Consider the following 72,089-nt stretch of genomic DNA (forward strand, 5'->3'; position numbering starts at 1 on the left):
CAGTAGGCACAAAATTGGATACAAAGTATACTAATATCCAAAATTTCAAATTAATTTGAAACATAATAATAAATTTGTTGAAGGGGAAATTAAGTAACCAACATACCGAAAGAACATTGCTTTAAATATGAGGGGATATGTCAAAGGATATAATAATTGTTTATCTTCCCTTCAAGATCAAACTAAGAACTAAAAAAAAAAATACATAAAGTTATATGACTAGCTATACTAAACGTTGTGCAGCAAAAAAATTGCAAAAAGCAGCAAAGAATATACCTGTATGTAAAAGATAATGCACAAAATATATCTACAGTGGGGTAAAAAGTATTTAGTCAGTCACCAATTGTGCAAGTTCTCCCACTTAAGAAGATGAGAGAGGCCTGTAATTTTCATCATAGGTATACCTCAACTATGGGAGACAAAATGTGGAAACAAATCCAGACAATCACATTGTCGGATTTGGAAAGAATTTATTTGCATATTATGGTGGAAAGTATTTGGTCAATATCAAAAGTTCATCTCAATACTTTGTTATATAATCTTTGTTGGCAATGACAGAGGTCAAACGTTTTCTGTAAGTCTTCACAAGGTTATCACACACTGTTGCTGGTATGTTGGCCCAATCCTGCATGCAGATCTCCTCTAAAGCATTGATGTTTTGGGGCTGTTGCTGGGCAACACAGACTTTCAACTCCCTCCAAAGGTTTTCTATGAGGTTGAGATCTGGAGACTGGCTAGGCCACTCCAAGACCTTGAAATGCTTCTTACGAAGCCACTCCTTCGTTGCCTGGGTGGTGTGTTTGCGATCATTGTCATGCTGAAAGACCCAGCCACGTTTGATCTTCAATGCCCTTGCTGATGGAAGGAGGTTTGCACTCAAAATCTCACGATACATGGCCCCATTCATTCTTTCATGTACACGGATCAGTCGTCCTGTTCTCTTTGCAGAGAAACAGCCCCAAAGCATAATGTTGCCACCCCCATGCTTCACAGTAGGTATGGTGTTATTTGGTTGCAACTCAGCATTCTCTCTCCTCCAAACACGACGAGTTGTGTTTCTACCAAACAGTTCTACTTTGGTTTCATCTGACCATATGACATTCTCCCAATCCGCTTCTGGATCATCCAAATGCTCTCTAGCATACTTCAGACGGGCCTGGACATGTACTGGCTTAAGCAGGGGGACACGTCTGGCACTGCAGGATCTGAGTCCCTGGCGGTGCAGTGTGTTACTAATGGTAGCCTTTGTTACGTTGGTCCCAGCTCTCTACAGGTCATTCACAAGGTCCCCCCGTGTGGTTCTGAGATGTTTGCTCACCGCTCTTGTGATCATTTTAACCCCACAGGGTGAGATCTTGCGTGGAGCCCCAGATCGAGGTAGATTATCAGTGGTCTTGTATGTCTTCCATTTTCTAATTATTGCTCCCACAGTTGATTTCTTCACACCAAGCTGCTTGCCTATTGCAGATTCAGTCTTCCCAGCCTGGTGCAGGTCTACAATTTTGTTTCTGGTGTCCTTCGACAGCTCTTTGGTCTTCACCATAGTGGAGTTTGGAGTGTGACTGTTTGAGGTTGTGGACAGGTGTCTTTTATACTGATAACAAGTTCAAACAGGTGCCATTAATACAGGTAATGGATGGAGGACAGAGGAGCCTCTTAAAGAAGAAGATACAGGTCTGTGAGAGCCAGAAATCTTGCTTGTTTGTAGGTGACCAAATACTTATTTTCCACCATAATATGCAAATAAATTCTTTCCAAATCAGACAATGTGATTGTCTGGATTTGTTTCCACATTTTGTCTCTCATAGTTGAGGTATACCTATGATGAAAATTACAGGCCTCTCTCATCTTCTTAAGTGGGAGAACTTGCACAATTGGTGGCTGACTAAATACTTTTTTGCCCCACTGTACATTGGAACTAACAAAAATTTACAAGAAACATTGCATGTCAAAATGGGTATTCAAACCCCTAGGCACCAAGGTATCAAAGGTGTAAATCCACCTGGTCTCTTTTTGTAGCAACAACTTGGCCCTGTTACTACCCCTCGATAGAGGTGGGACGTGATCAATGATCACATATCCCAGATCAGCCACAGTATGTTTGGCAGTCAAAAAGTGTCTGGCCACTGGCTGGTCACTTTCACCAGTGGCAGGCCAGGGCTGCACGTATGGATGCCCTGTGATTGGCCATACGAATACATAGATCATCATTCGTTTTGCCAATGTAATATCTGCCCCAGCAACAATGCAACATGTTCACTATAAATTTGGTAGTACATGTGACTCTGTGTTTGATGGCAAAGCACTTGTTGTGCCATGGGTGCACAAAATGGGTAGTTTGTACCAACCCATTACAAGTAGTGCACCCCGTGCATTTAAAGCAACCATGTTTAGGTTTCCCTAACCAAGTCTTATTGGTGTAACTTTGGATATTGTCTGGGCACATCAGAAAGTCCCTTAAGAATCTTGGATGCTTGTATCCAACCCTTGGATTGGTCATGTTCTTGAAAGGTAAGCGTTCATCCGTATTGATGATTTGCCATTTCTCATGTAGGATGCTAGGTGTTTGCCATTTATCCGGCGAATATGTTGTAAAAAATTACATCCTTGGGATTGTATCAGGTGTCACATTACTGGTTTTCTTGCTCAATGCTTCAGTTTGTGTCAATCTGGACATTGTGGATTTAACGTCCTGTAGAACTTTACGCTTATATCCCCTCTGGATAGACTTCTTCTCCATTTCCTGGAGTTGTTCCAGCTTTTTCTCTTGGTGCTGTTATTCCGTACCACTCTATTCATTTGGGAGATACGCAATGCCCTCTTCAGGGTTGGTTGATGGCAACTCCGCTCGTAAGATGGAGTTCCTATCTGTCTCTTTGGTAAATAGGGCAGTTTCCAGGTGATTACCATTCTTAATGATTGACAAATCTAAAAACTCTATACAAGTATCAGAAGCATTCATTTTGAATTTAAGGTGTTCACTTGATACATTAATTTGTGAAAACCAGTTCTCCAATTCTTGTCTGGTTCCTGTCCATATGATGCACAGATCATCTATGTACCTCTTAAACATCCTAATGTTAGGATTCTTAAATAAATCCGTGTTGAATAGCTAAAATTCTGCCATATAAATATTGGCATATGATCGGGCCATATTCGACCCCATCGCCATGCCAGAAGTCTGTAAGTAAAATTTTAATTCAAAGCGAAAATAATTAAATTCCAGGCAGAATTCAAGGAGACGTAGTATTACCTTAACTGGTGGACCCACGTATGGGTATCTGTTTTAATGTCTCCTTGTGGCCTCCAGACCACCAGCATGGGGAAAAGCTGTATACAAACTGGTCGCAACTAGGGTCACCAGTAAATCAGTGTCTGTGATTGTCATATCCTACTGTTAAAGTATCTTGATCATTTCAATATAATATAGTAGAAATTATGGGATGTTTCTCACTATATGCTGGAGTATGGAACCCACGTAAATGGCAAGGGATTGTAATACAGATCCCCGAACCTAGACAATCTGTCTCCCTGGAGGTTTCTTTGGATCTTTGTGTACCTTAGGCAAGGTATAGAGGATAAGAGTTATCGGGCAATCAGTAAATAAATATGCAGCCAGGGATTTATCAATCCAGCCTTGTTGTTCCAAAGACTATATGAACTTGTCAATCTCATTCTTAAAACTTTTCAGAGGATCTCCAGGTAACATTCTGTAGGTATTGCTGTCATTCAATTGTTGCATAATTTCAGACCTGTAGTCCTCATAGTCCATAACTACCAGAGCACCCCCCTTGTACGCTTCTCTAAAAACAAGTTTAGGATTGTTCTTTAGTTCCATCAGTGATTTCCACTCTTTCCCAGATAGATTTTTATGGATTTGAGGTTGATGCAATTAGATAGCTGATGTAAGATCAAGTTTCATCAGTCTAGAGAAGGTGTTGATGCTGGCATTATAGCTTTTTGGATCAAAATCACTCTTCTTTTTAAGCTCACTTGACTCCATAGTGCTATCTTTGAAGAATTCTTTTAATCTTAAATTCTGTTGAAACTTATAAGTCTCAATCTCTAATTTGAAGGGATCAGTTTTGGTAGTAGGTATGAATGAAAACCCTTTAAGAAGAACCATACATTCTTCATTAGTCAGAGTATGGTTACTCAGGTTGAGAAAATTATCCTCTTCTTCCTCCATGGGCGCAGTGGTCTCCCTCTCCTTCTTATTCCTCTGTTTCCATCTGCGTATCCTTCTCCACAGTAGTTTTTTGACAATCTGGTGGTGACACCTTGTTTGGTACCTGCGGGTACACTATGTCCACTAGTCTCACCCTCAAATCCTGTGTCAGAGCTATCGACAGTTAATAAGGTTCTTAGTTTGAATACCTGTTGTCTTCTGGGTCTACTATATCTTCACTCCTCAGGCCCAAGGACCACTTGTAAAGTTGTTTCTCCCTGTAGTCAGAGATGACAGCCTCCAATTTGCATTCTTTAAATGCTACCAATTCCTTTTCATATTCCACAAGCTGGGTTTTCAACTTGCCCAGCCAGTCATCATATTTGCTTGCTTTAAGAATTAGTAAGTTCTGCTGTTCAAATTGGGATATTTCTGTTTTACACAGAATCATTTGTCTTTCTGCCAGTACTTAAGATGGCGTTGACAATTGTGAGGTGGGGGAGGGAAGAGAGCTGTTTGAGGGGGGTCAGGGAGGGATCAGTGGGTGGGATGTTTCAGGTGGGAGGCTGATCTCTACACTAAATCTAAAATTAACCCTACAAGCTACCTAATTAACCCTTTCATCGCTGGGCATAATACAAGTGTGGTGCACAGCGGCATTTAGCGGCCTTCTAATTACCAAAAAGCAATACCAAAGCCATATATGTCTGCTATTTCTGAACAAAGGGTAGCCCAGAGAAGAATTTACAACCATTTGTGCCATAATTGCACAAGCTGTTTGTAAATAATTTCAGTGAGAAACCTAAAGTTTGTGAAAAAGTTAACAATTTTTTTTATTTGATCGCATTTGGCGGTGAAATGGTGGCATGAAATATTCCAAAATGGGCCTAGGTCAATACTTTGGGTTGTCTACTAAATATATATATATATATATATATATATATATATATATATATATATATATATATATATATATATATATATATATATATATATATATATACATGTGATGGGTTATTTAGGGATTCCTGACAGATATCAGTGTTACAATGTAACTATCGCTAATTTTATAAAAAAAGGTTTGGAAATAGCAAAGTGCTACCTGTACTTTTTGCCCTATAACTTGCAAAAAAGCAAAGAACATATAAACATTGGGTATTTCTAAACTCAGGACAAAATTTAGAAACTATTTAGCATGGGTCTTTTTTGGTGGTTGTAGAAGTAAAAAAAAGTGTGTTTTTTTTTTAATTTTTTTAACATATTTTATGAAAAAAAATGTATAGAAAATTATAAGATATGATGAAAATAATGGCATCGTTAGAAAGTCCATTTAATGGAGAAAAAAATGGTATATAATATGTGTGGGTACAGTAAATGAGTAAGAGGAAAATTACAGCTAAACACAAACACAGCTGAAATGTAAAAATAGCCCTGGTCCTTAATGGTAAGAAAATTGAAAAATGGTCTGCTAACTAAGGGGTTAAATTACTATGAGTTTGTGTTAATGTATATCCGTGTATGCCTGTTAATTTGAGGGTGTTTGCATGATACTGAAGTCTGTATTTGAGTGGATGTGGATGTGAGGGGACTTGAGGCTTTGTGTGTGTTATTGATATGTGGAGTGTATGTGAATATATGTCAGTGTGGGTTTGGGTGCTTTAATGTTTGTTTAAGTTAGTGTTAGCTTTTGCTAGTGTCAGTGTGTATGTGCAAGTTATTGTGTGTTTGTTTGTTTAATTGTTTGTTTGTTAGTGGGTGTTTATATTATTGCAAGAGTTTTCTAGTGTCCAGGGCCCATCAATCCTTATGTCCCAGTCTACCTTCCCTGTCTTGTATTGATTTATTGTACCCCTGTACAGTGCTGTTGATACAAATAATATTAATAATAATGACAATAATAATAATGTAGATGTGTTCATATAACAGAAAGTGTGTAATTGTTAGCTTAATTGAATGTGTATATTTGTGTTAGTATGTGTGTTATATTAATTGTCAGTTTGTGTGTGTGTATGAGGGCAGATGAATGAGACAGGTGTGTATATTGTTGTGTGTTTTGTATGTGTGGTCTATGTGTTGTTATGACTGATTACCTGTGGGGGGCAGGTGTCTATGTTAGTATTTTTTTCTTGTTATGGATGAGTATGTGTGGAGGGGCAGGTGTGAGTATGTTAGTGTGTTTGTTGTTAGGATTGAGTGTGTGTAAGTGCATGCCAGTGCCTGTTTATTGTTATGAGTGAAAGTGGGGGGAGGTGTGTCCCCCAACATTTATTCATAACAACAGCAAATACAGTTTATTAAAGTGAGAGTTTGTAAGAAAGAACATTTTCCAGTTGCTAAATTTTTCCTTTTTTTTTGCAGTGTATATTTGATAGAATTTATTTTTATCAGTGCACTTGGAGGTGAAGTCTCAGTTTCAATAGGCAAAGAGCAAGTGGGAAACTTAAACTAAATAGGGGATATAAATAATGACAACAGATGTTTGTAAACCTTGTGGTCCCATGTTCAGTGTTTCCATGTGTTGTCTTGTCTTGATGTGCTGTCAGCTTCCCTTCACCTGGGACTAGTGATATCTTATCAAAGCCTAAACAGCTCTCCTTCACAACAGGCAGATAATAGGGCCTTTCAATTTATCATAGTGGAAGTCTGAAAGAACCATGGGAACGATTGGTCAGGTGACAGTATGATAGACAGCTTGACAGCACTTAAAGCATCATGGGAAATGGCTGTCAGCTGATTTCTAGAAAACCAGGGAGATAACCTTCAGCGTGACAGGAAAAACAAAAATCTGAATATTTGTGTGGGGTTTATAGCTTATTCATGGCTGTAACAAATTATGCTGTGCCCATGAAAGGTTTATAGGAAATAAGTGATCAGAACATAAATGAGTCTGCTTTTCAAGCTTTCGTATCCTTTCTGCCATCTAAACTTTTCCAATTATATCTAAATTTTCTCACACAGCATTTTCCCATGTATACTTTATATTGATGTCATATGTGTCATTTTACCTCATGATGGAGCAAAACTTATATTAAACCATTCAGTACCTCAAAGATGAAGCTCAGCATAGTTAATGATAGTATATGTTTTAAAAAAGAATGATTAGAAAACATAATTTTTTTTGTAAACTATTTTATTTTATGTATTTACTGCAGGTCATCTACAATATGTATCTTGCAATTGGCAACCTTTAATCACCAGAAGGGTTTGTTTCTATGATACTAAATACTTTGGGTTTTGCACTGAAATTATTTACATACCGCGTGTGCAATCATAACACAAATTATTGTAAAAGTGTCTCTGGGATCCCCTTTGTTCAGAAATAACAGACAAGCATGGTTTTGTTTTTTGGTAATTAGAAGGTTGCTAATTGCAGCAATTGCACAATTCTGAAATTCCCGGCAGTGAAGGCTAATAAGCTAATGTTTAGCTAATAAGAGAAATACTATATTAATGTAGGTATTACCCTCCTACCTGACACCTCCCACCTCCATGATCCCCTCCCAAACAGCTCTCCTACTCCCCCACCCACACTCATCCCTGACAGGGCATATAATTTTAACATTGTATATAAAAGCAATGCTAAAATAAACTATTAACCCATCATGCCCCTTCACCACCAGCTCAAACAACACTATTAACCCCTAATCTGATATAAACTAAAGATATAACCATTACCTTACCTTTTAAACCCTACACTGTCACAACCCACCAACGCAAACTACCCCTACACTAATTAACTACCTAACCCACACCTCTAATCTAAAAAACCCTAAGTTACAAAGAATAAAAAACACTAAATTTACTAAACATGAAAAACTAACATTGCAGGAAATAAAAAAGCAACACTACCAAAAATAACAAACCAAAGTTATGTCTATTCTAAAATTAACACTAAACTAAACTATAACAATAGCCCTTAGAAGGGCTTTATGTAGGACATTGCTCTAAAGTGAATCAGCACTTTAAGAAAAACAAACCAACCTAAAATACAAGACACCTCACACCTGCCCCAATAAGGATTGCCCTGAAAAGGGCATTGTCCTCTTTTGCTTCCAAACAAAAAAATGACACCCAAAAAAAAGCCTAGCATTAAAGAAGGTACCCACCAAACTCGAATCTGGCTCCTACATGCTCGCCATGTGCAGTGCTCCTCTTCTATACCAGTGGAGGAGGTCCATCTTCTTTCTTGATCTGGCGACGGTGGTCCATCTTCTTTCTTGATCCCGCCGGTGGTGGTCCATCTTCTTTCTTGTTTCCGATGATGGTGGTCCATCTTTATCCATCTTCTTCTGCAGCTTCACTGGGGAAGTCTTCCTCAATTTTCCGCCCGATGCACCTTCTTATCTTCTTTTCATCTCATCTTCTGATCTTCCGCCCACGACGTCCTCTTTATGCAGTCACCTGCTGCACACTAAGTCTCGATTGAGGAAGAAGATGGATGATGATGGAGCAGCAAAAGAGCTAAATGCCATTCTAAGCCCAATGCCCAGCCAAATGCCCTTTTCATGGCAATTCTTAGAGTATTTTTTTTAGATAGCCTTTTTTTAGGGAGTGGTGGGGTTACTTGTATTGACGGTTGTTGTTTTTTTGTTTTTTTTTAAAGAACTGATTCTCTTTAGGGGAATGCCCTACAAGGGAAGCTTTAGTTTTGAAATAGGCATAACTGTGGATTTGTTATATTTGCTAGTGCTGTCTTTTATTTTCTGTAATGTTAGTTTTTTTTCTTATTTTTGGTAAATTTTGTGTTTGTTAATTATTGTAACTTAAAGTGTTTTAGTTTAGAGGTTGTGTGGGTTAGTTGTTAGGTAGTTAAGTAGTGTAGGCGTAGTGTGCATTGGTGGTCTGTGTCAATATAGGTGTTCATAGGATAAGAAGTTTATTGTGGTGGGCTATTGATTGTTTTAAGGGTTAAAGGACCAGTAAATACAGTAGCTTTGCATAAATAACAAACACATGATAAAAAGACAATGCAATAGCACTTAGTTTGAACTTCAAATGAGTAGTAGTTTTTTTCTGACAAGTTTTAAATGTATTTCTATTTCCACTCCCCCTGTATCATGTGACAGCCATCAGCCAATAACAAATGCATATATGTACTGTATATTCTGTGAATTCTTCATGCTCAGTAGGAGCTAGTGACTCAAACAGTGTAAATATAAAAACACTGCACATTTTGTAAATGGAAGTAAATTGGAAAGTTGTAAAATTGCATGCTCTATCTGAATCATAAAAGTTTAATTTTGACTTGAGTGTCCCTTTAAGGAGTGAAGGGGTGTTTGCAGTGGGCTATTGGCGGTATAGGGGTTAATAGGTTAAGAGGTTTAATGTGGTGGGCTATTGGTGGGATAGGGGTTAATAGGCTAGGACATTTATAGCGGTTATGGCAGTTTAGGGATACATAGGTATATTTATTAGATTGTGTGCTATATATTTTAAAGAGATCTGTTACTTCACATTGCCAAATCAGTGCTGATGCTGCTTGGAATATTTCGCCAGCATTGCCACCCATTGCGATGTTTAGTAAAGCGCCCCTCTGCAATGCTGCCTTTAAACAGCAATGTTGGCACTTTTGAATATTTCACCGGAATTTTCAACATCGCATCAGATCCCTTTTAAATATATATGCGCCTTGCAACACTTTAGATCGTCGGGCCTCAAAATTCTAATTTCATGTTGAATTATCATAAGCAATGTAATAGTATGGTATGATTCAATAAAGCCTGATTTCATGAAACAAAGTTACTGCTGCAAGAAACCTTTATTATAATCAATGGATCTACATCTATCTAGTCACGGTTCATCTTTCGGTGTATAGAACGAGTTCCACTATGAAGGATGCCAGTAACACAAAATTGAGCTTAAGACCTTACATGCAAAACAAATGGGGAAAAAAGTCCACTCTAATATATGTACAAACTGAAAAAGTTAAAGAAAAATTCAAGAAAAATAAGAATATGACAAAACTGGTCAACCAGACCATAGAGATACCTTTTATTCTGTCCATTGTTGCAGGAACGTACATTAACAAAATGCTGGAAAATGAAAGTAAAATGATGCTAAATGACTTTTGAACATGACCTCACTTTAACAGCAAGGCCTCTTAGCAACCTCACAATTGTCTGTGAATCTATTGTGTTGATGTTTATTATAGAAATAGCATAGGCCCCAGTCCATTTCATATAAATTCTTGTGTGAAAACATTGCAGCTCACGTGACTTTTTTCCTCTTTGCTTCCTTTTCTACATAATTCTGTTTCATTAGATGACCGACATTTGAAACGGTATAAATACTCCACAAGTAACAGGGAAATAATATTAATCAAAGGAAAACTATAAGAAACGGGTGCACTGCAGGGTTTAAAAGGGAATTTTCCCATGGATTTTTGTGATTCTTCACATTTGCAAATACACAGCCAAAGCAAAAGTGAACATGACTGCTAATTAATTTAATATTAAAGGGACATAATACTCATATGCGAAATCACTTGAAACTGATGCAGTATAACTGTAAAAAGCTGACAGGAAAATATCACCTGAGCATCTCTATGTAAAAAAGGAAGATATTTTACCTCACAACTGCCTCAGCAGAGTAAGTTCTGTGTAAAAAGTTATACTCAGCTGCAAGTTAAAAAAAAAAATGAAGAAATGAACAGCAGCCAATCAGCATCAGCAGTGCTGAGGTCATGAACTCTTTTACTGTGATCTCATGAGATTTGACTTAACTCTCATGAGATTTCATTGTAAACTTCCTTACACTGAATAGGGAAATAAGATGAGAGTGCATGAGGCTCAACCCTTCGGCTGTCCCGGGACAGACATACTGATATGCTGCTTAGAAGTCCTTTACAATGGGATGTGGCTACTGAGAAACTTTTGAGGTAAAATATCTTTCTTTTTTTACATAGAGATGTTCAGGTGATATTTTCTAGTCAGCTTTTTACAGCTATACTGCCTCACTTTCAAGTGTTTAAACATTTGGGTATTATGGCCCTTTAATGATGATGATTGCCGAATGTGTTTGAATTCAGTTTTTTATTTTTTTATTTAACTAATAATGGGCCAGATTAAAAGTGGAGAGATATTTAAAGCTCCTGGTTGAGCGTTAATTGCGTTAGCAGTAAGCTTTTTGCGCACAACGGATTGTGTTCGTATTACAAGTTAAAAGTAAACTGTTTTTGCTTGCGCGCTAACCCGACCCACATAAAAAGCTGAACTTATAATATCAAATGAGCGATAACCTATTCCCCTATAGAAGTCAAAGGAGCAAAAAAAGTGAAAAAAACACTCTACTTGAGCACAAGCCCGATCCCATATCTTTAAGTGCATTAATCTGACATAAAAATATAAATATTTCACATTCCAATGCTCTTCACATAGAAGAATATGTTCTATTTATTCATAAATACATATTTATACATATATCTCATATTTTGGTACAATATATCTATTTATATATATATATATATATATATATATATATATATATATATATATATATATATATATATATATATATATATATATATATATATATATATGTTATGGGTAAAGTCAGAAATCCGGGTAATCGCAGGATTACCCAACATCCCCCATTTTTTTCCCTCTGCCTGGGGGGGTTCAAGGAAGGCGCCCCACCGAACCTTTGGCATCCACCCCAAGTGAACCCCACAGGCTGAGGCATTGTATATATGTTTGATGCTGTGACTCAAACTCTGAGAAGATTTATCATGTTACATAAGGCTTACCCAATGCCGCTTGGGTTATGTCAGATAATCTGTGAGTGTCATTAGATTTTATATATATATATATATATATATATATATATATATACACACATATATATGATAAGACAAAAGTATTCATTTATATATGAACCTTTTTTTGTCAGTTTTATTACTGTAAGATTACAATTCTGATGTCAGCAGTGTTAATTTTGACGGCAAATTTCAATTTAGTCTTAGTTTTAGTCTTTTGATTAAAATTCCATTTTAGTTTTAGTCGCTAACCCGACGCACATAAAAAGCTGAACTTATAATATCAAACAAACGAGGTTCATCTGAATTGTTTTAGTTTTAGTCTAGTTTTAGTAAACTGAGATGGTGTTATTCTAAGTGTAAGTGTACCTTAAAATTTATTTTTTATGTGTTTTGTGAGTCATTTTTGTTTTATGAAACAGTTAACCAGAGCTTTCAACTTGTAATGTGAGCGAAAAACCTGACCCGCACAAACAGTCGCAATAAACCCCATTTTGCTTGCGTACAACTGTTAACGCACCACTCGTAATCTAGCCCAAAATCTATTCAAGACATATACTTAAGAATTTCATAAAATCTGAGTAATTTTATGATTAATAAATGTTTTACTTTTTAAATGTACAGATGACAACACATAGGGCCTGATGATCTAAAGTATTCTGCTCAGGTGAGATGATATAAAATGACCCTAAAGCACTGTGAGATTCCTAGTAAAATTCAAGAAAGGAAGATTTTGCTATACTATATATAGATTTTGCTAAACTTCTACAAGGGGTGTTCCCTCTGTTGCTGTATGTAATGGAAAGACAAGACCAGTGCAATATAGCAATGCATGCCATGAGATTTCTACTGCATTTATACTTTGTGCTTTGTATTCTATATTACTTTAGACTACTGATTTTATTACATTTAAACTTTTCACTTTTTATTTTGTATTTTGTTTATGCACATTAATATATTTAGGATTGTGATTTTACTAATTTTGATTAAGTTTTGTCAGTTTTGCATATTTAAGTGTATCTTTTACAAATTATTCTGTACTTTGTATTTCTTCTATTTAAAACTGACAGCTTCAGTTTCCCTTTAAGATTCTCTAGTTTGGAGATAAATTATAGTGCAGATTTCACAGGGGCTAAACTCACTAAATTCTATAAGAAAAAGAGCAAAATCTGGAAGTCCCAGAGAGATGAAAGATACTTTCCATAGAAAGTAATAAGGCTCTCTGGGATACAGATTTCACAGGGGAGAGATAAGTTAACTGGAGAACACGTGGTGCTGATATAAAGTCTCAGTTTGCAGCAAATACAAATTTAACTAAAATATTTTAACTACAATTTAACCCCTTAACGACCAACGACGTATGGGGTACGTCCTGCAAAAAAATGCAGTTAACGACCAAGGACGTACCCCGTACGTCGTTGGTCTTTGAAAGCGGTGGAAGTCCTGCAATAACTGTTTTTAGCCACCCGATGCAGAGAGAGCCACTCTGTGGCCCTCTCTGCATCGACCATCGATGGCCGTTATCGTTGGTGGGTGGGAGCTCATCCACGGAGGCGGGTGGGCAGTCATTGGTGGAGAAGGTGGGAGGGATCATGTGTGGGTGCGTGCGCGTGCACGTGGGCGTGCATGTGGGTGTGCACGTGAGTGCACGTGAGATCCCTACAAACAGCATCAATATGCTTTAGATCTGAGGGTGGGAGAGAGGACTGGGGAGGGTGGGATTTTAAAATTAAGGGATCTGGGAGAGGGTGGGGGTTGGATGTTGAAGGTGGGTAGCTACACTACAGAAATAAAGCAATACTTTAGTAAAATAAAAATAAATAAAAATACCTCTTATTTCAAACTGGGTACTGGCAGAAAGCTGCCAGTACCAAATATGGTGTACAATAAGGCAGAGGGGGGGGGTTAAAGAGTTGTTTGGGGGGGATCAGGGAGGTTAGGGGCTAAGGGAGGGTCCTACACAGCAGAAGATTTTTTTTTTTTTTTTTTTAAACCCCAACCCCCCAAAAAAACTTTTATTTTAGTACTGGCAGACTTTCTGCCAATACTTAAGATGGCGGGACAATTGTGGGGTGGGGGAGGGAAGAGAGCTGTTTGGGAGGGATCAGGGGGTGGGATGTGTCAGGTGGGAGCCTGATCTCTACACTAAAGCTAAAATTAACCCTGCAAGCTCCCTACAAGCTACCCAATTAACCCCTTCCCTGCTAGACATAATATAAGTGTAATGCGCAGTGGAATTTAGCGGCCTTCTAATTACAAAAAAGCAACGCCAAAGCCATATATGTCTGCTATTTCTGAACAAAGGGGATCCCAGAGAAGCATTTACAACAATTGGTGCCATAATTGCACAAGCTGTTTGTAAATAATTTCAGTGAGAAACCTAAAATTGTGAAAAATGTAACGTTTTTTTTTAATTTGATCGCATTTGACGGTGAAATGGTGGCATGAAATATACCAAAATGGGCCTAGATCAATACTTGGGGTTGTCTACTACACTACACTAAAGCTAAAATTAACCCTACAAGCTCCCTACATGCTCCCTAATTAACCCCTTCACTGCTGCACATAATACACATGTGGTGCGCAGTGGCATTTAGCGGGCTTCTAATTACCAAAAAGCAACGCCAAAGCCATATATGTCTGCTATTTCTGAACAAAGCGGATCCCAGAGAAAATTTGTGAAAAAGTGAACGATGTTTTTTATTTGATCGCATTTGGCGGTGAAATGGTGGCATGAAATTTACCAAAATGGACCTTGATCAATACTTTGGGATGTCTTCTAAAAAAATATATATACATGTCAAGGGATATTCAGGGATTCCTGACAGATATCAGTGTCCCAATGTAACTAGTAGGGATGGGCGAATGTTTCGCAACATTCGAAAAACGGCACGAATTTTAACACATTCGTTCATTCGAATCGAATTTCGAATGTTTACATAACATTCTAACATTCGATTTTCGAATGTTCGGTTTTGAATTTTACGATTACATTCGAAAATATTCTTTTCGAAAAATTTGAATTTAGATTGTAATAGTATTTCTAATGCTTTTTCTTTAAATGTAATATTCGAATTATGGAATATTCGAATTCGAAAAATTCGAATTTAGATTGTAATAGTATTTCTAATGCTTTTTCTTTAAATGTAATATTCGAATTATGCAATACGTGTATTCGAATTCGAAAAATTCGAATTTAGATTGTAATAGTATTTCTAATGCTTTTTCTTGAAATGTAATATTTGAATTATGCAATATTCGAATTCGAAAAATTCGAATTTATATTCGAATTTGAAAAATTCGAATTTATATTCGAATTCGAAAAATTCGAATTTATATGTTTATAATAGCATTTCTAATGCTTTCTTTAAATGTATTTTCGAATTATGCAATATTCTATATGGAAACATTCAAAATGATATATTTGTTTCTATTTATGTATCAATTTACTAGATTCCAGCCCTGCCACATGAACTATTGAACTTCTGAATAGTATTTGTTAAATAGAATGTTAAATTCGAAATTTTGAATGTGGACATTCGATATAATTATAAACATTCGAATTCGAAAGTGACATTCGAAAACTGTAAATAACATTCGATTTTCAAATTTTTAAGAATATTCATTCTTATCGACATTCAGGTTCAGAATTCGAATTTCGGTAATAACATTCGTTCTACATTCGAAATTCGAAAATTTACACATTCACCCATCCCTAGTAACTAGTGCTAAATTTGAAAAAAAGTGGTTTGGAAATAGCAAAGTGCTACTTGTATTTATTGCCCTATAACTTGCAAAAAAAGCAAAGAACATGTAAACATTGGGTATTTCTAAACTCAGGACAAAATTTAGAAACTATTTAGCATGGGTGTTTTTTGGTGGTTGTAGATGTGTAACAGATTTTGGGAGTCAAAGTTTGAAAAAATTGGATTTTTTCCATTTTTTCCTCATATTTTATAATTGAAAATAATAGTATCTTTAGAAAGTCCATTTAGTGGTGAGAAAAACGGTATATAATATGTGTGGGTACAGTAAATGAGTAAGAGGAAAATTACAGATAAACACAAACACAGCAGAAATGTAAAAATAGCCTTGGTCCCAAACGGTCAACAAATGGAAAAGTGCTCTGGTCACTAATGGGTTAACTTGTGTTTTCCAATAGTTTAGTATACATTTTAACTGTTTGTTTGTTTTTTTGCCAGTAGTTTAGTATATATTCATTTTCTGTCAGTTACATAAGTGTATTGTGAATTTTGGTAAAATTTCACCTGCATTAGGCTGAGAGATTATTCAGTGAGACCAGCTTGTTTAAAAGGCTTACAACATTTCACAAGAATTGTGAGAGAACTTCAGGCATACCCTGGACACTCCCCTGTCCAATATACATACAAAAAATGCAGTTAACGCCCCTTAGACCAGTATAGCATTATGTACCTATCTACAATCTTGTGAGAGATCTCACAATGCTGGAGAGTTAAGTCTTTTTTTTCTTTTAGCATTTAGTAAGTTCAGCCCCTGTGAAGTCTGCACTACAATTTATCTCTAAGCAGGATAATCTTTTATCATCAAGCCCTTAGTCATCATCTGCACAATGTATTTTGTGAGGATGACTACCATGTTTTGCCATCTAGGTTCAACGTATTTATAAAGCTCATTTTGGGAACCCTTGCACTTAACCCCACAAAGTGGTCAGGCATGTGTGTGGCAGTGTCAACTAATGGAAGTGCCAGGCAGCTAAACAGATCTTAAGGGAGCTGGATGGCCAGTAATCTCCCTTAAGCCCTAGAAATCTCCAAGGAATCGTCTGCTCTTTCAAACAGTGCTTTGGGGGGTATACGATTTAAAATTCAATACATGCACATTTATTATTATTATTATTAATATTATTATTATTCTTTCTTTTTAAAGCGCCAACAGATTCTGCAGTGCTGCCCATGGGTACAAGGATAAAAGTACAACGGAGAAACAATACAATAAAAGACAAAATTATACATTGAGGGCCCTATTCCCGTGGAAACTTACAATCTAGATGGGTAGGAGGATGGGAAACAAGAGGTGGGGACTGCAAAGGTGAGAATGATAATAGTGAGGAGATAGATGAGGGCAACTGTTAGGTAAGTGAAGTTCATTTGTTAATGAGTCGGGTGATAAGTTTCCCTGAACAAAAAGGTCTTTAGGGAACGTTTAAAGGAGGAGAGGTTAGGGGGAGAGTCTGACAGCTCGAGGAAGTGTGTTCCAGAGGGTTGGTGCCACACAAGAGAAGTCCTGTAGTCTAGCATGAGAGGTGGTGATGGTAGAGGACGCAAGGAGCAGGTCATTATTGGATCTTAGGCGGCGGGCTTGAGTATATTTATTGATGAGTGAGGACAGGTACGGTGGGCAGCATTGGAGAGGGCTTTGTAGGTCAGGGTGAGAATTTTGAATTTAATACTGCTGTGAATGGGGAGTCAGTGAAGGGACTCACAGAGATGTGCAGCACAAACAGAGCGTCGAGAGAGGTGGATTAGCCTGGCTAATGCATTTAGAATGGACTAAAGGGGAGAGAGGGAGGCCATTTAGTAAGTTATTACAGTAGTCAAGTCGGGAAATTTTGGAGATATTCTGTAGGTGGTTGCGGCAGGATGAAGAGAGCAATTGGATGTGGGGAATGAAGGACAGATTTGAGTCAAGTGTGACTCTGAGGCAGCGGACTTGAGGTGATGGGGAGATAGTGTTGCCGCCAACAGTGATGGAAAAATTAGAAACTGGAGTAGAGTTAGAGGGCGGGATTAGAAGTAGTTTGGTCTTGGACATGTTAATTTTTAGGTGGTGAGAGGCCATCCAGGAGGGAATGCCAGATAATTAGGAAGGGGATAGCTATGTGCTGGTAACATTTCATCAATAAAGGCCCCAAGACCCCTTGTTTTAAAGCCCAGAAGTCCCCCTTTAAAATAATGCCTCTATATAAGTTTTAATAGGCAGGTGATTACTGTGGTAATAGTGATCATCTGGCTTAAATAAATATCCATTTATTTAATGAGAACCCCTATGCGCAGATCAAACTTACATACCAGAAGAGCCTTATTTATATTAGGATAACACCTTATTTTTACTATAGTTTAGGGCAATGTTTCTCAACAGTGGTCCTCAAGTACCCCAACAGTCCATGTTTTTATTATAGCTGAACTAGAGCACAGGTAAAATAATCAGCTGATCAATAACCATGGTAACCAACCTGTTCTCCCCCATCAACTGATTATTTCACCTGTGCTCTAGTTCAGCTATAATAAAAACCTGGACTTTTGGGGGTACTTGAGGACTGTAGTTGGGAAACACTGGTTTAGAGGAAAAACACACATACACTATTGTTTATAACATTGTGTTTATTCAAATTTAAATAAAAATTATGCTTTTTCCCCCACTTTTCGTTGCAGCTTTCTTAAATGCCATGATATATACATAAAATATTAGTATAATTTGAATCTGTTTGGTCTCCTGGAAAGAACAAAAAACCTTCAAAATAGCTGAGCCCTGAGTTGGAAATGGCTCAGCAGTTAAATAGTTAATATCCAGCCATTTCATTGCAATCTTAAGTAACATAGTAACATATTAGATTTGGTTGAAAGAAGAGAAAAAGCCTATTGGGTTCATCCTTCACTGATACTCCTTAGTCCCTGTTTGCATTACAACACTGGCAAGTGAGCTGACAGTAATACATTTAAAAAGTTGTCCTGCAATTAACTGAAGGAATCATAACCTTCAATTATGTTGTTAGGCAAAAATATAGCCAATCAGTTTTTAAAGTTATCTGTGGTATTGGTAGTCACTGCCCTGGAATGATATAAAAGTGCATTCTATTATAGCACTATTGCTTCCTTATAACTATTGGGTTGATCGCAATCTTTTAGAAAAACGTATCAAATTATTTATCTACAAAATTCAATATGGACAATATGGTGTTTTTTTGTAGAAAAACATTAGATATATTTTTTTCTAAACACATAAATCAGCTCCAGAGCAGCACTGTACTGTTGGGAGCTAGCTGAACACAACTAGTGAGCCAGTGACAAGAGAAAAAATGTGTGTAGCCACCAATCACCAGCAGGGTTGCCAGTAGTACATTACTGCTACTGAGGATATGTACATATGCTTTTCTACTAAGAATATCAAAAAAACAAAGGAAATTTGAAAATAGAAGGGAAGGTAAAAGTGTCCTAAAATGGCATGCTCTACCTGAATCATACAATTTTAATTTTGACTTTCCTATCCTTTTATGGTTTAAAGGTTTGATTTGATTCAAACTAAGGGCTAGATTATGTGTGGAGCACTATTTAGCACTATCGCTAGCTAGTTAACTTTCAGAGACAGAGGCTTTTTGATTTGAAAGTAAAAAGTAAGCACAAGAGCGAAAACTCAACACTGCAAAAAGTGGAACTTCAAATACGCATTCTCCTGTAGAATTCAATCGAGAGTGCAAACAAAACTAACACCCATACTCGCGTGATAACCTGATCGTGTTTATTTAAATGTTTCCAAATCCTATCTAACATTCACATGCTTTCAAACCACGGGGGCAAAGCATCTAATCTCTCTTTGCACAATAATGTACAACAGTTTTAAAAATGTCATCATGGTCTTTTAATTAGAAGTGGCTTGCAAGCTGGTAAAGCCCAAAGAGGAAAGTAACACATGACATTTAATAGATAAAAGTGTTTTCGTTTGTGGGGGTAAATCAGTAAGTAGTTCTCATTGGTTGAGATTGCTTGCTTTCAGTTGTTTTGATCATCTGATGTTTATTCAAGGGAACTGAATCCTGAACATGGTAAATGCACGAAAATCTTTTTTTCACTAAGTTCTCAACCTGGCATGAAGACTGAGAAAATGTCAAACTGAAGTGAAAATATGATATCAAAGTAGTACTTTTAGCAAAGATATTTTTATAGTTTTTTTCTTCACATTATGATTAGAAAAAAACAGCCATATTCATGTTTCAGTTAAATATGCCTTTAATTAGAAATATGTGCTAGTTTAGATAAAAAAAAATAAACAAAATGTTGCAGACAAGGCTCTTGACTTGCGTCTGACACTGTCTGCACATATTAAGAGATATCCAACTTTGCCACGCAGAATTGTGAGGAACAATCCACAGCAAATGTTCAGCCCAGGAATTTTTCTCCCATAAAGGGACATAATGAAATGTGTGTGTGCATCACATTTTTACATTTACTCTTATAGTGGCATACACCCATATGCTGCAGAGCCCTTTACACCAGCATTCAAATACCATGCCTGCTCAGAGACTCAATGGCAACTTGCATGATGCAAATGAACTCTTTGCTTACATGATACACACCACTGCCTACTCTCTGAGCAAATGTGCTGCTTGAATGAGGATGCAGGGGCAACTGCAGCATATGTACATATGCTTCTGAAACAGTAATCACTCTTGCTACAAGGATTTTGCTATAAGATTTATATTGTAAAATGCACATTTAACTTCTGACTATAAAGTCAGTTTAATTCTCCCTTAAAAAAGTGTATATATATATATATATATATATATATATATATACACCCAACACACACAAACATATATCTATTTCAGCAGTACGCCATCTAGAGCATGACTCAGGTGATTAAAGATTATTTACTACTTTCTATTGTGTTATTTTGGATCATTTCTGCTTTCACATCTGTGTCCGTACGATAGGGGCTGTAGCTGAATCGGATTTTCTTTTTTCCATCAGTCATATCATTGTAAACTCTTCGGTTCTATGAAGAATCTGCTCTAAACAAATAAATGTATCCAGGCTAATCCTCTTTGAATAAGTGGAAAGGATTTAATCCCATGATTCTATAAATCTAGAAGAGCTATCAAATTACTTGCTTATTTTTTGGTTTTATCTAAGTCTGTTTGTACTGGGTCTTTGGTTGACATATAGGATTTATTTCTGTGTGAAGTTATTTTATGAATTTGATAGCCATGCTATCCTTCTGTCATAGATTCAAAAACTAGTTTCTATGATACTTTGATTCTTAGTTCAAAACTTCATATTGTTTGGAATCCTGAGAGGGTTTGAAACTTAAAAATATAACCAACACTGTAGTCAACACTGCATAAACACAACAATATTTGTACCTGAAGAAAATGTGCAAATCCCTCAGGACCATTACAGTTTTGTTTTTGTTTTTTTACTTATTTTATTTACTATCTCATCATTACAAAATTACTGTAATTTAAAAAAAAAAAATATATATATATGAAGCTGTTAACCATTGTATATTAAAATAAGTATTCCTGAGAAAAAATAAAAAAGACTGTTTATTGAAGTAATTGCCTTTAAATGGAAAAATTGTATAAAAAAATATTAAATATTATTTATTTCAATTATATCAGAACAGACATAATGAAACATATCTAGCAGAATACTTTATCTATCAATCATGAGTACTTATGATTTTAATTTAATAAGTGTTCTTAAAGGGACTCCAAAGTGCAAAATCAAATTCGCTAATTTGTTAGGGCATGTTATTTTTTCACTTTACACCATACTACTCAATGGGGTCATTCAGAATCTACCAGCTGGATTAGTTATCAGTGTTTTCGGCACTTTCCATTTCAATGCAATCACACAATAGCTCATTTATAGCAATACTGCGATTACAATCAATTTTCTCAATACTTTTTAACAAGTTTTCAATATCATTATACACCTCAAATTCAAAAGCTAAAAGCACTTGATAAATTCCCAAACTGGGCTTTTTGACATCTTTGCAAGTATTTCAAAACAATATGAGATCATTCTATTTTATTGCACATGTGCAAGACACTCTGAAGTGGCCACAGGAGACATTGCTTACATGGTATCAATTCATTAAATCTCTATTTATAGCTATTGTATAGTCCATCAATTCATTAAATCTCTATTTATGGCTATTGTATAGTCCATCAATTCATTAAATCTCTATTTATGGCTATTGTATAGTCCATCAATTCATTAAATCTCTATTTATGGCTATTGTATAGTCCATCAATTCATTAAATCTCTATCGCTATTGTATAGTCCATCTGCAATGGGCTAAGCACACATTTAATTATCTATATGTAAATATACCCATGTAAATTAGTTAATTATATGATATCCTGTACAGCTAAATGGAGCTTTTGGAAAATGTGAGATCAAAACTCAAAAATCTAGATATGATGTGTAGTAATCGCTTTCTGTAAATGTTTGTTTCTAATTTAGACACACATTGTCCTGATTGTCCCTTTCATTACTGGCACATTCTAATAGAGCTTACAAATGGGATTGCATGTTCATGACCAGGACTTCAAATGGGATTGCAACTTTGTGACTGTGATTTCAAAAGGAACCACACCTTAGAGACCAAGATTTAAAAAAAACTGAGCCTTCATGACCGTGCTTTTAAACGTAATCTTTACTTCATGACTGTAAAACACATTCACTACAGTAGGGTTTGTTTTTGTGACTTCATTATTGAACTCTCGGTCATAAAGGTTCTATCCTATTTGAAAGCCCGATCATGAAGGTTCACTTACTTTTGAAAAAAACACTGATGCAAAGGCGAGTTCCTGTTTGCATAACAATTATGTAGCTGCAATTTTGCAATGCAGTGGTTTCACAGTTTACAGTATGAGAACTGTTAAAATCCCATTATAGAAAACTAGTCGATAAGCCTGCCCAAAGGGCAGTCTAATTTTTGTTTAAACTACAGATGTAGAAACAACCTATTTTGTAACTCTTCTTTTATATAAATAAGTGGGAAAGCCTGCCCAGAGGGCAGTCTTTTGTGGTGACAGAACAACCCTGTCATTTTCGGAATCCACCTGGATGCAGCGTAAGCTTACGCTGCATCCAGGTGGATTCTTTCATCACCCTGCCATCCAGGTGGATTCTTTCACCACCCCTTTTGCTCTCTCTCCCCCCTTTCTTTTGCTCTCTCTCCCCCTCTCTTTTCCTCTCTCTCTCTCACCTCTCCTTTCCTCTCTCCCCCTCTCTTTTGCTCTTCCCTCTCTTTTGCTCTCTCTCTCCCCTCTCTTTTGCTCTATCTCCTCTCTCTTTTTCTCTCTCTCCCCTCTCTTTTGCTCTCTCTCTCTCCCCTCTCTTTTGCTCTATCTCCTCTCTCTTTTTCTCTCTCTCCCCTCTCTTTTGCTCTCTCTCCAGCTCTCATTTGCTCTCTCTCTCTCTCTCTCTCTCTCTCTCTCTCTCTCTCTCTCTCTCTCTCTCTCTCTCTCCCCTCTCTTTTGCTTTTGCTCTCCCTCTCCCCTCTCTTTTGCTCTCTCTTCCCCCTCTCTTTTGCTCTCTCTCTCCCCCCCCCCCCCTCTTTTGCTTTCTCGCTCCCCCTCTCTTTTTGTGTTCTCTCTCCCCCTCTCTTTTGCTCTCTTTCTCCCCCTCTCTTTTGCTCTCTCTCTCCCCCTCTCTTTTGCTCTCTCTCTCCCTCTCTTTTGCTCTCTCTCTCCCCCTCTCTTTGTGCTCTCTCTCTCCCTCTCTTTTGCTCTCTCTTTCACCCTCTCTTTTGCTCTCTCTCTCTCCCCCTCTCTTTTGCGCTCTCTCTCCCCCTCTCTTTTGCTCTCTCCCCCTCTCTTTTGCACTCTCTCTCCCCCTCTCTTTTGCTCTCTCTCCCCCTCTCTTTTGCTCTCTCTCTCCACTTCTCTTTTGCTCTCTCTCTCCCCTCTCTTTTGCTCTCCCCTCTTTTTTGCTCTCCCCTCTCTTTTGCTTGCTTCCCCCTCTCTTTTGCTCTCTCTCCCCTCTCTTTTGCTCTATCCCCCCTCTCTTTTGCTCTCCCCTCTCTTTTGCTCTCTCTCCTCTCTTTTGCTCTCCCCTCTCTTTTGCTCTCTCTCTCCCCTCTCTTTTGCTCTCTCTCCTCCCTCTCTTTTGCTCTCTCCCCCTCTCTTTTGCTCTCTCTCCCATTTCTTTTGTTCTCTCTCCCCCTCTCTTTTGCTCTCTCTCCCCCATCCCTTTTGCTCTCCCTCTCTCCTCTCTTTTGTTCTCTCTCCCCCCTCTCTTTTGTTCTCTCTCCCCCTCTCTTTTGCTCTCCCTCTCCCCTCTCATTTGCTTTCTCTCTCCCCTCTCTTTTGCTTTTGCTCTCCCTCTCCCCTCTCTTTTGCTCTCTCTCCCCCTCTCTTTTGCTCTCTCTCCCCCTCTCTTTTGCTTTCTCTCTCCCCCTCTCTTTTTGCGCTCTCTCTCCCCCTCTCTTTTGCTCTCTTTCTCCCCTTCTCTTTTGCTTTCTCTCCCCCCCTCTCTTTTGCTCTCTCTCCCCCTCTCTTTGTGCTCTCTCTCCCCCTCTCTTTTGCTCTCTATTTCCCCCTCTCTTTTGCTCTCTCTCCTCCCTCTCTTTTGCTCTCTCCACCCCTCTCTTTTGCTCTCTCTCCCTTTCTTTTGTTCTCTCTCCCCCCTCTCTTTTGCTCTCTCTCCCCCATCCTATTTGCTCTCCCTCTCCTCTCTCTTTTGCTCTCTCTCCCCCTCTCTTTTTTTTTCTCTCTCCCCTCACTTTTGTTCTCTCTCCCCCTCTTTTTTGCTCTTTCTCTCCCCTCTCTTTTGCTCTCCCTCTCCCTTCTCTTTTCCTCTCCCTCTCCCCTCTCTTTTGCTCTCTCTCACCCCTCTCTTTTGCTCTCTTTCTCTCCCCTCTCTTTTGCTCTCTTTCTCTCCCCTCTCTTTTGCTCTCTTTCTCCCCTCTCTTTTGCTCTCTCCCCCATCCCTTTTGCTCTCCCTCTCCCCTCTCTTTTGCTCTCTCTTCCCCTCTCTTTTGTTCTCTCTCCCCCTCTCTTTTGCTCTCTCTCCCCCTCTCTTTTGCTCTCCCTCTCCCCTCTCTTTTGCTCTCCCTCTCCCCTCTCTTTTGCTCTCTCTCTCTCCCCTCTCTTTTGCTCTCTTTCTCCCCTCTCTTTTGCTCTCGCTCCCCTCTCTTTTGCTCTCTCTGCCCTCTCTTTTGCTCTCCCTCTCCCCTCTATTTTGCTCTCTCTCTCCTCTTTTGCTCTCCCTCTCTTTTGTTCTAGCTCCCCTCTTTTGCTCTCTCCCCCTTCTCTCTTGCTCTCCCCCTGTCTTTTTTTTTATTGGGGCACTCCCACTGCCCCCCTTCCCTGCTGAACCACCATTTTTTTATGTAGGCCACTCCCTCAGCCTCCCCTTCACTGCTGAGCCACCCACCCACACCACTCACTGGCACCAGCAGAAGATCGTTACAGACGGTGACACACACAGTGTCACCGTTTGTAATGATCAGGCATCTAGCCTCATATGGAGGTGGAGCAACGATCGCACTCAGGCTCCATATGCGGCAGATGCCTAAAGCTTCAGAAGCTCCAACTCTCAGCTGTTATGTTACAGATGAAAATTGAAGCTCCTGAAGCTGTCTTTCACCGTGAGGTGGCTGCACGCACATCCAACATTCCTTTGAGGATGCGTGCGCAACTGCTGATGGCGACTGACATTGCAAACTCAATTATAGTATAGATGAGATAAGTTGCGACCACTTCCTTTCAATGAGAACCCATAGTGCTCTCCTACATTCCAAATATATATCCCGTCAAACTTGAAAATGGTTCTTTTAACATTAATAATTAGAAATATTAAAAAGCAATACTTTTTTAAATTTGAAGTGTCAATATAATCATTGAGCAAACAGGCCCATTATACCCACCATGCCTATGTACAAATGACATTCATATTGTTTAGCAGTTATTAGGATGGATTCATATTGTTTAGCAGTAATCAGGATGGCTTTGGCTCACGCATGTAAATATATAAATATATATATATATATATATATATATATACTGTATATATATATATATATATATATATATATATATATATATATATGTCTACATATGTATTTATATGTGTATATATGTAATTACAGACATATATAAACACATAAATACATATGTACACATATATAGACACATATATGTAAGTGCACTGGAGTCCTTGCAGTAGATAAATACATGTAAAAACATATTTATGCAATATTCATATTTAATAAAGTGTTATACTGTGTATTTACTGTAAATATTTCAAACTCCAGTGTTCTGCACATAGCAGAATACATTCTATTGGCTCCATGTACGAACCCAGACCTGTCTGGGGTTAACTGCCTGTGACTCTAGGGACAGCACAGCTTCCTTTGAGTGCCAGTAAGCAACCAGGACTGAGCAAGTTGCAGGGTCATGGGATGTGTACCCGGTCCGGTCTGAGAGTGTAGTCACCTTCCATGTTTTGTATATGTCTGGGGTGATTACATAAGCCTGTGCACCCTTCACTTGTTCCCAGTTTGTTGGATTGAGAGCTTGCAATGTGTGGCTGTTTTAGGGTCCCAGGTTTTTGGAAGGGACCTTGACATGGTACCTGGGCTTGTCCTATTTGGCCAAATGCAGTAACTAACCCTTCCATTTTTATTTTTAATCTTAGCTGAGAGCTTGTAAGTGAGTGCTGGACTTTCTCTGTGTGTCTGGGGTTAACTGCCTGCGACTCTGGGGACAGCACAGCTTCCTGTGAGTGCCAGTGAGCACCCAGGGCTGACCAAGTTGCAGGGTCATGGAATGTGTACCCAGTCCGGTCTGAGAGTGCAGTCCCCTTCCGTGTTTTTTATATATATATATATATATATATATATATATATATATATATATATATATATATATATATATATACAGTATATATATATATATATATATATATTTGTATATAGCTATACCTACATAAAATCGTATCAAATTATATTGTACCAACAAAACATCAAATACATGTAGAAATATGTATTTATGGATAAATAGAACATATCCTGCTATGTGAAGAACATTGGAATGCGAAATATTCATATTTTTATGTCAGGTTATAGCACTTGAGAATATGCAATCGTGTTTGCTCGTAAGTAGGGTATTAGGGTTTTTTTTTCACTTTTTTGCTTAATTGACTTCTATGAGGAAATAGGTTATCACGCTCGCAATATTCTAAGTGTGTCGGGTAAGACCATGAGCAAAAACAGTTTACTTTCAACTCATAATACAAGGGCAACCCGATGCGCGCAAAAAGCTTACTTCTAGCGCAGTTAATGCTCGGGCGGGAGCGTTAAATAGCGCTTCACTTGTAATCTAGCCTAAATGTTCATTAAATAAGTTTAGCATAATGTTCAGCATTTTACATTCATTTTCTAGCAAGCATCCAGTTGGGCATTCAACAAAAGGATAATTAACAATTCTACCCACAAAATGCCATGGAAGATAAACCATTCTGTGTTGCACTTTGTAATGGTGATTGTGAATTATAATAATGCTTATACGTTTTCCCCTGTCCGCCCGTGGATTATAAACCAAGCCCAATGTGTTGTACATCATAGCCAGGGGCTATTATGACAGGCAATTTTTATTATACATTGTGTATGGGAATTTGAGTTGCAGGAACCTTATATTTTAATACACCCTATATTTGGCTTCTTATAGCATCTATTAGTTGAGCGCATTAGAGTAGGTTAGCGTATGCCGGTTTCTTACAGTGTTTTATGCTTAGCGTGCTGTTCTGAAATGTTTGCATGTTTTATTATATTTAGAGTGAATCAGTCTGTTAGTGCAATTCACATGTATAGTATGTGGCAGTTTAGTTTGTGTGTACATGAGCATAGCAATGTCTGTTTAGTGTGCTGCTCAGATGTGCATGTCAACTTTTTAGCATGTCAGGTTGTTAGTGCATTTCGCATTGCCCACGTCGTTTTAGTGAGCATGCATGTAGCGCTGTCTGTTTAGTGTGCTGCTCAGACATGCGCATGTCAACTCTTTATTGCACTTGGGCTATTCCCACATAGGCTATTTCATTAATATGCATTTGTCAGTTTGTGCTTTAGTGTATGCTCTTTTGTATTTCCTCAATAAACTATCATGTTGTGTTAGGTTTAGCGGACATCGCTTTATGGATGTATTATGCTCCTTGGTTTGTTTTGGCCTTATCTGGAGGAGGGGTAAGATTTTTAATTCTGTCAAGAACCACTTATTGGGGTGTAAGGTTCTATGCTTATGTATTTATCTGCCTATTTTCCTTAATCTTTGATTATCTTTTGTCCACATTAATTCTATTTTCTGTGATGGTTTCAGCCAAGGCCTGTATTTTTCATGATGGAGCATACTGGTTCTGTGCCCACTATTTTAAATGTTAATTCCTTAGAAGCTAGATTCTCTGAAAGCATTCCTACTAATATTAAGTGTTTTTTTTGCAGGCTTCCTGATGTAATACCCCCTGCTCAGTTTTGCAATTCTTGCATGACTCATTTAATGCATTCTAATTAGACCTATGATGATGCTTTTGCTTCTAATGGTATCTGTCCTCCCTCTGTTTGTTCTTTTCAGCAGAGTTCTTCAGATTTTGCCCCATGATTTAATGATTTTGTATGCTTTACTGTAACTGAAACATTGGTGGCTTTGTCTCCTTAAATTAAGCAAGCAAAAAAGGTCAGTTTCTGATAATCCCTCCTCTAGTTTTTCTGATTTACATAGATCTAAGGCCTAGATTTGGAGTTTGGCGGTAAAAGGGCTGTTAACGCTCCGCAGGCTTTTTTCTGGCCGCACCATAAATTTAACTCTGGTATCGAGAGTTTAAACAAATGCTGCGTTAGGCTCCAAAAAAGGAGCGTAGAGCATTTTTACCGCAAATGCAACTCTCGATACCAGAGTTGCTTACGGACGCGGCCGGCCTCAAAAACGTGCTCGTGCACGATTCTCCCATAGGAAACAATGGGGCTGTTTGAGCTGAAAAAAAAACCTAACACCTGTAAAAAAGCAGCGTTCAGCTCCTAACGCAGCCCCATTGTTTCCTATGGGGAAACACTTCCTACGTCTGCACCTAACACTCTAACATGTACCCCGAGTCTAAACACCCCTAACCTTACACTTATTAACCCCTAATCTGCCGCCCCCGCTATCGCTGACCCCTGCATATTTTTTTTAACCCCTAATCTGCCGCTCCGTAAACCGCCGCAACCTACGTTATCCCTATGTACCCCTAATCTGCTGCCCTAACATCGCCGACCCCTATATTATATTTATTAACCCCTAATCTGCCCCCCTCAACGTCGCCGACACCTGCCTACACTTATTAACTCCTAATCTGCCGAGCGGACCTGAGCGCTACTATAATAAAGTTATTAACCCCTAATCTGCCTCACTAACCCTATCATAAATAGTATTAACCCCTAATCTGCCCTCCCTAACATCGCCGACACCTACCTTCAATTATTAACCCCTAATCTGCCGAGCGGACCTCACCGCTACTATAATAAATGTATTAACCCCTAAAGCTAAGTCTAACCCTAATACTAACACCCCCCTAAGTTAAATATAATTTACATCTAACGAAATAAATTAACTCTTATTAAATAACTTATTCCTATTTAAAGCTAAATACTTACCTGTAAAATAAATCCTAATATAGCTACAATATAAATTATAATTATATTATAGCTATTTTAGGATTAATATTTATTTTACAGGCAACTTTTTAATTATTTTAACCAGGTACAATAGCTATTAAATAGTTACCTAGTTAAAATAATAACAAATTTACCTGTAAAATAAATCCTAACCTAAGATATAATTAAACCTAACACTACCCTATCAATAAATTAATTAAATAAACTACCTACAATTACCTACAATTAACCTAACACTACACTATCAATAAATTAATTAAACACAATTGCTACAAATAAATACAATTAAATAAACTAGCTAAAGTACAAAAAATAAAAAAGAACTAAGTTACAAAAAATAATAAAATATTTACAAACATAAGAAAAATATTACAACAATTTTAAACTAATTACACCTACTCTAAGCCCCCTAATAAAATAACAAAGACCCCCAAAATAAAAAATTCCCTACCCTATTCTAAATTAAAAAAGTTACAAGCTCTTTTACCTTACCAGCCCTGAACAGGGCCCTTTGCGGGGCATGCCCCAAGGATTTCAGCTCTTTTGCCTGTAAAAAAAAACATACAATACCCCCCCCAACATTACAACCCACCACCCACATACCCCTAATCTAACCCAAACCCCCCTTAAATAAACCTAACACTAAGCCCCTGAAGATCTTCCTACCTTGTCTTCACCATACCAGGTTCACCGATCCGTCCTGGCTCCAACATCTTCATCCAACCCAAGCGGGGGTTGGCGATCCATCATCCGGTGCTGAAGAGGTCCAGAAGAGGCTCCAAAGTCTTCCTCCTATCCGGCAAGAAGAGGACATCCGGACCGGCAAACATCTTCTCCAAGCGGCATCTTCAATCTTCTTCCATCCGGTGCGGAGCGGGTCCATCTTGAAGCAGGCGACGCGGATCCATCCTCTTCTTCCGTTGTCTCCCGACGAATGACGGTTCCTTTAAGGGATGTCATCCAAGATGGCGTCCCTCGAATTCCGATTGGCTGATAGGATTCTATCAGCCAATCGGAATTAAGGTAGGAATTTTCTGATTGGCTGATGGAATCAGCCAATCAGAATCAAGTTCAATACGATTGGCTGATCCAATCAGCCAATCAGATTGAGCTCGCATTCTATTGGCTTTTCCGATCAGCCAATAGAATGCGAGCTCAATCTGATTGGCTGATTGGATCAGCCAATCGTATTGAACTTGATTCTGATTGGCTGATTCCATCAGCCAATCAGAAAATTCCTACCTTAATTCCGATTGGCTGATAGAATCCTATCAGCCAATCGGAATTCGAGGGACGCCATCTTGGATGACGTCCCTTAAAGGAACCGTCATTCGTCGGGAGACAACGGAAGAAGAGGATGGATCCGCGTCGCCTGCTTCAAGATGGACCCGCTCCGCACCGGATGGAAGAAGATTGAAGATGCCGCTTGGAGAAGATGTTTGCCGGTCCGGATGTCCTCTTCTTGCCGGATAGGAGGAAAACTTTGGAGCCTCTTCTGGACCTCTTCAGCACCGGATGATGGATCGCCAACCCCCGCTTGGGTTGGATGAAGATGTTGGAGCCAGGACGGATCGGTGAACCTGGTATGGTGAAGACAAGGTAGGAAGATCTTCAGGGGCTTAGTGTTAGGTTTATTTAAGGGGGGTTTGGGTTAGATTAGGGGTATGTGGGTGGTGGGTTGTAATGTTGGGGGGGGGTATTGTATTTATTCTTTTACAGGCAAAAGAGCTGAAATTCTTGGGGCATGCCCCGCAAAAGGCCCTGTTCAGGGCTGGTAAGGTAAAAGAGCTTGTAACTTTTTTAATTTAGAATAGGGTAGGGAATTTTTTATTTTGGGGGTCTTTGTTATTTTATTAGGGGGCTTAGAGTAGGTGTAATTAGTTTAAAATTGTTGTAATATTTTTCTTATGTTTGTAAATATTTTTTTATTTTTTGTAACTTAGTTCTTTTTTATTTTTTGTACTTTAGCTAGTTTATTTAATTGTATTTATTTGTAGCAATTGTGTTTAATTAATTTATTGATAGTGTAGTGTTAGGTTAATTGTAGGTAATTGTAGGTAGTTTATTTAATTATTTTATTGATAGGGTAGTGTTAGGTTTAATTATATCTTAGGTTAGGATTTATTTTACAGGTAAATTTGTTATTATTTTAACTAGGTAGCTATTAAATAGTTCTTAACTATTTAATAGCTATTGTACCTAGTTAAAATAAATACCAAGTTGCCTGTAAAATAAATATTAATCCTAAAATAGCTATAATATAATTATAATTTATATTGTAGCTATATTAGGATTTATTTTACAGGTAAGTATTTAGCTTTAAATAGGAATCATTTATTTAATAAGAGTTAATTAATTTCGTTAGATGTAAATTATATTTAACTTAGGGGGGTGTTAGTGTTAGGGTTAGACTTAGCTTTAGGGGTTAATCAATTTATTAGAATAGCGGTGAGCTCCGGTCGTCAGATTAGGGGTTAATAATTGAAGGTAGGTGTCGGCGATGTTAGGGAGGGCAGATTAGGGGTTAATACTATTTATGATAGGGTTAGTGAGGCGGGTTAGGGGTTCATAACTTTATTATAGTAGCGCTCAGGTCCGCTCGGCAGATTAGGGGTTAATAAGTGTAGGCAGGTGTCGGTGACGTTGAGGGGGGCAGATTAGGGGTTAATAAATATAATATAGGGGTCGGCGGTGTTAGGGGTAGCAGATTAGGGGTACATAGGGATAACGTAGGTGGCGGTGCTTTGCGGTCGGAAGATTAGGGGTTAATTATTTTAAGTAGCTGGCGGCGACGTTGTGGGGGGCAGGTTAGGGGTTAATAAATGTAATACAGGGGTCGGCAGGGTTAGGGGCAGCAGATTAGGGGTACATAAGTATAACGTAGGTGGCGGTCGGCAGATTAGGGGTTAAAAATTTAAATCGAGTGGCGGCGGAGCTCGGTTTAGGGGTACATAGGTAGTTTATGGGTGTTAGTGTACTTTAGGGTACAGTAGTTAAGAGCTTTATGAACCGGCGTTAGCCAGAAAGCTCTTAACTCCTGCTATTTTCAGGCGGCTGGAATTTTGTCGTTAGAGCTCTAACGCTCACTTCAGAAACGACTCTAAATACCGGCGTTAGAAAGATCCCATTGAAAAGATAGGATACGCAAATGGCGTAGGGGGATCTGCGGTATGGAAAAGTCGCAGCTGAAAAGTGAGCGTTAGACCCTTTAATCACTGACTCCAAATACCAGCGGGCGGCCAAAACCAGCGTTAGGAGCCTCTAACGCTGGTTTTGACGGCTACCGCCGAACTCCAAATCTAGGCCTAAGTCTGTTAAGCTGCTTAATTTCTGATCCTGGTTCATCTCTCCTCAGAAGGTGAGGTATTTTCAGATGATCGGTTTATGATCAAGATACAGAATCATCATCTTTTCTGTTTAAGCTTGAACATATTTATTCTATTTTTTATGAAGTTTTATGTACCTTAGGGGTTTGGGATTCTAAAGTTCCTGAGGATAAGTCTGTTAAGCAACTATATTATATTTTTTAAAACCTACTGTTTAGTCACCAGAGGTTTATTCTGGTTCCTGATGCTATGTCTGAAATAATTTCTAAAGAGTGATCTAGGCCTGGTATCCCCTTAAATCCAGCTTTAAAATTTAAAAAGATGTTTCCTTACCTGATTAAACATAGTGCTTTGGGAAACTTTCCTTAATGATATTTCTGCTTTGAATAGTACCTCTTTTAAAGACCCTATGGATTGAAAGTTGGTGTCTTAAGCAGGCAGGTTTTCTTTTTGACCCAGCAATTAGTATGGCTTGTGTTGCTGCAGCTTCTACTCTTTGTTGTGATAGCTTATCTGAGAAGTTTTCAGATGAGTCTACTGGTGAAGAGTTTTTTTAATCAATTATGATTTAATGCTTTCGTTTGGGATGCTGTCCTTGACATTATTAAGATTAATGCCAAAAATATGGCATTAGCAGTTCTGACCAGGAGCGCCCTGTGGTTGAAATCATGGTCAGTTTACATGGTTTCTAAGTCTAGACTTTTGTCCCTTCTTTTTCAAGGTCTGAATGCTATTATTTCTACTTTGACTTGAGGTAAAGGACCTTTTCTCCCTCAGGACAAAAAGTCTAAGGGTAAGATCATGGTTTCTAACCATTTTCGTTCCTTTCATCAATCTAGGAACCAAATGTCCTCCTCTTCCACTCAGAAACAGGGTTCCTACAGATTTTCCTGGAAGACAAATTCTAATTGGAAAAAGTCAAAACAGTTTAACAAAGCTGTCTAGTTTACTAAGTCAGCATGAAGGGGCAGTCCCGATCCAGATCTTCTGGTAGGTGGCAGATTACGCCTTTTTTATGGTGCTTGGTTTAAATCTGTTCAAAATCCATGGATTCTAAATATAGTTTTCCAAGGATAAAGACTTGGTTTCAAATTGTGGCCTCCCTGGAGAAGATTTCTTCTGTCTCATCTTCCAAATAATCCTGTCTATTTAAGATCTGAAATCTATGGGAGTTATAGTTCCAGTTCCAAAGTTGGAGCAGGGTCAAGTGTTTTATTACAACCTCTTCATTGTTCTCAAGAAGGAGGGGACTAACATACCTATTCTAGACTTAAAGATTTTAAACAAGACATACTGTTGTCCAATGTTTTAAAATGAGAGACCACATTTTTTTTTCTCACTTGCATGGTCTATTCTTTTAATCATAAAATATATACTTCTCAATGCATTATCTTCAATCAAGAAATTCTAACGCAAGTAAAGAGTCCAAAACCTTCAAATATATATAAGGCTTGATGATCTAAAGCTCTCCACTTTGGCGAAATTATGTAAGAAGTCTTATCAGTGCTGAGAGAGTTCTAAAAAAGAAATAAAGAAAAAAAAATAGAAAGGCAATTTTTATCTATTTAATGTGCTATGGAGGGTATTGGATGTGAAGGAGAAACACTGAAATTACAAAATAATGCTTAAAAAAACATGCTTGAGAGTTTTTGATCATTAGACCCATGGTATAAGGACATAGTGTTAGTGAGGAACATTCTGTATGATGCAAATATAGTGAGACAAAATGAACGCCCAACAGAAATCCCTGGTAGGTTACACCAAAAATAAGATAGACAGTCTAACAGAGAAGGATATCAGTATATAGTCTAAACTAATTATCGGCTAGATTACGAATTGTGCGTTAGGCTTAAAAAGCAGCGTTGGCCGGTCCTAACACTGCTTTTTAACACCCACCGGTATTACGAGTCTTGAAGTTACAGGCTCACCGCTCACTTTTTTGGCCAGACTTGGAAATACCGCAAATCCACTTACGTAAATTGCGTATCCTATTTTTTCAATGTGACTTGCATAGTGCCGGTATTACGAGTCTGACAAAAAGTGAGCGGTAGACCCTCTCCTGTCAAGACTGGTACCGCATTTTAAAGTCAGTAGTTAAGAGTTTTACACTACAACACTGTAGCATAAAACTCTTAACTAAAGTGCTAAAAAGTACACTAACATCCATAAACTACCTATTAACCCCTAAACCAAGGCCCTCCCGCATCGCAAACACTAAAAAAAATTATGTAACCCATAATCTGCCGAACCGGACATCGCCGCCACTATAATAAATATATTAAACCCTAAACCGCCGCACTCCCACCTCACAAACATTAGTTAAATATTATTAACCCCTAATCTGCCGTCCCTAACATTGCCGACACCTACCTACATTTATTAACCCCTAATCTGCCACCCACAACGTCGCCACCACTATATTAAATTTGTTAACCCCTAAACCTAAGTCTAACCCTAACCCTAACCCCCCTAACTTAAAGGGACAGTCTAGTCCAAATAAACTTTCATGATTCAGATAGGGCATGTAATTTTAAACAATTTTCCAAGTTACTTTTATCACCAATTTTGCTTTGTTCTCTTGGTATTCTTAGTTGAAAGCTTAACCTAGGAGGTTCATATGCTAATTTCTTAGACCTTGAAGGCCACCTCTCTTCAGAATGCATTTTAACAGTTTTTTACCACTAGAGGGTGTTAGTTCACATGTTTCATATAGATAACACTGTGCTCATGCACGTGAAGTTATCTGGGAGCAGGCACTGATTGGCTAAACTGCAAGTCTGTCAAAAGAACTGAAATAAAGGGGCAGTTTGCAGAGGCTTAGATACAAGATAATCACAGAGGTTAAAAGTATATTAATATAACTGTGTTGGTTTTGCAAAACTGGGGAATGGGTAAGGGATTATCTATCTTATAAAACAATGAAAATCCTGGTGTAGACTGTCCCTTTAAATATAATTAAAAGAAATCTAAATAAAAATTACTATCATTAACTAAATGCTTCCTATTTAAAACTAAATACTTACCTGTAAAATAAACCCTAAGATAGCTACAATATAACTAATAGTTACATTGTAGCTAGCTTAGGTTTTATTTTTATTTTACAGGCAAGTTTGTATTTTAACTAGGTAGAATAGTTACTAAATAGTTATTAACTATTTAATAAACTACCTAGCTAAAATAAATGCAAATGTACCTGTAAAATAAAACCTAACCTAAGTTACACTAACACCTAACACTAAACTATAATTAAATAAATTAACTAAATTAAAAACAATTAAATACAATTAAATAAAATTAGCTAAAGTACAAAAAAAACACACTAAATTACAGAAAATAATTTACAAATTACAAGATTTTTAAACTAATTACACCTAATCTTATCCCCCTAACAAAATAAAAAAGCCCACCCAAAATAAAAAAGTCCTACCCTACACTAAATTACAAATAGCCCTTAAAAGGACCTTTTGCGGGGCATTGCCCCAAAGTAATCAGCTCTTTTACCTGTAAAAAAAATTACAAATCCCCCTCCAACATTAAAACCCACCACCCACACAACCAACCCTATGCTAAAACCCACCCAATACCCCCTTAAAAAACCTAACACTAACCCCTTGAAAATCACCTTACCAGGAGAAGTCTTCATCCAACCGGTCCGAAGTCCTCAATGAAGCTGGGAGAAGTCTTCATCCAAGCCGGGCGGAGTGGTCCTCCAGACGGGCAGAAATCTTCATCCAGACGGTTTCATGTTAGGGTGTTAGGTGTATACATAAATTTTCTTTCCCCATAGGAATCAATGGGGCTGCATTAGGAGCTAAACGCTGCTTTTTTGCAGGTGTTAGACTTTTTCTCAGCCGGCTCTCCCCGTTGATTCCTATGGGGAAATCGTGCACAAGCACGTACAACCAGCTCACCGCTGACTTAAGCAGCGCTGGTATTGGAGTGAGATGTGGAGCAAAATTTTGCTCTACGCTCACTTTTTGTCTTTTAATGCCGGGTTTGTAAAAACCTGTAATACCAGCACTGTATGTAAGTGAGCGGTGAGCATAAACTGCTTGTTAGCACCGCATAGCCTCTAACGCAAAACTCGTAATCTAGCCTTAATATAGCAGACAGCTAAGGAAAACAAAATGGTGACTCCAGATAGTTATACGTTTACATGAGTAGGGCACACTTAAATAACTACTCTAATACATTACTATATAAAAAAACTAGTTGACATGATTTTAAAACCATTTAAAGACAACCATAAAGCCTATTTTGTTTGCTTTGTTGAAAGCTGTTGACTGGAGTGTTTAGTGAATTCTCAGTTCTCTCACCTCATTAGAAACAGGGATCCTTGTCAATATTTTGAGGTAGTCCCTTATATTTATTAGGAATGATGCTTCCTCTATAGTTTTGCCAATTCCATTCTGTGCAGCTTTCATTATTTATTATTAGCATTTATTTGCATAGTGCCACAAAATTCCAGATATTTTTATTTCATACATTTTTTTTATTACTTCTGTTATTATTATTATTATTTGTCATTAATATATTTTTATATCATTACCTAAAGTAAATATTTGCCTGTAAAAACATACACACACATGCACACACCCAGTTGTAATCAGCCCTGGATACAAGCCAGTATCCTTTATCCCTAGGTAATTTGTGTACTTAACAACAACAGACATGGCTTTGTAAGTTAGAAACCTTCTTGAACATTACTAATGCATTGCATTTGAGATTTCTCTGGCAATAAACAATGTTCCCTGGAGGCTGGACTGTTTATAAAGAGAGAGGATCTGAGTACCAGCGTGATTCCTTTTACCTGCACAGGAAGATACATTTAGAAGAGCTTGTTCAGTACTGGATTAACAACTTCTTGTTCCCAATCGCATGAATTACCCATCTCTTGCCAATGAGATTTAAAGACCTGACTGTGCCATATAAAGGAAGACTAAAATGCTTCCATGTCCTGTATAGTGCTATAGTTTTTCTTGTTTTGCAGCAAGAGAATATTGATTTCATAAAATTCAATATATGTTATTGACAAATATGGATTACCCTTGGATTGAATGCATATTTTTTCCCCCACTCACATCAGAATTTTAAATCATTAATGATATATATATAAAAACAGCAGCTCAGAATGGTAATGCCATTATTTATTTTATTGAGTATTATTATTTACGTAATGTGCTCAAAATTTAAGTTATCCAAAATAACACAATCAGCTAGATTGCGAGTTGTGCGTTAGGCTTAAAAAGCAGAGTTGGCCGGTCCTAACGCTGCTTTTTAACGCCCGCTGGTATTACGAGTCTTGCAGGTACAGGTGTACCACTCACTTTTTTGGCCAGACTTGGAAATACTGCAAATCCACTTATGTAAATTGTGTATCCTCTTTTTTCAATGGGACTTGCATAGTGCTGGTATGACAAAAAGTGAGCGGTAGACCCTCTCCTGTCAAGACTGGTACCGCATTTTAAAGTCAGTAGTTAAGAGTTTTACACTACAACGCCGTAGCATAAAACTCTTAACTAAAGTGCTAAAAAGTACACTAACACCAATAAACTACATATTAACCCCTAAATCGAGGCCCCCCACATCGCAAACACTAAAATACATTTTTTTACCCCATATCTGCCGAACCGGACATCGCCGCCACTATAATAAATATATTAACCCCTAAACCGCCACACTCCCGCCTCGCAAACATTAGTTAAATATTATTAACCCCTAATCTGCCATCCCTAACATCGCCGTCACCTACCTACATTTATTAACCCCTAATCTACCACCCCCAACGTCGCCACAACTATATTAAAGTTATTAACCCTTAAATCTAAGTCTAACCCTAACCCTAACACCCCCTAACTAAAATATAATTTAAATAAATCTAAATACAAATAACTATCATTAACTAAATTATTCCTATTTAAAACTAAATACTTACCTATAAAATAAACCCTAAATTAGCTACAATATAACTAATAGTTACATTGTAGCTATCTTAGGGTTTATTTTTATTTTACAGGCAAGTTTGTATTTATTTTAACTAGGTAGAATAGTTATTAAATAGTTATTAACTATTTAATAACTACCTAGCTAAAATAAAGACACATTTACCTGTAAAATAAAACCTTGCCTAAATTACACTAACACCTAACACTACACTATAATTAAATTATTCCCCAAATTAAATACAATTAAATACAATTAAATAAAATTATCTAAAGTACAAAAAACCCCCACTAAATTACAGAAAATAATAAACAAATTACAAGATTTTTAAACTAATTACACCTAATCTAATCCCCCTAACAAAATAAAAAAGCCCCCCAAAATAAAAAAGCCCTACTCTACACTAAATTACAAATAGTCCTTAAAAGGGCCTTTTGTGGGGCATTGCCCCAAAGTAATCAGCTCTTTTACCTGTAAAAAAAATTACAAATCCCCCCAACATTGAAATCCACCACCCACACAACCAACCATACTCTAAAACCCACCCAATACCCCCTTAAAAAACTTAACACTAGCCCCTTGAAGATCACCTTACCGGGAGAAGTCTTCATCCAACCGGGCCGAAGTCCTCAACGAAGCCAGGAGAAGTCTTCATCCAAGATGGGCGAAGTGGTCCTCCAGACGGGCAGAAGTCTTCATCCAGACGGCATCTTCTATCTTCATCCATCTGGCACGGAGCGGGTCCATCTTCAAGACATCCGGCGCGGAGCATCCTCTTCCAACGAAGTCTTCTTACTAAATGACGGTTCCTTTAAGTGACGTCATCCAAGATGGCGTCCCTTCAATTCAGATTGGCTGATAGAATTCTATCAGCCAATCGGAATTAAGGTAGAAAAAATCCTATTGGCTGATGCAATGAGCCAATAGGATTGAGCTGGCATTCTACTGGCTGATTGGAACAGCCAATAGAATGCCAGCTCAATCCTATTGGCTGATTGGATCAGCCAATAGTATTGAACTTCAATCCTATTGGCTGATTGCATGAGCGAATAAGATTTTTTCTACCTTAATTCTGATTGGCTGATAGAATTCTATTAGCCAATCGGAATTGAAGGGGCGCCATCTTGGATGACATTATTTAAAGGAACCTTCATTCAGTGTTAGCCGTCGTCAGAAGAGGATGCTCCACGTCGGATGTCTTGAAGATGGACCCGCTCCGCGCCGGATGGATGAAGATAGAAGATGTCATCTGGATGAAGACTTCTGCCCGTCTGGAGGACCACTTCGCCCGGCTTGGATGAAGACTTCTCCCGGTTTTGTTGAGGACTTCGGCCCGGTTGGAGGAAGACTTCTCCCGGTAAGGTGATCTTCAAGGGGTTAGTGTTAGGTTTTTTTAAGGGGCTATTGGGTGGGTTTTAGAGTAGGGTTGGTTGTGTGGGTGGTGGGTTTTAATGTTGGGGGGGATTTGTAATTTTTTTTACAGGTAAAAGAGCTGATTACTTTGGGGAAATGCCCCGCAAAAGGCCCTTTTAAGGGCTATTTGTAATTTAGTGTAGGGTAGGGCTTTTTTATTTTGGGGGGGGCTTTTTTATTTTGTTAGGGGGATTAGATTAGGTGTAATTAGTTTAAAAATCTTGTAATTTGTTTATTATTTTCTGTAATTTAGTGGGGGTTTTTTTTGTACTTTTAGTTAATTTTATTTAATTGTATTTAATTGTATTTAATTTAGGGAATTAATTTAATTATAGTGTAGTGTTAGGTGTTAGTGTAATTTAGATTAGGTTTTATTTTACAGGTACATTTTTCTTTATTTTAACTATTTAGTTATTAAATAGTTAATAACTATTTAATAACTATTCTACCTAGTTAAAATAAATACAAACTTGCCTGTAAAATAAAAATAAACCCTAAGCTAGATACAATGTAACTATTAGTTATAGTGTAGCTAGCTTAGGGTTTACTTTATAGGTAAGTATTTAGTTTTAAATAGGAATTATTTAGTTATTTTGTTAATTACAGTAATTTTATTTAGCTTTATTTAAATTATATTTGTTAGTGTGGGTTAGGATTAGATTTAGGTTTAGGGGTTAATAAATTTAGAATAGTGGCGGCGACGTTGGGGGCGGGAGATTAGGGGTTAATAAATGTAGGTAGGTGGCGGCGATGTTAGGGACGACCGTTTAGGGGTTAATAATATTTAACTAATGTTTGCAATGCATGAGTGCGGCGGTTTAGGGGTTAATATGTTTATTATAGTGGCGGCGACATTTGGGGACAGCAGATTAGGGGTTAAGAAGTGTAGGTAGGTTGCGGCAACATTGGGGAAGGCAGATTAGAGGTTAATAAATATAATGTAGGTTGCGGCAAAGTCGGGGCGGCAGATTAGGGGTTAATAAATAAAATGTAGGTGTCGGTGATGTTGGGGGCAGCAGATTAGGGGTTCATAAGTAAAATGTAGGTGGCGGCGGTGTCCGGAGCGGCAGATTAGGGGTTAATAATATAATGTAGGTTGCGGCGATGTCGGGGCGGCAGATTAGGGGTTAATAAGTGTAAGATTAGGGGTGTCTAGACTCTGGGTTCATGTTAGGGTGTTAGGTGTAGACATAAATTTTATTTCCCCATAGGAATCAATGGGGCTGCGTTAAGGATCTTTACGCTGCTTTTTTGAAGGTGTTAGACTTTTTTTCAGCCAGCTCTCCCCGTTGGTACCTATGGGGAAATCGTGCACGAGCACGTTACACCAGCTCACCGCTAACGTAAGCAGCGCTGGTATTGGAGTGCGGTAATGAGGAAAATTTTGCTCAACGCTCACTTCTTGTCTGGTTTGTAAAAACCCGTAATACCAGCACTGTCTGTAAGTGAGCGGTGAGCATAAACTGCTTGTTAGCACCGCATAGCCTCTAACGCAAAACTCGTAATCTAGGTGTAAGTTTTTTATATTCAGATTTATATGCAGGAAACAGATCTTATTTGGTTCAGGCAGTAGACTATCCACATATTTGTAAGACTGAACAATTTAGTAATTGCAGTTATGATACATATTCACCTTACTTTCTAAAGCTCCCCATAAGAAAGGAGCCCAACATGAAAACTATAGGTCTTCCAAATCTTATTCTCAGATGGGGCTAGTTCCTTGCATCAGATTATTACTTCTTGTACTAGAACGTTTAAGCAGTGAAGCAAACAACTTATGCAATACACCAGGCAAAGCTGATTTACAAATAGCATCAACATGTTGAGTTGAAATGACTTTTAATATGCAAGTTGGTTGTAAATGACAACAATTAAACAAATTTGCGTTTGGTAAATAGATAATTTGGAGATTTTGAGCAAAGTTAAGTATTTTACCTAATTTCTGTGGCCATAAAATAAATTGTGGCTAAAACAAGAGCACACAAGATAAACTTCCATAAGGATCTGCTATTACGCACATTATCCAGTTTACATGGCTGCATATTTAGACTAAAAATCTTCTCAAGAAATATATTCCTATATAACATAGTAACATAGTAGATAATGTTGAAAAAAGACAGAAGTCCATCGAGTTTAACCTATACAAATCTTAATATAGTTACAAAAAAACTCCAATTGAGATTCAATTAATCCCATTTAACACAAGCATTTGTATCTAAGGTATTGGCATTTACTACCTCCTCAGTTAATGAGTTCCACAATTTTATTGCTCTTACAGTGAAAAAAAAAACATTTACATGGCAGGAGATTAAATCTCCTTTCCTCCAGCCTTAAATTGTGACCTCTTATCACAAACAATTACAAAGAGAGAAGCGCTCTATCAGGAATGCGCAACAGCTCAGTAGTTTGTTCTATGATGAGTTAACACTTAGGAGCAGTCTCTTTTAGTCCAGTTGTGCCTTTCACAGAGGAAAACTTTACTGAAGTATATCAGCCTTATCCTGCCAAGTAAGGTCAGTCCAGTCCCGAAATACCAGGCAATTCTCCTTTGAACAAGGAACATGACAACCCCAGACAATCTAAAGAAAACAGACCAGTTTAGCTAACCTCTCATCATAGCTTAAATTCTACATTCCCCTTATTAGCTTTGTAGCTTTTCTTTGAACATTTTCTAAGTCTGCAATGTCCCAAGAACTCCACTCCAGACTCAGACTCTTACTAGGGATTTACATAGAGAAAGAATGATGCTTTCCTCCCTTGCATCAATGCCTCTTTTAATACATGCTTGTATCTTATTAGCATTAGAAACCGCTGCCCTGCATTGTCTGCCCATCTTTAGCTTGTTATCTATTACTATTATTCTCTTTGGCTAAGTCTTGTCCCATTTAAATAATAGATTGCCTGCTTATTTTTACTTCCAAAATGTAGAACCTTGCATTTTTCAGTATTAAATCTAATTTTCCATTTACCTGCCCATTCTTTTAATTTTTGTAAATCCCCCTGTAAAGCAAGTTCATCTTGCCCACACCTAATGACCTTACATAACAACTTTGTATCATCTGCATAGAAACATAGAAATATTGCTATTTAATTCTTGCTCCAAGTTATTTATAAAAATATTAAAAAGAACAGGTCCCACTACTGATCCCTGGGGGGCTTCACTGTTTACTTTTGTCTAATCGGAGTATGATCCATTTACTAATACTCATTGCTTCCTGTCTTTTATCCAGATATTTATCCATGAGCTTACATTTTCAGCTATTCCCAGTCCCTTTCTAGTGAAATGCTTGTGCAATGCAGCCCCCTGCTCACTGGAGGCCGCTAGCAGGGGCTGTCAATCATCCATGGTGATGCTTCTTAAGTTCCATTTAGGTGAGCCTGAATCAATGGGCCTCCGAAGCAGCATCCGCTGCTTAATAAATGGAGCCCATAATCTTGTTTACATGAATATACTCTGTGAGGGCTTGCTGTTTTTATTGAAGCTTGCTTTTTTTTACATTTAGCTGATTCCTTTTTTTTATATCTTCTTGTTTGTGTATAATTAGGGGAGGGATTAGTTTCACCTGTGTGGGCCTATATTCAAATTTAGTACTTTAACTCTGTGAGCCTTACTCTGTGAGGGCTTGCTATTATTTTATTATGATTATCGGTTATTTGTAGAGCGCCAACAGAGCGCTATAGACATAGGCTTTGTACAAGATAGCAATTATAGGGATCAAATAGGTAGAGGGCCCTGCCTAGAGTCGTACTGTTGTAGTCAGCTCTTGTGAAGGTGATCTGCAAGCAGTTGGGCTCTTAGGCTTACATTCTAAGGGGGTTCATGGTGAATAGCAATGGAGGAGAGGAACTGGTATTAGGAAAGGTTAGTGTAGTTTGCATGCATCCCTGAACAGAAGAGTCTTTAGGGAGTGTTTGAAGCTTTTAAAACTAGGGAAGAGTCTTGTGGAGCGAGGCAGAGAGTTCCACAAGATGGGAGCCAGTCTGGAGAAGTCCTGTAAATGGGAATGTGAAGTTATGAAACATATTTGCCCCACCAGTACCATGAGAGGAGGAGAGGAGGAGGTTGTGGGGATGGGAGGGACAGCATCAGGAGACGAGATCTGAGATATAGAGGGGAGCAGCGCAGTTGAGGGCTTTGTATGTCAGAGTCAGAATTTTGTGTTTAATCCTGGAGGCAAGAGGAAGCGAATGAAGGGATTGGCAGAGAGGTGCAGCAGATGAAGAGCAGCAGATAAAGAGTGACATGTAAGGAAGATGAGAGGCATTAAATAAGGATTGTAAAGGAGCTAGAAGGCAGCTAGGGACACCAGAGAGGACGGAGTTGCAGTAGTCAAGGCAGAAAAAGGATGAGAGAGTGGATTAAAATTTTAGTTGTGTCTTGTGTAAGGAAATGTCTAATTTTAGAGATGTTTTCAAGGTGGAAGCTGCAGGATTTAGCCAAGGCCTAAATGTGAGGAGTGAAAGAAAGATGTGAGTCAAGTGTGACCCTAAGACATCGGGCATGCAGGGTATGGGTAATGATGGAGTTGTTGACAGTTATAGAGAGATGGGGGGTGGAGATTTTGGAAGAAGGGGGGAAAATAAGGAGCTCGGTTATGAAGAGATTTAGCTTAAGGTAGTGAGAGAACATCCATGAAGGGATGTGAGAAAGACAGTTAGTGACACGGGTTAGCAAGGAAGGAGATAGGTCTGGAGAAGATCTAAGTGTCGTCAGCATACAAATGATATTGAAACCTGTGGGACTTTATTAGGGATTCTAATGATGACGTGTAGATTGAGAAGAGGGGACCAAGGACAGAGTCTTGTGGAACCCCAACAGAAAGTAGTAACGGGGCAGAGGAAGCCCCAGAGAAGGCTACACAAAAGCTATGGTTAGTCAGGTAGGATGAGAACTACGAGAGGGCTGTGTCACAAATGCTGAAGGATTGGAGAGTTTGGAGCAAAAGAGGGTGGTCAACAGTATCAAAGGCTACAAATTTTGCTGTAAGTAGGTCGTTGGTAACCTTAACAATTGCTGTCTCTGTGGAGTGATGGGGGTGAAATCCAGATTGCAGTGGGTCAAGAAGGGAGTGTAATGTAAGGAAATGGTATAGGCGTGTATGTACTAGCTTTTCAAGAAGCTTTGAGGCAAGAGGGAGTAGGGAAATAGGGCGGTAGTTAAATGGGGAGGTTGGATCGAGAGAAGGTATTTTAAGGATAGGTATGACCAGTGCATGTTTTAGAGATGAGGGAAATATACCAGTGCTGAGTGAGAGGTTGAAAATGTGTGTGAGTATAGGGGTAAGGGTAGACGAGAGGGAGGGGAGGAGCTGTTAGGGGATGGGGTTTAGGGGACAGGTAGTGAGGTGAGAGCACAGTATAAGTGCAGAAACTTCTTCCTCAGTAACAGGGGCGAAAGAGCTAAATATATGGCTATGTGGGTTTTGGTTAATTACAAGCTTTTGAGGGGGTGAGAGACTGGAAGCATGTTGCTTTTGTTTCTGATGGAATCAATTGTGTTATTGAAGTGGCTGGCAAAATCTTGAGCTGACAAAGAAGTTGTATTAGGAGGTGGGGGGTTGGGTGGAGAAGAGTGTTGAAAGTGGAGAACAGACGTTTTGGGTTTAAAGAAAGAGTGGAGATAAGAGTAGAGAAATAGTGTTGCTTATAAAGATTAAGGGCAGAGTAGTAGGAGTTTAAGACAAACTTGTAGTGGAGAAAGTCAGCTGAACTCTGAGATTTTCTCCAGTGCCCCTCAGCAGTATGGGAACATCTGCGTAGGTACCGTGTCAGAGGAGTATGCCAGGGCTGAGTGTGAGTGTGTGATTTCTGAGCTATGGTAGGAGGGGCCAGATTGTCAAGGATCGATGTAAGGGTGGAATTATAGTGGCCAATAGATTGATCAGGGCAGGAAAAGGAGGAGATGGATGATAAGAGAGGTTCGAGAGAACTAGCGAGCTGTTGCTGATCTAACGACATAATGCTTCTGTGAAGTTTGGTGTGAGGGTAGAAGGAGGGAGAGTTGTAGGGAGGGATGAGATGTTGCAAGTGAGGAGATGATGGTCAGAAAGAGGAAAAGGGGAGTTTTTGAAGTTTGAAATAGTGCATCAATAGCTAAAGATCAGATCAAGGGAATGACCATCTTTGTGAGTGGGAGAAGCAGTCTATTGTGACAGACCGAAAGAGGAAGTAAGTTGCAGAAGTTGTTTTACAGAGGAGGCAGTGGGATTGTCAAAAAGGGATGTTGAAGTCACCAAGAATGAGGGCAGGGATGTCTGAGGAAAGGAAATAAGGTAGCCAGGCAGCAAAGTGATCTATAAATTAAGTTGAGGAGCTGGGGGCGATATATTACTGCAACACGTATAGAGAGGGGAAAGAATAAGCAAATCATGTGGGTTTCGAATGAAGAAAATGTGAGATGGGTTGTATTTGAAGAAAGGTGCAATGAGAGGAAAGTAAAATACCTACACCACCTCCTTGTCTGTTACCACCTCCTTGTCTGTTACTTAGGAGTGTGGCTGAAGTGGTGACCCCCATGTGACAATGCAGCAGTGGATGCTGTGTCTAAAGGAGAGAGCCAAGTTTCTGTGAGAGCCAGAAGGTTGAGTGAGTAGGAGATAAAGAGGTCATGGATAGAAGTGAGCTTGTTGCAAATAGTGTGAGAGTTCCAGAGTGCATAAATGAAGGAGGTAGTGGCTTTTGATACAAGAGGAATGTGAGTAAGGTTATCAGAGTTTTGTTTTCTGAGTATATGGAAAGGTACACATGGATGTGCATGGCTAGGAAGTTGTTGGGGACTAGGATTAGGCGAGATGTCAACTGCAGCTAGTACGAGCAAGAGGGAGAGTGACATGAGGTGAGATGCAGATTTTCAGTTATGAGACTGTTTTTGAGATGAGGTGCAGGGGGGAGAGAGGGAGTCTAGGATTTTTTGAAGTTCATAAGTACAAAAGTAAGGTGAGTTTAAGAGAGATTGGCTAATGAACAGAGCAGGTGGTGAGGGGAAAGGAGTAATTGAGTAAAGTAGTTTGTTATAGAGGCAAGAGGTAGCAAAAAGGAATATGAATATATTAAGCATTTTTACAAAAATGGGAACCAAATAAACACATAAAAACAGAATTACAGCAGCACTTGCATAAGGAAACAAAGAAATTGAAAACACAATATTACAAAAGTACTTGCCTTGTGTCTTGCCCCTTGTCCAATCCTTGTTCAATTCTTGTATAATTCATATCTTAATGCCTCACTTATAAAATGTTTACTTAATTCTTGTATAATTCATATCTTAATGCCTCACTTATAAAATGTTCACTTAATTATTGTATAATTCCTATCTTAATGCCTCACTTATAAAATGTTCACTTAAGTCTTGTATAATTCATATCTTAATTCCTCACTTATAAAATGTTCACTTCACAAATGTGAACATATGCTATTGTGACAATCCACACTGCCCAGGCAATGCACACCAGTGCAATGCACAGCCCAAGCTAGTGTTAAATATATAGGCAGGGCAGTCAGCTGGGTCCACTAAATTAGTTAATTGCTAAGTCAAAGACAATTTAAAAGGCCAATTGAAAAGTTAGATACTGGTCAGGTCAGGGTGAGATAATTTAAGATAAACAAGACAGTAAAATTTGGAGGAGGTTGGAGCTATGACATACGACAGCTATAAATTTAAGTATAATAGCAAGTATTGATAAGGATTGAACATCACATGGCAATTAACAAAACATTAGAAGTAAGACATTGGGAACAACATTACAATAAATGCAGGACTAAATTAACAGCCTAAAATCCTTCACTATACATATACACATACCAAAAGAGACTTACAGGAGAAGAGAGAGCACTAGAATGCAGTGAATAGTTTGCAGATGAAGAGGGACTCTATTCACATACCAAAAGAGAGTTGCAGGAGAGGAGAGAACACTAGAATGCAGTAAATAGTTTGCAGATGAAGAGGGACTCTATTCACGTACTAAAAGAGAGTTGCAGGAGTGGAGAGAACACTAGAATGCAGTGAATAGTTTGCAGATGAAGAGGGACTCTATTCACGTACCAAAAAAGAGTTGCAGGAGTGGAGAGAGCACTAGAATGCAGTGAATAATTTGCAGCTGAAGAGGGACTCTATTCACGTACCAAAATAGAGTTACAGGATAGGAGAAAGCGCTAGAATGCAGTGAAAAGTTTGCAGATGAAGAGAGACTCTATTCACGTACCAAAAGAGAGTTGCAGGAGAGGAGAGAGCACTAGAATGCAGTGAATAGTTTTCAGATGTAGAGGGACTCTATTCACGTACCAAAAGAGAGTTGCAGGAGAGGAGAGAGCACTAGGTCTTGCTGCATAAGTGTATCTGTGTTAAGTAGGTTTCTCTTTTTATGTATAGATTTTGAGAACCAAGGGAGTTTTTAAATGGTTTGCTGTGTAAGGGGTGTAGTTTAAAAACTTATATTTAACTGTTTTTGTTTATGCTTGCTTTTAACTGATGAACCCATTAAGGCAGAAGGAGCTAATCTCTTTATGTACTGGATATGAAGATTTGAAGCTATAATTTTTATTTTATTTAACTTCTACATCTTGAATAGGTGCACTATCTTACCAATATGTTTTCAATTTTACACAGAGAGGTCTATTTATGAAGCAGTGGATGTTGCTTCCACCCACTCCACTTCAGTACCACCAGAAAAACAGCTGGTGCAATGATAAATGCCGTCAGCGTATGCTGTGGGCATTTATCGATGTGCAGCGGACATGATACACTACATCGTATCATGTCCATCTGCACAATAATAAATTGACCCCACAGACTGTAAGATATATTTCACTAGGGTTGGGGGAATGTTTTGCAATATTTAAAAAATGTAAGGAATTTAACACATTTGCTCTTTCTTTTCGTATTTTGATGATACATTCAAATTTTCAAATGTGGAAAGTCAATCTAATTATGAACATTCAAAAACAAAAGTAGCATTCAATTACTGACTTTTAGTGGATTTTTGATCTTATTAACCTTTGATTGCTAGATAGACAGACAAATAGATATATAGATAGATAGATGAAAAATTAAATAAAAAATAGCTGGAAGCGAGGAAAAGAGCTCCAGTGTAAAAGACTCCCAGACTCCTCAAAAACTTGACCTAATTACCCCAAAATAGTGCTATAATCCTTGGCAGGTAAAAGAGACACCTGTCCAGACCTAAGATAGCGAGGAATCTAACATCTGATTCCCCCCGCCGAGATAGTCGCAAGACATAAGGAAGAGTGGGCGGTTGCGGCTGCAATCGCATGGCTATTCACCAGTCAGCAATCCCAGGAGTTGAGGAGAGTGGAGTAATGGGACACCCTACTGTCCGGTAAAAGGACACACTGCTGCATCCATTAGTGACTCGGATCGGAGGGTGAGTTATACATCTGGTGGGAAGCCGCCATATTGTTGTTCCTCACACACACGCAGCACAGGACTGGACTAGCAATAAAGGCCCCATGTTAATTACCCTCCTTGTATGAAAGGCAGCTAAGATAGTAACACCATTACTGAGGGCCCTAGGTAGACCTTCCTAAACAACCTACACATGGACACTGCAAAAACGCCCCATCTTGAGGGACAGTAATATAAAATAAACAGCAATACTGCCTGCTGCTAAATCACCAGTTAAAGAACACAGAGCATAACAAGTATTAAGCCAACATACTGTTACAAAAGAAACAATGTACAGATATTGGAAGATGGTAAAAAACAACAATCTGTTACAAATGGACTAATAACTAATACTCTCCTCGTGGTTAGACCACTGCCTTCTTTCCCCAGGGACTGTGGTTAAGATAGGATTGCAGTAGTAGATGGCGCAGGTCTTTAGGAATTAGACTCAGGTTGGATATATAATCCCTCTTTTATATTTGCTCTTGAAAAAGACGTTTGCATACGTTGAAACGCGTTGAGCTAATAAATAAAATTTTTATCTAAATTGCAACATCATTTTGTTCTTTTGCTGTGACAGTGCCGGAAGTCCAATTTTGATGGAGTATGTTACTACTTATTTTATTATCACAGAATTTGCATATTTCTCACTGGAGTTTTAGCTTGCTCCCAGTTTACCAAACCTCTGTGGATTACTGCTACCAGACATCTGAGTGGCACACTTCAGACAAGCGGATACCATGCAACTTATGGAGTGAGTATATTGCACTCTTATTAATTGGCTTTTACACACACGCCAAGCCCTTTTCTCTTTATCATCAGAGGGATTATATATCCAACCTGAGTCTAATTCCTAAAGACCTGCGCCATCTACTACTGCAATCCAACATACTGTTATGACAGCAATCTAGGCCCTGAGAGGCAAAGTCACAAGGTTGGCTGAAGTGGACTGGGCAGCAGATGCTCTGCCAGTAAATGGTGCAGACAACTTTACTCCTACTGACCTGACCCAAATTTGAGGCAAATAGAAGATTAAAACAGACAGGAGCAGAATAAATGCTGTAGCTGTACCTTTAACATTCTAACAAAGATACACTCTTTCTTTCTGATACCCTCTGCTATTTTGGAGAGACAACAACATCCATAATAAACTTCCTGCAGGGTCTACATAAACAACCACAACTGTGATCTAACAGTCTCACTCCTCTTCCTTGCACAAATGTCCTTTGAGAGAGGCATGCAGGGCTAATAGACATGGGTCTGTACCCCCCACTCACCCACCGCACAGCAAACACCTTCGCATGACCCACTCTATTCCAGGCTCTATGGTCTAACAGACACTACAAAAGCATCGAAAGCCGAGATTCCAGACACCAAAAGCAAGAAAAACTTCCAGACACCCAAAGCAAGGAAAGAAAAATCTTTTAACCTATAGCAAGATAAAAAACGAGAGCACTCTGTAATTATATCTGGTAAACTGATACCCATCTACTAAAAGGATTGTATTATACTCACCTCTGTATGCAAAGATATTTCGACTCATATACTAAAAAAATAGCCACCATGGTGAACAGAATTAAGAATGCTGACAAGAAAAAGAATCAGATGGAACCACAGAAGGCCTTGATATCTCCTGAAGACACCTTAAATGCCAACTTCACAGACACGCATCCAATCATCTCCCAGATATCTACTCTATTTCTGCCAAAAATAAAACAACTTCAAATGGGCATGGAATGGAAGTGAAAGCTTTCAATAAGAAGTTGACACAGGAGGAGGGTGTCAGATGGAGAATCTCGACAGCGAGAAGCCAATACAAATGTACATACTCTCCAACAGCAAACTAAATTATTGCTGGCAAAAATTGATGACCTAGAGAATAGTTCGAGAAGAAATAATTTGAGAATAATAGGAATCTCGGAATCAATTCCATGCACGCAACTGATAGAATTTGCAGAAACTACCTTGCCAAATCTACTGAAGATGCCAAATTCGTCCTTGCCATGTATGGTGGAAAGAGCACATAATGTTGGAAACCCAATTCGGCAGGGAGACAACAGTCAACAACCATGACAGATCATGGTGAAGTATCTCAACTTTAAAGATAAAATAGCCATCTTGCAAGCCTACAGGAAGATTTCCTCCTTGGAGTATGAAGGCAAGAAAGTGTATCTGTTCCAAGATTACTCTGCTGAAATGGCAGCTAGGAAGAGGGAGTTCTCACCCTACTGCAAGCAACTAATAGAGCAGGGCATAGCGACGGCTTTACTGTATCCGGCAAGACTTAGATTGCAAACAGCAAATGTCCACTGTTCTTTGAATTGCCCAATCATCTAAAACTACATCTGTAGAGAGAGGGAGGACACCAACTGAGTGTGGATGCGGAGAGCATGGAACCACCAACCTGAAGATTATTACTAGGACCATAGAAGAAACACAAAAGCAGTGTAGAGACTTAGTTATACAGACTATATCCTTTTATAAGTGGGGGGATTTCATTGGAAAGTTTTGTTTATCGTTAACCAGTTGAGAGGTTGTGGGGAGGGGAACGTTATTGTTTTACTGTACTGTTCACTGTATGCTTCATCTGCTTACCACAGACATAGGATCAGAATGTTGGAACTAGAGGTGTCACCCCTGAAGGGGGGGAAGGGAAATATTGTGCAGCCCTCAAACAGTAAGCACACTTTACATACAAGTACTCTTGCATAGAGCCTTTGGTGCAGGTTAGTCATCCATACGGTATGAAGCTGACTACATGGAAAGTAGGGGGATCACATCCCCAATCAAAAGAAAGGTGATCCTAAGACAACTAAACATTAAGAAAGTCAACATAGCGATATTAGAAGAAACGCACCTCTCACAGTTAGAACACCAAAAACTCAGACAAGGCTGGGTGGGGAGGTAGTAAACACACCATATGAGGGGAGGAGAGCAAGAGGAGTGGCAATACTGTTTTGAAAGGGGCGTAAACTACTCTATATCACAAACCTTAGCCGACCTAGAGGGTAGATACCTAATTATCAAAATACAGATAGATACACTACACTTGGTGTTGGGTGGAGTTTATGGGCCCCACACTCAAAAGAAGGAGTTTCTACTTCAACTGTAGAGTCGACTTATACAGTTCTCAGATCTTCCCGTAATAGTAGGGGGGACTATAATATTGTGCAGCAAACACCGACAGACAGATTCCGCAACCCAAACTATAATACAACACAAACCCACTTAGAGGTAAGCTCAAAGAGGAAAATTTTAATCTTAAAGAATTTTAGTAGTACCCTATCGCTGACTGATGTCTGGAGAGTGAGAAATTCTGATGCTAGGGACTATACATGCCTACACCCATCCAAGACCACACTATCTCGCATAGACTACTTATTGGTCTCAACATCCTTTTGCCCTCGCTTTAAAGAAGCAAAAATTGACCCCGTCACTATCTCAGACCATGCCCCAGTCTCGCTAAAGATAGACACCAACAAAATCCATAGAAAAGCCCATAGATGGACATTCCCCACTCACCTTTACCATGATTTAAACTTGTGTATAGCTATAAGCTTTAAGAGAGAAAGTGCGCCGTCAGGCTAAAAGCAAACCACCTGTTACAATATATAAAATAATTTTAATATAATACAATGTAAATACAGTCTAAAAAGGGACGTCTCCCTGCAATCAAAGTAAAAAGCTAAAAGAAAATAAGAATATGCTAAATTAGTACTCTTACTACTTATACAAAAAATAGCAAATTCATATATTGATGGACAGTGAGCAATATAAAAAATTGTATCACACACTATAGATCAGTTATAGCATAACCGTATGTGACAGAGATAAAATATGGCAGTTCATATACTTGCAGTCAGTGACATCAGCACAGAGCACAGCGGTCTAGGATGGTATCAAACGTATGAGTTAGACAAGATGACAGTTTTTGATCACTTATTAGAAAAACTTCCGTGTCATAATAAATGTACAGTACTTTACCATAGATCCAAAGGATATTTCCCGGTCAAGACTTGGACAATAGATGCGACCGCAGCCGTTCTCAGATGATATGCTTTGCAAACCTTCACACGTGTATGTCGGCGTCTGACGTCACGCCCTCTGCGTAGTTTCCAAAACAAAGGATGTGACAGCGCGAAGGTAAACAGCTGTCTTGAGGTTTCAAGTTTTTACTTAATGCATTATATTTCTTGGCCCTAAATGTAGGAATTGGGCTCAGGCATGAAGTGGGGTATGCAAATTTCTCCTCACTCTAAAAGCAGTATGTAGAAAATTAACCCGGGTTAAAAAGTTTGATAAAGCTGGATAAAAGATACTTGTGATTTATGTGACACTGCAACTTTTAATCACAAGTATCTTTTATCCAGCTTTATCCAACTTTTTAACTCAGGTTAATTTTCTACATACTGCATTGAGAGTGAGGAGGAATTTGCATACCCCACTTCATGCTTGAGCCCAATTCCTACATTTAGGGCCAAGAAATACAATGCATTAAGTAACAGAGTTACCAACTTGAAACCTCAAGACAGCTGTTTACCTTCGCGCTGTCACATCCTTTGTTTTGGGAAACTATGGAGAGGGCGTGACGTCAGACGCCGACATACACGTGTGAAGGTTTGCAAAGCATATCATCTGAGAACGGTTGCGGTCGCATCTACGGTCCAAGTCTTAACCGGGAAATATCCTTTGGATCTATGGTAAAGTACTGTACATTTATTATGGCATGGAAGTTTTTCTAATAAGTGATCAAAAACTGTCATCTTGTCTAACTCATACGTTTGATACCATCCTAGACCGCTGTGCTCTGTGCTGATGTCACTGACTGCAAGTATATGAACTGCCATATTTTATCTCTGCCACATACGGTTATGCTATAACTGATCTATAATGTGTGATACCATTTTTTATATTGCTCACTGTCCATCGATATATGAATACGCTATTTTTTGTATAAGTAGTAAGAGTACTGATTTAGCATATTCTTATTTTCTTTTAGCTTTTTACTTTGATTGCAGGGAGACGTCCCTTTTTAGACTGTATTTACATTGTATTATATTAAAATTATTTTATATATTGTAACAGGTGGTTTGATACTTTTAGCCTGATGGCGCACTTTCTATCTTAAAGCTTATAGCTATATATCTGTTCTTTTTTCGGATACAATACAGGGACTGTATCTTTTGAATAGTGTTTGGTATCATTTTCCAATAGTGCATACTAAATCACTTCACATATACTTTTTATGATTTAGACTTGCACAAACACTTGATAGTGGTTTGGCTCACCTACAAGAACTAAATATCTAACATTTAAACAATATTTCGTTATTCTGGGAGTCAGCGAAGGTAGTGCTTAGGGGGGTGGTGACAGCGTACGCAGCCAAACTAACAAAAAAGTGAAAATTGAGAGGGAAATTGCTCTTGCAACAACTATTGAACGCTAGAAACTGTTATTTATGAAACCCTACACAGATAAATGGGATAAAATTCAGAGATATGAAAGCCCTTTGAGACACATACCTCATACAAATCTCAATCATTGCCCAAAGTAGACTACAGGTTTAATATTTTCATTACGGGAACCGCACAAGGAAATTACTTGCAAAAATAACCAAGCTGGATAGAAAAACGAATATTATAATGGACATCAGGGACACAGATACAATTCTCACACAAAAGACAGACATACACAAGGCATTTATTGACTATTACTCCAACTTATATAGTCATCAAGAAGTAAATTTAGAGAAGAAACATAACTTCTGGCAGGACCTACACCTCCCACAATTATATGAGGAACAGGTACAGAAGTTAAAGACCCCAATCCAACCCCTAGAAGTAATCCACTCAATTGAAACGTTACCCCTAGAGAAAACCCCAGGACCAGACGGATTGCCAGGGGAATTCTATAAAATAATGAAAGAGGAGACCTCGGACACCCTTACACTTCTATATAATGCGATTTTGGAGGGAGGGGCGAGATTATCTAATAGATTTACTGAGGCAAATGTGACAGTCATCCCCAAACCAGACAGAGACCCATTGCTTACATCCTCATATCGACCAATCTCCCTACTCAATTCAGACTATAAATTATCTACAAAAATACTGGCCAACAGATTAGCTGATGTGGTATCCCTTTTAATACATGACAACCAAACGGGTTTGTTACGGGTAGATGCTCAATCAAAAATATGAGAAAATTACAGCTGATAATTACACACTATTGGAAAGAAAGTAACAGTGACTGACAGGTTAATTTTGAGGAGGCTTGTTTAATCTTTGTAGATGCTGAAAAAGCATCAACAAGATACTGTGGGACCACCTGTTCACAACATTGGGGAAATTCGGTATGCAGGGAGCCTTTATAAGAGTCATACACACCATTTGTAGTGAACCTCAGGCAGCGATACTGATCGATGGAACACCCTCTAAACCATTCTCACTCCTAAGGGGCACAAGACAGGGATGCCCTCTTTCCACCCACTCCTTTTTGATCTGGCACTAGAACCCCTGGCAAATAAAATTAGAAAGAATACAGAAGGCTTGAGCATAGTGAAAGAAACAATCCACCTATCTCTTTTTGCGGATGACATGGTGCTGTACACACGAGATCCTCGGAGAAATATTCCCACAATAATACAGATTATCACTGAGTTTGGTGAGATCTCTGGTTATCAAATTAACAAAGAAAAACTGGAACTCTTGTGGCTGCAGAACCAGAACCCTTCTCCTCCTCTTCCAGACAATTTTAAAATAGTTAATGACGCATTTAAGTACCTGGGTATCACCCTGACTAGAAATCCTAGACAATGATATGAGTCTAACTTCAGACCTCTGCTAAAACACTTAAAACAAATACTGTTAAACTGGGCCACCCTGCCAGTAGGATGGGACTGGTCAAGATGATACTGTTTCCTAAGCTACTGTATACACTCCAAATGCTCCCTGATCTTATGCACAAGCAAGATCTCAAACTGTTAAACAAAGAGATTTTGACCTTCCTGTGGAACGGGAAGAAACACAGAATAAATTACTCAAAAATGACCTGCCCGACAACAATGGGAGGTTTTGGTCTCCCAAACATTGAACACTACAGCTGGGATACCCTAGCCAAATATGTAATGGATTGACTGTTGGGTAAGGGCCACTTTACAGATTGTGCACTTAAATAAGAAATTATCAAATCGTGGTCTCTGTGCATTCTTCCACACATGACATGCACACAGGCTGAGGCTATTACAGGGGAAGACACCTTTATATACCATCATATAAGGGCATGGTGGAAGATCTGCAAAACCCTAAAAATCTCACTGACACACCATCTATTTGCCTCTCCAGGGCAACCCAGGCTTCCCGGGGGATTCACCACAAAACCTGTCATACAGTGGGAGGGAAGAGGGGTGATAACGATTAGACAAGTATTATCAGAGGATGGGAAAATTATCAGGCCCTTTAGAGAACTGCAGAGAGACTATTCAACACTCACCACTTTGCCTATCTTCAGATGAGGCACTATGTGAAGAACCTCCTAGAAAGCAGGCACATGCCGAACACTAATTGGGAAATTTATAGACTACTGACCCGAAATGAAAGGGGGGATGACCTCCATTTCACACACTTATAGCACTCTCCAGGACATAGCCAGCACTGCCACCAAAACCCACCTCCAAACCACATATAATACACTGTCAGGACAGGAGATTCTAGACCCATGCATTATGCAAATTTTCACAAGGGTTAGGAAAGCCACACTCTCAGCCGAAATACTTGAATCACACGCAAAATTGGTGCACAAAGTGTATGTGACGCCCAGACTGTTCCACAAGTGGAACCTGGAGGCTTCTGGCTTGTGTCCAAAATGCTCACACCCTAGCCCAAACATTATACACATGATATGGGAATGCCTGCGATTAACAAAATTCTGGGGCATGACACAAAAATGGATTGGGTTCATTACTACAGAGAAGGTTGGACTGTCATTCGAGATGGTAGTTTTTTTTACATTCACAGTCACCACCAAAGAAACAAATAAAGTTTATACACAATGTAACATTACAAGCTAGAAAGCTTATTCGCAAACATTGGATGGAGACCAAATCACCTAGCCTGCCCCAACTTATAGAAACACTAATGAAACAAATGATGTATGAACAAATTGACACACAGGGAAACATAGCACAGAGGATCAGACATTTCCTGACTAAATAGGAACCCCTCATACACAGCCTAGGCCCACTACACCAGAAACAGATTATTTACCCCTTCAAAGACTCAGAGTATGTGCTGAGTGCCCAGCTGACTGGTGAATGGCAGATTACATTTTGAAAGATTGATAGGATTCTCCTGGATTCCTGATATGGGGAAAGGGTTGGAAAGAGAGATTTAGGAGTCACACCTCGAGGTAGGAACTGTAAGTGGGGAAAGGGCAGATGGTTAGGAAGGGGTATTGACAGGGGAAGAGATAAACTTTGTGGGATTTTCTTCATGTAACAAGGGACTCATTCCTGGCAGGGGACACTATCCCTCCTACAAGAACATTATGTGACATTACTAGAGACTCATGGAGGTACATAAGAAGGGATCAAGGTTTAAGGTATCTAATTTTATCCAGAATGGAGGAAAATGACAATAGAGCAACGAACATTGCTGAAACCACCAACTAAATACTAAAGTGTCTAATCATAAAAACTAAAATGCAACGGGATGGAAGAGGGGAACACGGAGGGTGTAGAGGGAGTAGGAGGTTTTAGGAGGATTAACAAAAGATAAAACCCAGTGCTATTGCAGTGATAATGTTATCTTACTGTATTCCACAACACTTATTGTATGTTCTGAGTATTTGTTGCTGTACCAAGTCCTGGAAATAAATACAATTTCAACAATAAAAAAATTGCTGTCTCATCCATCCCTATTCAAAGCTAGCTTGCTTGACAGACAGACAGACAGACAGACAGACAGACAGACAGACAGACAGACAGACAGACAGACAGACAGATAGATAGATAGATAGATAGATAGATAGATAGATGATAAATAGATGACAAATTAAATAAAAATGAGCTGTCTTACTAACCCAGTTCATCCTCTGGTTCATTTATGCATATTACTGTCCTGTCTTACTATATTAGACAAATGTATGGTGAAACTGCAAAATGTTATAGCTGCTTAAAATGAGGCTTTAAGAGATACATTGTATGCATAACACTAAAAGGTTCATATTTATTCTCCGATACCTGTGTGATTATGTGACAAAATATATTTTGGAAGCCATACCAGTGTTAATTAGTCTTGTATTTTTAGGAAAATGGCTTTTTAAAGTGTTGACATGACAACATTTTCACAAAGAGATTTCACACACTGCACATTTTGTTTAAATACAAGTAACTCATTTTTAAAAAAAAAAAAAATTTACAGCCAGGAGATTCCTTCTGCTATGTTCCTTTTTTTGTTTTCAAAAGACATACAGAAATAGGATAATTGTACAGAAATCACAATTACCAAATGTTACAAACTAAGGAGATTTACATAAAATCAAAAGTTTTTCCAACATAATGTTATTTTTAATTATGCATAATATTACACACCTTTTCTACAGCTTCAATTTCCAAAGTAGATTGTCTTGCACAGAATAGTCATGTCTAGTGATGAACTAAATATTGTATGTGGGGAAATTACCAAGAATCATAAATATTTTGCTTTTTTTAATGTACTTAAACTCATAAGACTAAATAAAAAACTAAAACTTAAAATGATATAAACTTATAATAATTTCATTTTTGTCTGTAATCCATTTAGTATTTATTTAGGTAAAAAAAAAATCCATAATTTTATTGTGTGTTTGCACTTCTCTATCTTGGTATATCTGTGCCACCATTACAGTACAGACATACATCTTAGTAAACTTTACCTTGAGACAGACAACTTGGGATGGATCAAATGCATCTGTAATCTAGTCACGAAAATCAAGATAGGAATAAAAAAATACATACAAGTGTACCTCACCTATGTAAAATACAGAGGATTAGATTCCATGCTTGCTTCAATCGCTATGGACACACCCCCAAAATAAAAAAACTAACACTAAAAAACCTAAACTACCCATTGCCCCTAAAGGGGCATTTGTATGGGCATTGCCCTTAAAAGGGCATTTAGCTCTTTTACTGCCCTTAAAAGGGCAATCAACTCTTTTCCAGCCCATTAAATCCCTACTCTTAAAAATAAATAAAAAAATTAAAAAAAATCTTAACACTAAGCCCCAAATAGGTACTCACCATTCCTGAAGTCCGGCAGAGAAGGTCTTGTTCCAGACGACTCCATCATCTTCTATCTTCATCTGGAGAAAATGCGGAGCGGAGTGAAGGTGCAGAGCTGTGGATCCTCAGCGGCGGTTCTCACCGGTGGCATAGAGCGGAGGTGCGGAGCATTCTTCCCCGACACGTGGATCCTCAGCGACGGTCCTCAATGATGTCCGTCGTACACTAAAGATTGAATGTAAGGTACCGCAATCAATTTGGGGTACCTTGCATTCCTATTGGCTGAAATTTGGAAATCAGCCAATAGGATTAGAGCTACAGAAATCCTATCGGCTGTTTAAATCAGCCAATAAAATTTCAGTAGCTCTCATCCTATTGGCTGGTTTCAAAATCTCAGCCAATAGGAATGCAAGGTACTCCAATAAATATGTGGTACCTTGCATTCAATCTTCAGTGTGCGACGGACGATTATATGAAAAGGAGCCTCCATGCCACTGAGGACCCAGGCATCGGGAAGACAGCTCTGCACCTCCTCTCTCCACCGCCTTTGCTCTGGATGAAGATAGAAGATGATGGAGCCGCCTGTAAGAAGATCTTCTCCTCCGGACTTCAGGAACAGTGAGTACCTATTTGGGGCTTAGGTTTAGGTTTTTTATTTTTATTTTTTGGATTTTTTTTTAGATTAGGGTTTTTTGGGGCTGGAAAAAGAGCTGATTGCCCTTTTAAGGGCAGTAAAAGAGCTGAATGCCCTTTTAAGGGCAATGCCCATACAAATGCCCCTTTAGGGGCAATAAATAGTTTAGTTTTTTTTTTAGTGCTAGTTTTTTTTATTTTGGGGGGTTTGGTGGGTGGGGGTACTTAGTATTTTTTAGAGGTAAAAGAGCTGTTTAACTTAGGGCATTGCCCTACAAAGGCCCTTTTAAGGGCTATGGTACTTTAGATTAAGGGGTGTTTTTAATTTGGGGGGATTTTTTATTTTCATAGGGATTAGGTATGAAAAAATATTTTTGGTAATTTTGTTTATTTTTTTATGTCATATTAGACTTTTTTATTTTTTGTAATTTAATGTTAGTTTTTTTATTTTAATTGTAATTTAGTAGTAATTGGGGTTAATTTAGGGAGTGTTAGGTTAGGGGGCTTAGTAATTAAATTAATTATTTGCGTTGTGGGGTGTTTAGCGGGTTTAGAGGTTAATAGGTTAATTAGGTTGATTGCAATGTGGGTGTTTGGTGGTTTAGGGGTTAATGGGTTAATTAGGTTTCTTGCAATGTGGGGGGTTGGCGGTTTAAGAGTTAATAGGTTAAATAGGTTCATTGCAATGTGGGGTTTTTGCGGTTTAGGGGTTAATAGGTTAATTAGGTTTATTGCGCTGTGGGTGGTTGACGGTTAATATTTTAATTATGTTATTTGCGGATTAGGGGTTAATTACATTATTATTTTGTGATGTGGGGGTTGACAGTTTAGGTGTTTGTTAATACTTTGTGTGGGAGGCTAGGTTTTTTTTGTTATACTTTGTGCAGGCGGTTACTGTTTTTATTTTTATTTCTTGGGGGCAGTTACATGTTTTTTAGTTATTTCGTGCAGGCGGTTGCATGTTTTTTTTTTTAAGATTTCGGGTTTGCTTACGCTGCATTCAGGTGGATTCCAAAAATGATAGGGTGGTGAAAGAATCCACCTGTGGTGGATTCTTTCACAACCCTGCCATTTTCGGAATCCACCTGGAGGTGTATTCTTTTGGCTGCGTGCACAGCCATTAGTCTTTTGGCTGCCTCACGCAGCCAACATTCCTATAAGGATGCTTGCGCAACTGGCGACACCGACAGACGCGCTACAAACCCGATTATAGTATAGATTGGTTTGAATGGTTTGAATGTGTGTGTAAATTATTATCATTAAGGTTTCTTAAGCTGGTGAAGGTAGCCAAAAATTCAATGTAGTTTAAAAATAAATGATTATAGGTACTAGTGATTTGAAGAGTATCAGAATATCATTTTGCCCCCTAACTCCTCTCCATAATGAAGCCTAGCCAACATCCCTTCTTAATATAAACCAAACTGAGACATAGTTCTCTTTCATAATTATCACAAATTGTTATTCAACCAGCAAACTCCTTTTTCCTCTCTCCACCTCAATACACCCCCACATCCAGAGGACCTATCCTACACAACAAACTCTACTGCCATGCCTCAAACAACAAAGGAACCCCCAGCATTACCAACCTACATCTCTAGAAGGTGAAACACTGAATAGGCACCATGAAATCTGTAAACACCATTGGTCTATATACTGATGCCATAACAATAATACGCCGTGACATGTGCTCACTAAGGGCCCAATGATCTAAAGCTCTACTCTCTGGTGAGATAATCTAAGGAGTCATGTCACTACTGTGAGGTCCTTCAAATAAATTTAGAAAGTCAATTTTTAGTTTGATAGTTGTTTAGCTCACTATGGGCTAGATTGCAAGTGAATTGTGCGCTAACTGTGTTTGACTTCAGCTTTATGCGCATGTCGGATGCTGTGTGTATTACAAGTTGAAAGTAAAAAGTTTTTGCATGCACGCTTACCCGACACATGCAGAAAGCCAAAGTCAGAATATTGGAATGTGAAATATTTAAAGTACAAACACAGTTAAACACTTTGGGCTATATTACAAGTTTAGTGCTCAGTTTTGTTCTTTCTGTGCGTTTTCAAAAGCACGCTCAATTGCGATTACATTTTCTCCCAAAAGAGTTCAATGCTTGGTTTTCATGCCAACAGTCTAACAGCCACATCTTGTGTAACCCTGATCTCAACTACACATTTAGCCCTTAACAATGGAAATACTGTCCTGGGTCACTTTCTACTGCATTCTCACTAATAGTGGAAAGATTGTGCTATTTCTTCTTGCCCCACAAGTGGGGCAGTGTAGAAATAGCAATACAGTGAGACCAATGCTGAGAGATACACTCTGCGTCCCTCTCTGCATCGGGTAGCGGTGATGCTGATCATTGGTGGTGTTCGAGGGTCAGGAGGGTGGCAGATAGGTGGCCATCGCTGGAGGGGGGATGGAGGCACCGGACCACTACACTGCAGAATAAAAAATCCACACTGAGATTAGGAGGGAGAGGGGTAAATAATTTAAATACAATTAACTAAATTACAAAAAAAAAAAAGCAATAAATTACAAAAAATAAAAAAGAAATTATCAAATATTTTAACTAATTACACCTAATCTAATAGCCCTATCAAAATAAAAAAAGTCCCCCCAAAATAAAAAAACGTAGCTTAAACTAAACTGCCAATAGCCCTTAAAAGGGTCTTTTGCAGGGCATTGCCCCAAAGAAATCAGCTCTTTTACCTGTAAAAAAATACAAACAACCCCCCAACAGTAAAACCCACCACCCACACAACCAACCCCCCCCAAAAAACTACCTAAAAAACCTAAGCTCCCCTGAAAAGGGCATTTTGATGGGCATTGCCCTTAAAAGGGCATTTAGCACTTTTTTGGTGCCGAAAGTCCCTAAGCTAAAAATAAAACCCACCCAAGAAACCCTTTAAAAAACCAAAGACTAACCCCCGAAGATCCACTTACAGTTTTTGAAGACCGGACATCCATCCTCATCAAGTCGGGAGAAGTCTTCATCCAAGCGGGCAGAAGTCCTCAACGAAGCCGGGAGAAGTCTTCATCCAAGCGGCAAGAAGTCGTCCTCCAGACGGGCAGAAGTCTTCATCCAGGCGGCATCTTCTATCATCATCCTTCCGACGCAGAGCGGCTCCATCTTCAAGACATCCAACACGGAGCATCCTCTTCATATGGTCCCAGCCGTACACTGAAGGTTCCTTTAAATGACGTCATCTAAGATGGCATCCTTTGAATTCCGATTGGCTGATAGAATTCTATCAGCCAATCGGAATTAAAGGGTAAAAAACCCTATTGGCTGATGCAATCAGCCAATAGGATTGAGCTTCAATCCTATTGGCTAATCCAAACAGCCAATAGGATTGAGCTCACATTCTATTGGCTGTTCTAATTAGATTAGGTGTGATTAGTTTAAATATTTTATCATTTCTTTATTTCTTTTTTGTAATTTAGTGTTTATTTTTTTTTGTAATTTAGTTAATTGTATTTAATTAATGTAATTTATTTAAAGGGCCATAAAAAAAAGCTGACTAGAAAATATCACCTGAACATCTCTATGTAAAAAAAGAAATAAATTTTACCTCAAAAGTTTCTCAGTAGCCACATCCCATTTAAAAGGACTTCTAAGCAGCATATCAGTATGTCTGTCCCGGGACAGTGGAAGGGCCAAGCTTACGTGCACTCTCATCTTATTTCCCTATTCAGTTTAATGGAAGTTTGCTATGAAATCTCATGAGAGTTAAGTGAAATCTCATGAGATCACAGTAAAAGAGTTCATGACCTCAGCACTGCTGATGCTGATTGGCTGCTGCTCATTTCTTCATTTTTTATTTTTTTTACCTGCAGCTGAGCTGCAGCTGAAGTATAACTTTTTACACAGAACTTACTCTGCTGAGCTGAGGAGATTGTGAGGTAAAATATCTTACTTTTTTACATAGAGATGTTCAGGTGATATTTTCCTGTCAGCTTTTTACAGCTATACTGCATCAGTTTCAAGTGATTTAGCATATGAGTATTATGTCCCTTTAATTTTAGTGTAATGTTAGGTGTTAGTGTAAGACAGGTTAGGTTTTATTTTAAAGGTAAATTTGTATTTATTTTAACTAGGTAGTTAGTAAATAGTTCATAACTATTTACTAACTAATCTACCTAGTTAAAATAAATACAAACTTACCTGTAAAATAAAAATAAAACCTAAGCTAGCTACAATGTAACTATTAGTTATATTGTAGCTAGCTTAGGGTTTATTTTACGGGTATTTCGTTTTAAATAGGAATTAGTTAGGTAATAATAGTAATTTTTATTTAGAGTAATTTAAATAATATTAAAGTTAGGGGTGTTAGGGTTAGGGGTTAATATATTGATTTAGTGTTAGTGATGTGGGAGGTCAGAGGTTTAGGGGTCAATAATAATAACTTTAGTATAGTGGCGGCGACATTGGGAGCAGCAGATTAGGGGTTAATAAATTTATGTAGGTGGTGGCAACATTGGGGGCGGCAGATTAGCAGTTAATAAGTGTAGATAGGTGGCGGGCGATGCCGGGGACGGCAAATTAGGGTTTAATAAGTGTTATGTAGGTGTTGGCGATGTCGGGGGCGGCAGATTAGGGGTTAATAAGTGTAATGTGGGTGTCGGCGATGTCATGGGCAGCAGATTAGTGGTGTTTAGACTCGGGTTTATGATAGGGTGTTAGGTGTAAACATAAATTTTCTTTCCCCATAGGAATCAATGGGGCTGCGTTACAGAGCTTTACGCTCCTTTATTGCAGGTGTTAGGCTTTTTTTTAGCCGGCTCTCCCCATTGATGTCTATGGGGAAATCGTACACAAGCATGTAAAACCAGCTCAAAGCAGCGCTGGTATTTGTGTGCGGTATGGAGCTCAACGCTGCCATATTACCTGCTAACGCAGGTTTTTGGAATACCTGTAATAGCAGCGCTATTAAAGGTGAGCGGTGGAAATAACTTGCAAGTTATTTCAGAGCCGCTCATAACGCAAAACTCGTAATCTGGCTGTATGTTAGGGGCAAGAATACATTTACGGTGCAGGCTTCAGCGTAACTTCGCCACCTGTAATTTCACCTCGCACATCGGAGTATCACATATACTGCGCCGTCAGATGCTAAACTGGCATAAGTAGGACAAAAAGGCGATCTTCAGTAATGTGCACAAATACACATTTCTGTTGTTGCAAGTAACTTACACCAGTATTATGTCTGCGTAAAGTGTCAATAAAGAGTAGTTTATGCAAATGAAGATAACACACGTAAAAATGAAACCGGAATTAAACAAAAAAAACGCATCAGGTAATTATGCTATTCAAAATACCATTATAAATTCCTGCGCAACCGCCATTTTCTTGCGTGTGTATGGATTTTTGTTGAGCTACAACACACGGCCCAGGAGTGGAGGATTAGTGAGAGTATAGAGAGAGGCGCAAACAGACTTAATAGTTAGTTATGTCACATTGGTGGATTGAGTAAATTTTTATACTTACACATATTCTGACATATTGCACACATTGCATACATACATACACAAATACTCCACACTTTTTTTTCTAACACCTCGCACATATTTTATTTTATTTTTACAGTGCGATAGGCTGAGTTTTTGGTTGTGATTGTGTGTGACTGAACTGGGAGTGAGTGGGAGTGTGTGTAGTGTGATTAGTGTGAGAATTACAGGGAGAGGTAGGGATGAGGGGAGGAGGGGAGAGGGGAGGAGGGGAGAAGAGTGGCAGGGAGAGGAGGATAGGAGAGGGGAGGAGGAGCAGTGGGCCCCCCGACAGGTGGAGTGGGGAGAGGGAGAGCCAGAAGAGGCGGGTCAAAGAGAAGATGGGACAGGAAGCTGTCCACCAGATGGGAACAGGCGCTGGGCCATCCCTGGAGTACAACACCAGGCAGGAGATGATACGCAGATCCCTGAGTATCATAGCAGTCTGTGGTCTTCCAGGGGCTTGTGACTCAGGGTATGCAACAACAGCACATTCTGCTGGTGAGTAACATCACACACAACTGTATTATATGTAATTGCAATACAAAAGCCTTTGATATCACACATTCATGTACATGATGAGGAGCATGGTATTTGGAGTACTAACAAAAACATCTACAATTATACTTGACGTTAATGCTACATAACACAATGCAATTCATTATGTGAGGTGGAACAGTGCAATACTAACATGTCTCAGAGTAACACAGGCCACAAGTCACATGTAGCCATCCCAATACATTTAGCTCAATAAAGCAGGTTCTGTGCCTATATCAAGCAAAAGTAAATTGTGTGACCATAGTGTCACTTAAATAACACACTTAAATAACACACTATTTCATCATGTAAGCATAACTATTGTATGAAACACATCCAACAATGTGCACATGCATATTATAAAGTTTGACATGTGAATCAGTATAGGCCCTAGCATGTATCAATGTACATTGTATGCCAACATGGACATATATCTGACTGTACTATCCCTCTCATCCTTTAACTCCTCCACAGAACCTCCTGTCACAAGGATAGAAACAGCCATGCCACTACAACAACCACCACCACCAGTCTTTAGGCAACTGCAGGAACAGTGTGCTCCAAGGCATGAGCATGATTGGATGGCTTCAGTTGAGGACCCGGGAGTGATGCCACTGACATTGCCATATGGCAACATTCATGGAATATCCTCCCTTTGGTTTTGAGAGGGAGACAAGACAGGCACAAAGGGTCCATGTATTTACACCCCCACAACACAATCACAGTTTCATGTCAGTCATGGCTATTACCCACAGACAATGTCACAGGATGTGCCTATTGTAGAGGCTGAGTCGTCACACACTGGTCATCAGTGGGAATACCAAACATCTATGAAAGCTCCACCATCTTCTTCACTAAAAAGAGCTTCACCATATTATTCACTGGGACAAGCTCTACCATCTTATTCGTTGGAACGAGCACCACCATCTTCTTCACTGGGATGAGCTCCACCATCCTCTTCCCTGGGACAAACTCCAACATCTGCAGATGAAAATACAGCAGAAGCTGCAGCGGCCCCTCAAGCAGCAGAAACTACAGCTGCCCCTCAAGCTGCAGAAACTACAGCTGCCCCTCAAGCAGCAGATTCTACAGCTGCCCCTCAAGCAGCAGAAACTACATCTGCCCCTCAAGCAGCAGAAACTACAGCTGCCCCTCAAGCACCGGAAGCACATCCACAAGCATCACCTCTTCTCCAACATCATGGCCCTCACGCGACTACCAGCCCTATTGCTCAACAGTCTGTGGATTCATTGTATTCTTCCTGGGTGAGGAATACATTACACTCCAGTGGGGAGGCTCATCACAAGCACTGAGAGCATACACAAAGGCCAAGAGAGATTCTTCAGGGGCCAAGAGAGGTTACACAAACATAGCATAGAGCTGCAGAGGGACATTGTAGCATCGTTAAGTGCAAGTGTTCAAAACTAGTCACAGATTATGCATATTCTATCTGATATGCAGATGCAGATGGACAAAATCAATTTTTGGGTGTGTTGGTTGAGCACTTTACACACCAGCAGGACACTGTCTCCAGCCTATCATCTGTGGCCAGCAGCAGTGATTGGAACGGATCATATTGATGTTGCCACGCTAATCCGTAAGTGGACAAGAGCCTACACAGCCCCATAGGAGGAGCCAAGTAACAGTTCCACAGGGACGCCAGCCTCACGAGGATACCACAGACATGGAAGGAGGCAGAAACTACTGCTCGTGTCGGAAGTCTGGTAAGGGGGTGAAGGGCTAGTGGATGCTGACAGAGACTTACTTTGTATACGGGTGGCACTTACGTGATACGATCCCAGTACATCTCTATAGACTTTTACTTGGTAACCACGGGATGATATTATGTTACATATATTATCTGCTCTCTTCACATAGCAGTTATTCAGGATTTCTGGGTTACTTCTTTAACTGGGATTTTAATCTTTTTTGTTTACCCATCTTTTAATACTTAAATAAAGGTTATGTTTTAAGTGTATTTTTCTTGCCTCAAATTAGAGTTTGGGCATAGCGTGCTAACAAAGCATTTTCTGCCTGTGGAATCTTGTTCCAAGTTTTTTTGTACATAAATACGTATATACACACATATAAACATATATAACATATACATATTTAGACATGTATGTATCTCTATGTTAAAGCCCTTTGCCTGTCTTTTTACTAACACCTGAAACCTCATATCTTTGTGCTCTTATAACATTTTATTGCCATTTTTTAAATAATTTTTATTAGATAGTGTTTATAATGAGTGTAACTGTACTTTTTAATGTATTTTTGATATTTTTGTGCAACTTTTTATTCGAGTGCAACAGTTAACCAGAGCAACGAAGTCACGTTAAATTACACTCAAGTGAACGCGTTTATTTTCAACTTGGAGTACATATGCTACGACAAACCCAATATCGCTTGCGCACATTTGCTAGCACTCCACTCGTAATCTGGCCCTATGCTGGGTTCTTGATGTTAAGGAGAGACCCCCATATTACAAAACAATTCTCATAAGCCCCCAAAGATTGTGAGTGATTGTGCTCCATGCTGATGAGTTTTTGACCATCACACATATAAACATTTTTTTTTAAAGAATTTTTATTAGTGTTATGATGAGTGTAACTGTACTTTTTAATGTATTAAGATCATCAGGCTCTTAGAAATCCAATATCATTATTGTTATCCTTCATTTTTAAAATAACAGCTGTTTGACCTTACCAAATTACCAAATTATATGACAGATAAATGCATTAAATCTTCTGAAAATAAATAAGTTAGCGCTGCATGCAGCCAGTTTTATCTGCTTTAGGTAAACTTGGTTAAACTTTGTTTGATATTCAGTAACTGCAAGAAAGTTGGTATTTATAATTGGTTTGCATGTTTAAAGCTGGTATAAGCCAGAGTGAGAAAAATATAGCCAACTTGCTTTTAGGTGTATAGAAAAAAATAAAACAACTGGGTTCTAGACAACTTTTTAATTTAATTATAAACAAATAAGATTAATATAAATACTGCATTTAAAAAAAGTAAAATATATAAAAAAATAAGAATACCAATAATTCACCTGTAACATCAGTCAGAAATAAGTTAGAAACAGGTTATATAAATTCAAATTCATGCTTTGAAAATCAACTTGCATTCAAAACAGTAATTCTTGATCACAGGCACAGACTTGAAATGCCTCTTGCCTGTTGGATTTATCTGTTTTACTCATTTTAATTTTGCATAGATTTTTTCACCATTCACACTGTGCTGTAGAGTCAATTAGAACAATAAGTTGCATAAACATGCGCAGGAAGCCACTCAAAATCAGCTGTTTCTCAGCTCAGGTATAGTCAGTTCAATTTTTAAGAATAGTCAACAGTTTTGAAAAACAACTTCCACCTGTGTTAGGGCACTACCTCTGTTCACAAAAACAGCTGAACAGCTGCTGAGGAAATACCCCTAAATCTAACACTAAATAATTATTTTGCAATAAAAGTAAATTTAGATAATATCCATTAGTGATTAATTAATAATTATAAATTATTCCCATTAAAAAAATGGCTAAGTGAATGTTGTTTTCTCAGAAGGTAAATGTTTTTTAAAGATGTCATGATAATTTATCACCAGTAGAATTCCCCAGGTGGATAATTGATATACTTTTAGCTACTCTCTGGTCACAGTTAGTGGATTTTTACTATTAGCTGAGAACAAGATCATTTAAACAATCACATGAAGAAAAAAGTAGGTCAAATACACTTGGTGTGTGGTGTAAAACAATTATTAGTTCTGTTTTAGTGTCACTAAGGGCAGCCTTTATTGGTTTTAAGACAGTAAAACCTTCCCACAGCTATTTGTCATTTCAACACTATTACTCCCATGAGTACACATATTCTACAAGCCTCATAAACCTTCATTTATACCTAAGAAGACTTTCACTTCTACTGATTTACTGTGAACAGTTTTTACTCATGCTTCTTTGATCTCCTAATCATGCCTACATTGAAAAACCTCTTACAACATATGTTGATATGATACCACAATCAGCAAGAAATGTTAAATTAATATATATAAAAAAATTATGATTTGATTTTAAAATCTTGTGTTTAAGGAGCGAAAAGTAACTTTAATAAATAATTGTTTCATTTTAAGAAAATGCTCTTTAATAAAGTATAATTGTTTATTTATATTTTTACATTGAAACTGCCTCAGAATTGCTTGTCTACAGCTTATTCTATGGTATTATCTATTAGGCAAACAATTGAAAAGGCTGCAAATTCTTTCACCTCCTTTTCAGACTGAACATCTATGATAAATTGTTTCTTTATGGTTGAGAAACATTGTGTAGTCATTAGCACTGATGACTGAGGGCCAAAACCCTTGGTGAGATATTAAGCTGTTGACAGAACTACCCGGAGGTGTGATAAATGTGTGTGGCATGTCCCTCCCTTCAGCTATGTTGTTTAACATTATTTACTACAACGAGAAACAGCAGGGCTTCTGATGCCTCATAATTTATTTGATATTTTGCCTAATTGATGCAATTAGAAAATAATTTCACTCCTACAAGAAATTGTCTGCCGCTATGAATATATGTTGATAATTGTATTAAATAACTCTTCACATAGTTAAATACCATTTTTTTTCTCTCAGCATAAGAAATGAATTGTTGCTTTGTAATATTGGACAATATGTCATCACAAAGATATCTAGAAATAATTTGTATGTTCCAAAAAATATGTATTTATAGTATTTAAAGCCCTTTTATAATAACACTTGCTTCACTTATTGGATGAGAAATTATACAGGAAACTAAAGAACACTTTTTTTTAATTATAGTGCATGTTATAAAAACTATAACTTCTTAATGTTTGTATTAAACCAAACCAGAATTTTAGCTATTTAAACCACACAGTAAAAACAAATAATCCTATGAGCCTTTGTGTACTCGCTGACAAACAAAATAAATAAATTCTGCTTATAATCCCAATTGTAATGTGCAGCTGCAAAGGAATGCAAGCAAATATATATTAAAAATAGCCGTTTGTAGACATAAGCATTAGTTTCATTACAAATGCATATTCCTAACAAAAAATGTGTGAAAACGAATATTCGAACGAATGAGCAAACTTATTTAAAGAAAACAAATTTATACTAACGGAATTAATTAGTATTCATATGTTTCCTTTAAATTAGCTTTAATTATAAAATACTTATTTATAGCGCACTGGGGAGACACGCTAAACCTGACCCTTCTTCACCTAGCCCAGCGACGCGCTACTAGGAGGTTTAGCGTGGCAGATCCCAGAGCCTGCGTTAAAGGAGAAGGTACTTTAATTGTAATGTGCGCTAAGCCTCCTATTAGCATAGCCTTGGGCTCTGTGAAGAAGGGTCAGGATTAGTCTGGCTCCTTCCCCTACACTATAGGGAGGTATAAAACTACAGGTGATACTTTTTCACTTGCAGTCAAGAAACATTTTCATTAGTTTTAATGAAAACAAATGTAAATGTTACCAAATATTTAGTATTTGTTTAGTTTAATTGAAACAAATACCAAAAAGTGCAGCAAATGAATATATTTGTTCCAAATGATTCATTACATGTGTCTATGAATCTTTTGCAGCAGCTGAACCAGTGTATTTTAATAAGGATTAGTCAGCAGATACGTCAGTATTATTGAAAAAAAAAACATTTCTGCCTGTTCCAGGTGGCATATTTTTTTTAGCAGTTTGCTGCTCTTTTTTCATTGTAAAAGTTGTCGCCATCTTCCGCTTACATGTTAAAGGGACAC

This window comes from Bombina bombina, chromosome 4 (genome assembly GCF_027579735.1).
Source record: "Bombina bombina isolate aBomBom1 chromosome 4, aBomBom1.pri, whole genome shotgun sequence".
NCBI classification, from domain to species: Eukaryota; Metazoa; Chordata; class Amphibia; order Anura; family Bombinatoridae; genus Bombina; species Bombina bombina.